This window comes from Panicum virgatum, chromosome 8N, assembly GCF_016808335.1.
Source record: "Panicum virgatum strain AP13 chromosome 8N, P.virgatum_v5, whole genome shotgun sequence".
Lineage (NCBI taxonomy): Eukaryota > Viridiplantae > Streptophyta > Magnoliopsida > Poales > Poaceae > Panicum > Panicum virgatum.
In genome coordinates, this window is record NC_053152.1 from 34,406,516 (window position 1) to 34,463,372 (window position 56,857).

The following is a 56,857-nucleotide window of genomic DNA, read 5'->3' on the forward strand; positions in this document are numbered from 1 at the left end:
CATGCGCCGGTGCTCTCCATTTTGGATTCTAACATCGGTATCAGAACGGTTGCCTCGATGCTTGAACACTCTCTCTCTTGGTTCAAGCATCGATGGAAGCCACCGCTATGGCTAGTCTAATAGTGGTCCAAGCCTCCAAGGAAGGTAAGTATTCTGGGTACAGGAACCTGATAGGCACTGAAAAAAAATCTGATGTCCTTTTCACTAACGTTAACTGTAACATCATAAAATTTACTTTTAGAACTGTTCACATTAGTTCTATAATTTTCGGGATCCAAAAGAATTAATTTTGCAATACTTACAAGTCATCTTAGACTCTAAATTGATTTGTTGCATTCATGCTGGTGTATAATTTACTATTGTATGGTTGTGTTCGAGCTTATAAAGCTCCCAGAATTTTTACAAAAATTTCTTGGGTTTTTATCTATTTTCTATGATTTTATTTTAATTTTTGGGCGTGAAAAACCCTTTTCCCTCTTTTTCTTTTCTTTTATCCTTTTCTTTTCTTTTTCATTTTCCCTTCCCAATCTAGGCCGCCGGCATGTGCTTCTTCTTTTTCTGGATTTGTCCCCGCCGGCCTATCTCCCTTTCCTCCATCTCGTCTTTACTTCTGGCCCACCTTAGCCCAACCGGCGCGCTTTTCTTTTTTTTCTTTTATCCTGCTGATGGGTGGGGGCCACTGTCATCTTCCTCCTACCGCCATGTCCGACTCAGACTCTGTCTGCCGCACCCGGGCCCGTAGGCGAGCATGCCTAGGCCGAGTAGGCTACCGCCCGCGTCCTTTTTCTCCCCACGAGTCGGCCCCGCGGAACCCTCCTCTCTCACGCCGCTTTTTGCTTTTTCCCTAAGCTCTGCACGCCCCACTTGCTGAGCCGCCGCCGCCCGAACACCACAGCGCCGCCGTCAATCTCCTCCGCCGCGGCCCCTCTGCTCGCGCCGCCGCCTCTGGGAGCTGCGTGGTGAACGCCGCATTCTTTTTTGCTCTCGCTTGGTGTTCTTTTGTACCTGGACATGCTCCGCCGCGCTTGTCGGAGCGCCGCCGCCGCCCCGCTTCGCCGCTGGCCGCCACTGGTGCTCGACCGCCACCTAGAACCCCCGCATCGGCTTTCCCTTGCCGCGCTTATGCCCCTGAGCCCTCCCGCACAATTTTTTTGGCGCAGCGGAATGCCGTTTGGAGCTTACCCATGCGAGCCCCCGCCGTGGGCATGGCGGCGCCGCCGCGTGCCGGCATCCCACCACCATCCGGCCGTCCTATTTGTTCTCGGCCACCCGATCTTCATTGCATGGCCCAGAATAGATCTAACCCGAGCTAACAGAGTTCCCTCCGGTCAACCTTGGCACTTTTGCATAAAAGTCGCTACCTTTTTCCTAAGTCAAACCGCCATCCTTTCTTATTCAAAACTAATTCTGTTTTAGTCCTATTTCTTGCAGAAAACCCCCTGAGCTTTTCTAAAATAGAACCCGCCATCCTAATTCAATGTTTTATACATTAGCCCTTAGGTTTTTATACAAAATTACAATTTAGTCCCTAGTTTCTTTCTATTTAGCCCTTTTTAGTAGTTTTTCTCACATATAAACCCCTGCAAGACCGTTTTTAGCGTATCTTTAGTGTTTTAAGTCTGTTTTAAGCGTCTTGGTACCGTCTTGATCGTTGTAACGTGTAGAACCTGTTTTTAAGTCTTTTACCTCTATTTTTCAGTTATTGGTGTACTATTTTAATTTATTTCTATTGTTTGCTTGTATGTGTTCGTGTTGCTTGGCGTGTTCGTGATGATTAGACGAAGAGCCATTCGAGAATCTTCAAGATCAGGATTTTGAAGACTCCGAGCAGAAGCAAGTGAACGAGGAAAGCAAGTATATTCCTTGATCATATTTCATCCTATTCACATTTACTTTATGCTGCATACATTAAACTGAGTGAGGACCTATTTTTCCCTATTGATATCCATGTCCTTGATTAGCCGGATTTTCCTTTATAAAAGCTTTTGGGTAGTTTGCTTAGCCGTTGAACAATAGTTATGGGTGGTTAATGAACACTTTAGACTTGATACATGGTTTACACTCTTTGATGAAACTTTATGATACTTTGATAATGAGAATTAAAAGCAACCATGGAGAACCACATGGGAAAACAGCGCAACCACAAGACCTACATGACTCAGGTCTTGGCTGATTAATTAGATTTCTCTAGCTTGTTAGTAGTTTACCAAAAGGTGCAAGGGGAGGGCCTGGGTTCAAGAGCGTTACTCGGCCTGCCAAAGGGGTTTGGTATGCTTACGAGGTACGCTCGCTTTGGGGGAGGGTGCACTCGCCCAGCTGCTGAATTCTCATCGGGCTACTACTGGTTGGAGAGTCTTTGTAAAGGCATCGTAGCGTCCTTATGCAATCACACCTAGGTAAGTATGGTATCGTGGCTGGGTAGCACAGCATGGTTGGGTTTTGAGCTTTTTTGAACTTTTACGCGACTTGTGGGTAAAATGTGCAACCTTTGCAGAGTGAAAACTGGTATACCAGTCGTGCTCACGGTCAAGAGCGGCTTGGACCCTCACATGTCTACTTAATTGAAATAATTGCTTAGTTCAGTTGTTCAATTGTTCCAAGGTTTATTTACTACTTTAGTTATCAAATTCTTTTCATAAATGTGGGATTGGAGTCACCTTTGTAGTAATCTTATTTATTCAACTGTTATTAAAATGCTTACTGCTTATTCAGCTAGCTTTATTTCTTATTAAGCCTTTCATGTCATTTATTTTCCAATATACTTGCTGAGTACGTCATGTGCTCACACTTGCTATATCAACACTGCTCAGAACAAGATCAGTTTGAGGACTTCCCAGAGGACATCCAGAACTTCTTGGCGTACATTCCCCTAGTCAGCTATCTGTGGAGTTGGATGATCCACTGCTAGAATAAATGAGAAAAACGCTTATTTATTTATGTTATGACTTTTGGCTTGGTTTGTAATAAATGACTTGGTACTTTATGGTATTAGTACTGTTATTCACTATTGTCGTCGTATGTGTGTAATTTTGATCATGTTGCACATATAATTTATTGCTCGGTTTATTCCTTCAAAATCGGGCGTGAAATTAACGACGACTCGTGAGGTTGATGTTCACCGACACGTCGTTCTTATGAAGCATGTACCAGAGAAACCTTTTAATGTGGACACATCCATCTGTAAGTGTAGTGTTCAGAGAATCCCCGGTGGTCTTTCTCCCCCAATAAACTACCAATATTGGAAAAAGATATGCTTCACCAGTTCCCCTCAATTTCTCCAATAATTATTAGTTTGTTCCAATATTTTACCCTAACTCCCTAAAATAAAGGGAGAGTTTCTCATCTCTTAATATATTAGTTGTAATGAGATGAGATTTTTTAGAAACTGTAAAAGCATCTCTCCCACTAATATAAAAATGGTATTGGGACATCCTGATAATACTTTACCCTTTGAGGTCGATGCTATTCAGTTGAATAGCTATTATTTTTGCAAAAAATATTAAGTATATGTAGTGTGTGTGTGTATATATAGTATGTTATCCATATTCAAAAAAAAATAGGAATTTGTGTATTGCAACGTGCAACCCACCTTCTATTCTTGGAATGGGCCAAACAGCCCAATGACCAACCCAATATTCTTTCTTCGAATGGGCCAAACATCTTCCTTGGAATGGCCCACCTTCCTTTCTGGGAATGGAGTGGTGTGCACCATGGAATGCCCCACCTCCCCTTCTGTGAATGGAGCGGTGTGCACCCAACAGCCACCGACGACCGGAAATATTAGGAATACACGTGTTACTGATAGTCAAACCATCATATAAGGTGGAATATTTTTTATATTGCAGGAATAATTATTCCAGCTTCAAAAAAAATTCACACAAAAAGTCATCAAAGTGTGATCTTGTTTTGGAGATTTCAACGCAAGGGACATAGTGGTGCGTTCGGATTTTAATTTGGGTATACGGTTTTAGAAAATATAACTGTGTGACACCTTGATTGCTAGTTACACGTGTGACTCCTAATAACCCCCTCCCCCTTCCACCCCGCGGTGGTGTGATGTAGCAGCCCGCCCCGGCAGCTGCTGGTGAGAGGCAAGATGTGGGCAAGGCTCTGTGGGCGGCCTGTGCGGACTGTGGAGCAAGCAGAACTGCAAAAGGCTAGTCTTCATCCCATTACCAGCGGGTACAATTAGCGTGAATATATCCTTCAAATATTCATACATGCAAGTTAAAACTTACGCCCACGCAGCACCAGCACCCGCCACCTGCCACCCGCCACCCACCACTGGCAGAAAACCTGCCACCCACCACTGGCAGAAAAACCATGCTTGTATCCACTACCTACGGATATCACATGCCCACGGGCACATCTGTATATCTGCAAACTTTAGAAACCAACTAAACAAGAATATCTTAAAAGCAAAAGCAAGTAAATAATTGCCCATGGACATGGTTTCATGGTGTCGGCGAATAGATCCGGACAGGCAGCTGGTACAGGGGCAGCGAGCAGAACCCGTGTAGCGGAGGTGGCCGCTCCATACCTCCAGGAGAACTCCCACAACGGCGTTCAGCCCAGGGACCCCATGGCGGCGGCCAATCCAAAGGCGGTGAGGACCCCGCGGTGGCTCTATTATGGAGGAGGTGATGGATCCAAGGGCAGCTGGCCTGAGGGTGGCGAGCTAGAGCCGAAACGAGAGGGAGGGGGCGCTTGGTCTACCAGGTGGGCGGCCAAAGAGGGAGATGGGAGGAGGGAGGAGTTGAACAGTATCCTCGCAGCGTGGAGGGAGGAGAGGGGTGAACGACCCCCTAAGTGGCGCGAACAGAGGAAAGGGGGAGGGGGGGACTGGATGGGTGACCGAGAGGTGGAAGGGAGGAGGCTGGCTTCCCCCTGATGGCGAGTGGGAATTTAGTAGGAGAGAAGAAATAAAATTCTAACAAGAGCTTATATATTTGAGGTTTCGGGTCCACTTATCAGTTATTGAAATGGGTCTTGCGGGTTCATGGGTGCTGATATCATTTTCTTATACTCGTGAATAGATATCTGTTGGTTTTAGAATTGTACATGTACCCGTGCCCATGTGCATAAGTTTAGACTTGTTGCCATCTCTATGGAGAAGCAAGCAATTGGTAGGACAATTTAGCTAAATTGGAGTTCCGTTCAATTTTATGGTGGCGGTACTCAATTACGTGTTATAAATGTGCACTTTAGATTGTAAAAAAATAAACCACCTTTTGAATTTTGAATACCCATATACCTCAAATCGTGAACCCACCCATGCACGCATCTTAATGAGGACATCCCAAATGATGAACAAGATAGCACACATGATGGACAAGATAACGATGTCTATAAGGGACCGTTGACTCGAGCAAGAGCATAACTACTACAAGATGAGGTGAATCTAGTACTTAATGAATGTGAACATGCCTGTACTAAGAATTGTTTACTGCCTAATGGAAGTACATTTCTTGTCTTTAGATTCCAAGAGGAGGCCATGGGAAGTCTGTCCAAGTGATAGAGATCAAGTTGCAGTCCCTATGATGGCACAAGATTTTGCAACAGAAGTTCAAGGCAAGAACTGTACCAATCCTGAAGGTTTCACCATGAGTATCCTATTCTGTTGGAAGCATCTTGAAGTCTACTTTCCAATGACACTTAATTCGAGTACTTTGGATAACTCAGCAATGAGATCCGAGTACTTTTGTAAAGTCTGCTCCAGAACTACTTCAGATTTTATGAAAGAAGTTCAAGACAAGAACTGTACCAATTTTGAAGGTTTCACCATGAGTATCATATACCGTTGGAAGCGTCTTGAAGTCTACTTTCCAGTGACATCTAATTTGAGTAGTTTGATAACCCAGCAATGAGATCCGAGTATTTTTGTTAAGACTGCTCTAGGACCGAGTAGTTCGGACTGATCCGATCTAAACACCCCATAAAGTGTTCCAACTCCTGTATTTTCGAAATGGGCTTGCTTGTAAGGCCTCCAACCCAACTAGGAGGGATGTTTCTAGTATAAATATCCTTTGTACACCAAGTGGAAACCCTAACCACGAACTGAACTCAGAAAATAGAGAAACCAAGTACTCTTGTCCTTAGGGTTGTTCCATAGCTGCCCCCTTAAGGATTGGGAGTTTTCTCTACCATGTGTTCTTGTGTTTCCTTATGATTTGCAAGAGCATTGCCTCTACCTTGCATGGTTCAAGTTAGGCATCGACCAAATCGTGTGGTTTGGCGAAATCATTTGTCACAGGTGGCTGTTCGAGCAGTTGTTGGTGCCATCTGTTCGTCAGGTTGCACAGATCAAGTTATCCCTAGATCATACAGCGAGAAGATCGGGAAGCCCCCGCATCACATCTAGTAGGCAAATACATCTGCCAACTTTTTTGCGTGGCATCCCACCAAATACATCTGCCAACTTTTAACAACTTGATACGGAGAGCAAAAAAAATCATAATATTTAATTAGTGAATAGCGTCTCGTGTACCCACAATATTGCAAGATACCAAGATAACTTTTCAATGCTAGAAATCTTATATTTTAAAACTATAGAGTAATATGGAGTATCGATGACTATGATCAAATGACACAAAACGACATCAAGAAATTCTAAGAGGCACTCTAATAAAGCAAATAACACCCACGCAATGAGCACAATAAATCAATAAAATATGTTAGAAGCGATAGAACTAAATCTCTTATTAATAATGGGAACGTATCTAGTGCAAACCATACTCTTCGTAAAAACCCGTGCAAACCACGGCAAAAAAATCGTCTAAATTCACCAAAAAAATCTGATATGTTGATGATATGATGATACACAACCTTTTAAAATATCTTGTCCAAACTCGACTTCGTTTGTGAGATATAAAAATAATAAATTTTTAACAAATCATCTAGATAGCTTTCTGGTTTAAAATTTGTTATTTTGATATCTCACAAATGAAGTCAAGTTTCGACAAGATATTTTACAAGACTTATCATCATATCATCTACATGTGTGATTTTTTGGTGAATTTAGATGATTTTTTGCCGTAGTTTGCATGGATTTTCACGGAGTTGTGGTTTGCACCAAATATGTTCTATTATATTTACCTCATCATCTTAAATAACTTTATTTTGTAAATCTGCGAACCTAAGTCAAAATAGCTGTTTGAATTTCAACTTAGAGAGACGAGACAGTGCAAGCCCAATGTCAATCCATTTGGAAGTTTCGAAACGGTCTCTGGAGCAGAACCGGATGTTTTTTTTCTTTTTTTTATCAAAGCGGAACCGGATGGTTGCTTTGCTTTCAGCTGTATGGGGGGTATGGCCCGTATCATGGTTTCAGTATAGTTCACAAAAATACCCCTGTGGGACAATGGTTTCAGTATAGCAAGGGGCAGAAATGTAAATTTAGCAGCTGAGGAAGCTCGGGGTTTCCTCTGTTCTGCCGCCGCCACACTTCCTTCTCCGTCCCCCCCCCCCCTCCCCCTCCACCCCCCCCCCCCCCCCCCCGCGCCGGCGACGGGCAACCAGCCAACCAGGCCGCCTCCACCACGCCAAGCCTTGGCGCGTCGAGCGGGGGCCGGCCGCCTCCTATCCTCCGCCTTCTACCGGCGCTGGGTCGGCGTGGCGTGGAGATCCACCTATCCGGACTCGGATCGATTCCTTCCTGCCGGTAAGTCACCCAAATCTTGGCGCGATTCGATTTGTGTAGCTAACGGTGGTTATTGCGCCCTTGTGGCACCGATCACTTGAAATGAAATTAGCTATGTGAGATTCATTCTCTACCTTCTTGATGACCTTCATGTGTGCTGCAAGTTTGGTCATAGACATATGGGTCTGGGGGATTCTTCCATTCTGTGCCTGTGTTCTTTGTCAGTAGAGGACGGGGTCTATAGAGTGCTCCGATGGCGCGTGCACTGTTTTTTCTTCTTTCTGATGTAAAAAATGTGGATTAGCTGAAAATTTCCGGTGATCCATGGGAATTAGATACTTAGTATGATGGTTCATCAACCATCTGTCCATTTTGGTGGCTGATTGGTTGTATTTTGTAATGCTAAGGTACGAAATTTTCAGGGCAGGGTAGCCAATCAAATTCGTCCGGTTCATCATATTGCAGTTACTTTTATCTCAATATGTTGTCAGATAACTGAGGCCTGGCTAGCTCTATGTTGTTATCTTCTTGGGCCTTATTTTGTGACTGGAGATTTGTTAGTGGTTACCAAATGTTAGAAACAAAATCCATAAATTTGTAATTCATAATGCTACTAGGACTATCCTGTGATGTGCTTGCACCTATCTGTTTGGCTGTCGATTTGCCCTGCCAAACAAATATGAATATTGGTCTCAGAAACGTAAAAATGGACTATGCTTTGCTGGTCTGCTTGTAGAAGCAGGATCATCTTGTAGGTTGTTATTGTTATCTTGTAGCTTGATTGAGTTTAAGAAGTGATAGAGCAATGGCTGCACTGATTATTACTTTTATAAATTTGATTAGTTGTTGTGCCAATGAAGTCTTAATGTTTGATTTGTTGGTATGGAAAATGTTAAAATAGATGTTGGTTCACTATTTCTAAGGAGGGTTATCTGTTTTTATAGGAAAAAGGAGAATCAGGGTTACCTGGTAATTTGATATACCGGCATTTTAATACAATATGTTGCCTTCTGAATTGTCTAGTTTCCTAAGTATCTTTTTTTTTTTGGGGAATAGAATACTTTGCCTTGCATAACCACCATCCCAAACTGCAATAACATGTAAAGATAAATGGTCTGTTTGTGGTTGTGGCTTTCTCACATAAGAAAAATGTCCTCACTTTATTAATGCAAGTTAAATATTTCAGCATTTTACTTAGAGCTATTATCCATTGGTACCAGCCCACCAAGGGACTAAGAAACTATTTACACTTTATGTTAAAGAAAAGGTATTTACAATTTGACCATTTGTGTAGACCAAATAAACTTTCACCTCACCATGTAGCAGACCATCAGATTTACGGTATTTGGGATGATACTTACGAGAGAATAAGTTGTGTTGCGCCATTGAGTTGTATGGAGGAATTTTGAATATATTAATGGTGGTCTCTATTGCATACATCCAAATCTGGTCTATGCTTGGAGTTGTTTTCCTTAGTGACTGAATAATCAGTTATGACTGTTTTGATGATTACATTCATTTGTTTCGATTTCGACTCAAATGGCAATGACACAGCTGATGCAATGTATAAAGAGAGTTGGATATTCCAAATCTGTTTATACTCCTTTACCTATTGTGCATCAGAATTATTGCATTGGTCATTGTAACCACCAGTTCCTACCTCAGGTCACCACTATTGTCATGCACTGTCCGCTGTTATGGGCAACGGACTGGTCCTATTGGGCTTGTTAGGTAATATGATCGGCTTGGGTTAGGGATCTTGCTTATGCTTTAAGTAAGGCTCTCTACATAAGATGGGAGATGTATGATGTATCAATCAAACTATCAAAGGCAAGAAGAATATATCAATCTAGTTATCCTAGCCCCCTTCTCCTATCCCTGGCCTTGTGATGCGGTTGCTGCCATCAAGCAAGGTCGCGTTGTTTGGGTTCGGGGTTATCTAGATCCAAATTTGTAACACATCTGTCCCTTTTCTTCTACACCCACCTGAGGTCACGGCATGATAGTAGATATTTAGTATTTACATCTCTTTTATCTGCAGTGATCAAAGATAATAACTGGTAGAATTGTTTAGTATAAAGAAATGTTATGTTTTTATTACCTAACTGATGACATTGCTCACCTTTGTATCTTGTGATTAGGCTGGAAGAATGAGGAAGGGATTACATCCTCAAATGCAATGGATTTCATATGTTACGCAGAGTGGTAGGCTGATCAATATCATGATGACCAAGGTGAACCATACTGGCAAAGTGTACCACATGAGGGCCAAGCGTCAAATGGCTCAAAGCCTTGGCCAGATTGCAAAGTTCAAACGCCGATACGAGCAGGAAGCTGAGGAAAACAAGGACAAGTAGGGTGGTGTTTGCATGTAGCTATAGTCTCAGTAACATTATGCAGTTTTGTTAACCAAAAGTTTTAGTTAATGAACTCTGCTCAAGGAATTGTATTTTCGATGGCATTTTCTTCTGTGCTTCCATTACTGTGTTGGGTTCTATTCTACCCCCATGTTGTTGTTTCTTTTTCCATTATACAGCCTGTCTTGAGCAAATTATGGTACTTGTTCCAGCTTAAAGCCTTAAGAAAGCTGTTGACGGAATAATTTCTTCTCGAAACAACACTCATGACTCATCTCTGTTTCTGTATCATTTTAATGCTCGTGTTGATCGCTATTCTAGTCATATTAGGTAATGAGCACAACATTATGAATAGTTAGTAGTTGGTGTCATCTGGCATTTGGATTTCATTCTTACTCTACATTTCCTGTCAAACCATCTCCAAAGTCTAGGAAAGAGCAAGATATGATGCACACCTATTGATATGAGCAAGAGATTGGCTATGCAAATAATTAAAACTGGATATAGGCATTTTGTCAATGGAGACCATTTTGTCACTGATAACTGATTAGGGTAATTTGCATTGACCAATTATCTTAATGTGAAAGGTTGCCATTTCCTGAAGTCTCACAAATCAATATGAGTTGCTCTTGAATATGCGAGGTGTGTAATATATGTCCTTCTGTTAAAGTTCTACTCCCTCCATTCCAAAAAACAAGACATCCTAGAAATACTAGGACAAATTAAAAAGAAGGTAAAATGGTCAAGTTTGTCCTAATTTATTTCCCATATTTGGCACTAATTGATTCTTGCATGCACATACACTTTCTAAATAGGGTAAGATGACTTGTTTTTTGGGACAAAATTTGAATCCTAGAATAACTTGTTTTTTTTTGGGATGGAGGGAGTACTATTTATGCTCCCCTGGAAAGATCTACTGCATATTTTTTTTTCTCGAACACGCAGGAGAGCTGCGTATCATTGTATTGATAGAAGAAGAAAGGAGTCATACATAGACCCAAACACACCCAACACACCCCCTTAGCCCTTCGTTACTAATCACCTGTTAAAGATAGACACTACGACCGACCCAAACTTCTAGACCTCACCCTGGATATCAAGCAAGGTAAAGGCCCCTAGCTCCTACCAAGCTCCACAAGTGCGTTTCCTCAGAGACCAAAGAAATGGCAACAGCGACACTTGGGCTGGCCCCATTAAAAACACAATTGTTTCGGTGTCTCCAAAGGCACCAGGCACCAAGGATGACTAGAGAGTTCAGACCCTTCCTTAGATCCCCCACGACCGAAGCTTCCGCTTTTTCCCACCAATCATCAAAGGTAATGTCCTGAGGCTGAGGGGCAAGCGAGATGAGGCCAAACCTCTGGAAGAGGGAGAACCAGAATTGTCTCGAGAACACACACCCGACAAGCAAATGTTGGATATTTTCTTCCTCTTGATCGCAGAGCAAACATCTGGCTGGATGAGGGAGGCCTCGTCGAGCTAGTCTGTCGGCTGTCCAACAGCGATTATGGGCAACCAGCCACATGAAAAATCGACATTTAGGAGGAGCATGAGACTTCTAGATTCTCTCTGCAGGTTTGAAGTAAACAGCGCCCTGAAATAGGACCTCATATGCTGATTTTGCTGAATATTCTCCTGAATTAGATAACCTCCAAATATGTTTATTAGGAGTCCCCACTTGCAGTTCAACCATACTAAGGAGGTCCCAAACCTCAAGGAATTCCAATAATCCTTCCACCGAAATTACACCCTAGATATCTTCTAACCATTTTTCATTGGTCAGAGCCTCACGTACCGTTCGCTTGTTAGCCCTTCTATTGGAAACTAAATCAAACACCCGGGGTGCAAGCTCTCGTATGCTATGGCCATCTAGCCACTTGTCCTTCCAGAACCAAGTATTTGTCCCATCTCCCGCTTCAGTAATGACGGCCATGGCTATAAGACAGTCCACCTCTTTGCCAACCTGGATAGGCAGATTTGCCCAAGGTTTGTTTGGTTCTGTTTTCCTAAGCCATGGCCAACGTGCTCTCAAAGCACAATTAAGTCTTTTCAGATCCGAGATACCCAGCCCACCGAGCTCCAGATGCCTGCAGACTTTTGGCCAGGCAATTAAACAGTGGCCACCTTGTGCTTCTTTCCTTCCACGCCAAAGAAACCCTCTTCTGATCTTATCGATGGCTTTTATTGCTTAGGTCGGAAGTTCCATTGCCATAGCCACATAAATTAGCATTGCTGTCAGGACAAACTGAACCTGTACCACTCTCCCTGCTCGGGTCATGAGATCTGCCTTCCACCCCGGCAGTTGGTCTGCTATTCGGTCAATTATTGGCTGAATCTGCTCCTTAGTCAACTTCTTGATAGCAAGTGGGAGTCCTAAATATTTGCACGGGAAATTTTGCACTTCACATGGCAGCAGGTTCTGTATGGTGGCCAAGTCCTCTTCAGCACACTGTATTGCAGCACATTACTCTTCTGCACATTAGTTTTCAATCCAGATGCATCTCCAAACAGCTGAAGCAATTGTAGAGTTAGATTAATATCAGCTGCTGCCGGCCGGAGAAAAATAGCCACATCATCTGCATACAAAGAGATTCGATGCTGAATCGGTCGTGAAGAAAGTGGCTGCAATAACCCAGCTTCTGATGCTCTAATGACCATCCAATTCAGCACATCCATCAGTAGAATGAATAGCATCGGAGAAAAAGGATCCCCTTGACGAAGACCCCTCTTGTGCTGAATAAAGTCTCCTGGTGTGCCATTCAGAAGGACCTGAGTAGAGGAAGAAGCTAAAAGCCCACACACCAAGTCTCGCCATCTAGACCTGAAGCCAAGTTTCCTTAGCACCTCCAAAAGAAAAGCCCAAGAAACTGCAGTTTAAGGAGGATCCTGGGTTGTTTTTGATTGTGTAGAAACTTCACTGTTTGTTGCACCATCATAAAATTGTCTTGGATGAACCGCTTCTTAATGAAAGCGCTTTGGTTGGGCAAGACCATTTTATCAAGGCGGCCGGCAAGTCTGTTAGCCATGATTTTAGTCACCAACTTAGCAAAGCTGTGCACCAGACTTATGGGTCTAAATTCTTTCACCAGATCTGCATCTGATTTTTTAGGGAGTAGAGTGATATATGCTGAATTTAACAGCCACAAGTTCCTATCTACTGCATAATTTATCCACAATTGCCATCAATAAAAGATCATGATAGCTAGGTGATTAAATATTATGAAACTACTTCTCGTGGTGAATCTGTCAAAATCAATCTTGGTTTATTAATCCAAAAAATTCTTCATTGTAGCTAGAGATAAATATAAATAGCTTAGACTGATATAAGTTATAAAACGACATTCATTTGTTATCTGAGGGTACTGTTAGCTTCAGTAAATATCTATTGGAAGTTATATTTCCTAGAAATCAAAATGGAAGTCCTACTAATCTTACATAACGGGGCATGTCGCATTATAGCATGTGACTATTTTCCTTATGTATAAAATTTCTTTGGAAGTGCTACTTTTTTTAGGCAATGGCCCCAAGATACTTTAGGGCTTTACTAAAATAAAACAATGTACCATGTGTTTTGGCAGGTGGTCACCTTGATGTTAAGTTGATCAACAACTGAATTTTTCAATCAGAATGTGGAACCATGATGCTTACAATTCAGTTGCAGTTTTAAAATGAGATAAATTATTGGCTCCCATATCTCAACCTCCCACCGTCTTTTTTGCTTTTTAGCCCTTTTTGTAAAGATTTACACATTCAGGCCCTTTTTGAAACGATTTGCGTTTCTGGACCGTGGCGCCGAGGTTACACGTCTCGGTGCCATAGGTCATGGTGCCATAGATCTTGGCGCCGACCTCGCTGCCATTTACCCCGCCCCTCTTCCCTTTTCCGAGCGTGCCTCCATTGTTCATCATCCCTTCTCGGTTTTTCTCTCCCCCTCAACTCGCCCAACCATCTGATTCATCGTATTTGACCGTGAAAACTTTGATTTTATCCATAGATTGTCAAGAGCAAGGTATTCTCTCTCACCTCCTGAATTTGTGCGTTTTGATTTCGTATATTGTAGATGTATTTTCGAAATGTAGGATCTTAGGGTTTAGGGTTTAATTGTTGTAACATGTATTATGCAACTAGGATGCCTAGAAGGGGTAAATCGAAGAAACCTCCGGTGCGGACTGGTGATGCTTATGTCCGTTTGCCACTGCCTAGTGGAGTTCCTGTACTGATGTGCTTCTACGGTGATCCTTGCAAGGTAGATGTGTCTGTTGAAGAGGACACATATAGACAGAGATATTGGATGTGTGCCAACTATGCCTTCGATCCAACACCTCGTCAGATCCGCATTGGGTTGCTGGTTAGAATTTTTGTTTGGTCTTCATTTACTTTGACATTATTTGAAATCGTGTGTGAATATTGTGTAACAATGGATTGTTTTGTAGACCCCTCCCCCGCTCTGTGACTTTGAGCAGTGGATTGACACTGAGATCAAGGAGGAGGACAAGAGGTATATGGAGATGTGCAAGAAGTGGGAAGCAAAGCGGCTGGAGAGGGTGGAGAAGAGACGCCAGGAGGAGGCAGCAGAAAAGGAGCGGTAGGAAGAACAACAAAGGAGGCTGACAGTTGAGCGTAAGGAGGAGAGGGAGCGGAAGCTTGAGCATGTTCGCCGTGCCAAAGCAGCAATGGAGGAGAATCCAGATGCTTTGAGGAAGGGGAAGTGGCCTCGCTGCACGCAGTAGAATGCGAGTTTACCTTGGGCAACTCTAGCGAGTAATGAACTATTCTGGTCGACTGTTGTTGTGTTATCATGTAATGAACTATTAGATGTGCTGTCTTTTAATTTAGTTTGAATTATGTGGTCGTCTGTTCTTGTGTTGTGATGTACTGAACTATTCGGTGAGCTATCATGTACTTTAGTTTTAATATGTTGTCATCATTGCATGTTTGAGTATACTTTTGTGTTTTTATGGCACTTAATATGATCATTAGTATGCGAGTTAAATAGTCGACATAATCTGATGGAATTAAAAACATTCAATAGGGGACATTACATAATTAAACATAGACAACACAGAAAGTGGCATATCTGGTGACAAACTTCCATGCTGTCCCCGACATCAGGAGCCTCCAAAAGCTCATCATCTCTACCTTCAGCATAAGCACCCTCACAATCCCTGAGATCACTAAATTCAGGAACAAGTGGATCACGATTCGGATAGAAGCATCTCATTAGCTCAATATCTTCTTGACTCAATGGTGGTACAGGCCTATCATCATCTGAATCAATGGCTCTTGCTATCTCGTACGGCTCCTCATCATTCTCAATATGAACATCGACACTATTCGATGCCCGCCCGGTATTGGAGGAGGGAGGCACATGACAAACACCACCATTGTCAGTATTGTCTCCTGCAGTTGAACCACAATTAACAATGGCATTGGAAAAGTGCATTGGAATCAACAATGGCGAAAATAATGAAACATGCTACTACAACACTTACTTGGATGGTTCTGGCTCAAAGGAATCTCCATAGGTGCTGTAACAACATCTTGAGGACCCTTGTCAACCCCATGGGGGGCGGATTCTGCATCCGGGACCACATCAGTATCTGGCATATGCGTTGCATGGTCTCCGATTGGTGGAGGGTCATGAGGTGCGGGAATGTCTTGTGCTGGGGAAACCTCACGACACGGTGAACTCCAATTACGAGGGGGAGAGCATACATGAGGCTGTGGATCGGTTCTCAACTTGTGGACAACCACATCCAATCCTGGAATTTCATTGTTCTTAACCGTCTTGACAAACTTCTCCCATTGAACCTCCGACGCAATTGTGAGCAGCCGCCTATAGTAAACTTGACCCATTTTACCATACTGAAGAACCCCTTCCATTGAGACTGCTTCCTCATGTGAATTCCATTCAAGCTCACCTCGAACCCTTGCAGGCAGCTCACTAAACGTCGGCCGCGAATCGAATATCAAAGGGACCATTTTCATTCCAATAAAACCGATATTGCTAAACCGATCTAGCTTCACACTTCCTCCATGGTACATGGTGACTACATTCTCCATCTAGTTAGTATATGCACAATGCAAAAGTTATTACCAGTACGTTATCCAAAACAAGAATGACCCGACAACTACTTGTACTCAAAAATTGGTGTTCAGATAGGCAATATAAATTGCTATAATAATAATAAAGTGGTAACTACATTTCCTAAATTCATAGCTAAATTGCTTACTAGATAACTACATTGCACTAACTACATTTCCTACATTGCTAACTATATTGCACTATCTAAATTACCTCAATTGCTAACTATGTTGCACTAACTAAATTTCCTAAATTGCTACCTACCTACCTTATTTTCCTAACTAACATTGTCTAACAAATCCTACCTAATCAAAATTGAGTAAAAAAAAATTGTACCTTCAGATTGGGGGGGGGGGAGGAAGCGACGGGGGCGCTGGGGGCGGGGCCGGGTGCCGCGGCCGCCCCAAACGACGGCGATGGGGCCGAGCACCGCGGTCGGCCCCAAGACCCGGCAGCCGGGCCGAGCGCCGCGGCCGGCCCAAGCCCCGACGGCGGGCACGAGCGCTGGGGGCGGCTGGGGGAGCCCCGCGTGCTTTATGATGGTGGCCGGGGCGGGCGGACGGCGAGGGCCCTGCGGCGGCGCGGACCAACGGGGACGGGCGGTGCGGCCGGACGGCGAGAGCATGGCGGCCGAACGGCAATGACGCCGATGAAGCGAGCGGACGGGCGAGCGGATGGCAAGCTGGGCGGGCGCGACAGGTCAAAATGAAGGTGGGCCTTTATGAATCGGCCTCGGCATCAAGATCTGTGGCGCTGAGCTCGGCGCCAAGATCTGTGGCGCCGAGCTCCCTTCCACACTTGAAGCCACGCTGGACGTCTGCCAAGACCTCGGTGCCACGGTCTGTGGCGCCGAGACGTGTTACCTTAGCGCCACGGTCTGTGCCGACGACCTCCAGAGTCCAAAAACGCAAATTGTTTCAAAAAGAGCCTGAACGTGAAAATCTTTACAAAAAAGGGCTAAATTGCAAAAAAGACGGCCTCAACCTCTAACCTCTAAAACTGGACCAAGCACTAGCATGTTAGGGCGTGATTGGTTTCCTTCTGCCTGCACTATGTAAGAAAAGCCCAATAGTAATGGGTAACATCTGCCTAAGGTGATGTGCATCGGGCCCGTCACTCCTACAGCCTCACTGTTAAGGAATCAAACGTGACGGGCATTTGCCCGTCACCTATCTGACGCTATAGGCGATGGACTTCACAATAGTACATCACCTTTCATGTTGACCAGGGCCCCTCGTATGAAGTCTCCGCCCATCACCTTTGTCAAATACTGGTGATGGTTGTAGCACAATACCCGTCACCTATTCTTTGAAAATAAGTGACGAACTTAGGACAAAACACGCCACTTATAATTTTGCAAAAGTGATGGGTTGTGCTTCTAGAAGACGTCATTTGGCAAATTTTAAAGGTGACATACTCTGGTTGTCATCTGGCGAATTTTAAAGGTGATGTGCTCTGGTTGTTGACCGTCACCTTAACTATTAAAATAATATTATTAAAAAAATTCCAAAATCTGAGCGCCAAACTGACCGAGCGTGCGGCGGGAAAGAAAAAACAAGCGCACAAGATTGCGTCCGTCGTGTCTGGAATATTTTAGCCTAATTTCTTTGAGGGCGTGCTATTATTTTCTTGTGTGTTTCCAAAAACTCACACGTTAATTCATGATTTTCCTGTCAGTTTCATTTATTTGCTTGCGTGTTTTGCATACCAACAGATTAAATTATTATTTTTCTGTGTGAGACAGTTTTCCTGTGTGTTTTTTAAAAAACCGTCAAAAAGATCTTAATCATCGTTTCCAGTAGTGTCAGAATCCTTAACAGCACTCTGAGCTTCGCCCCTGAATTTGGAAGTGGTTTTCTCAAGCTGCTCATTCTGCCGGCGACGAAGGTCGCACATAAGGCCGATAGAAATGAAGCAAAAATAATATTAGAAAAATGTAATAATAGCGGCAAAAATATTAGAGGGAAAAATAGAAAAAGCAAACCTTCTGTTCAAAAGCAATGCAAGAATAAAAAAGGCTTCGATTTTCAAGATTCGAAAACCCAAGCTCGACCGAAGGAAAACAGCTATTAGCCGTGGCCTTCTCCTGGTCAGACAGTTCATCTCGGCTAATAACAAAAGAATCTACATTCAAATGTTGAGCTTCGAGATCACCAGACACTTCTGGTAATGAGAAATTTGGCATCCGCCGGTTAGGCACAATAAAGCGAAGGGGCGATAACACGCTAACACCCAGTGGGGCCGTTATTTCTCTAATATCATCTAAAGAGAAGCCAAGTGAGCCATCAGAATCGCCATCGCCAACCGTCAAAGAAGGTAACATAGACTGTGGCATAGAACAATTACCACCACCAACAGTTGGATTAACCAACGGCGGCACAATCATCTAGCCAGACGAAGCTAAAGCTGGCTAAACCGAAAAGGGAACACCTGATGACAAGAAAGAACCACGGACATCAATACTAAGGAGTAAGGACACCCGTCCTTTCTGCACAAAGCAAAGGGCAAACTATAAAGAAACAAAAGTAAGAATAATGAAATAAAAAATAAAAACATAAGCATCTAGTGCAGCGGAATGCCCCAAAGAGGCAGACGAAGCAATAGCAGCGCTAAGCGTCGTAGAGCCACGAAGAGCAATGGTAGAAAGAGATATCGCAGGAAGAGAAGGGGCTTGAGTGGGAGGAGCTTGAAGCTTCATCTTGGCCTTCTTCTTCTTGCCCAGAACACCCAAAGAACCAACGCTCGCAATGGTCGGGCATAGCCACATAAGCATGTCCGCCAGAAGGGGCAGTTCCAATAGTGGACCTCGCAACCACAGGGGCAGAAGGCAAAGCCGAAACCCTTTGTCGCTTTGAAGAGTGACAAGAATCGAAGTCACCCAAAGGCTTCGCAACACGATCCGACGAACCACTAGCGCGCCACGCTTATACCCTCGGCCAGCCATACTCTTAACCTCGTAAGGACTTCCACGAAGGTTAATAAACTGTTCAAACACCCTATTAAGGAGTTCGAAGCAAACGGCGACGCTCGCGGTGCTTACGGCTACACACAGGCCCTAAAGCAGCGGGGCAGATCTCGAGCGCACGATCAGCACAAAAATGTGCACAAAGGAAGAAAACGGATAAACACCTTAAATCAGGAAAGTATATACATTAACAAAGGAGGAAAGCATGTATATGAGCATGGAGGGTGATAAAAAACGGGTGACGAAGCTTGCCAATGCAATAACCATCAAACCTACGTACTGAAGTGCCAGTTATCAAACTTCAAGCGCAAAAGCTCGGAGCAAACATACTCTTCGCAAAGATCATGAAGGTTCACAACGCGACTAACATGACCAATAAGGTCCATTGCAAGTGAAATTGCTACAGATGAAGGAGCTTCGTAATTATTTACAATGCGAATTTCATGACCAAGGGTACCACCATAAAAGTTGGCCAACAGAAGCATAAAATGAAACCAACTCCTAGTCCAATCCCGAGATGGTGGACGGAATGAGGAATAAGAACAGAACCTTCCGAACGACCAACGAAGTCAACAACACCATACAAGGGGCTGAAAACACCTTCATCGCCCTGAATGAAGTAAACAGGATTATGAATAGCCTTGTAAAAGGCGAAGAAAAGCATGAACTTCTGGTCAATTATCCTCCGCGCGGCAAGCATAGATAAAGGATGCAACGGTACCTGTGTCCGCGGGAGTAAGCTGATAAAACTCGAGATGATATAAACAAAGCAAATCACAAAGAAAGCGACAGCTTGGAAGACAATCCCATATCAAGAAAGATAAAAAAACAAACAACCTCGCTAGAGCAAGGTTGTAGAGTCTTATCCTCAGGCAAACGGTATCGAACAACACCATCCCCTAGACAACCCTGCCTAGAATACCTTCAGAAATCATTCGGAGTGAAAGTAGAAACTGGCATCTCACAAGTAAAACGGGCCCCTGCCTTAATAAGAGAGTGAAATGCTGAAGGCCTAGCAGAGCCCTTAGTAATAGCCATCATCAACAGATGAAGCTACAGCAAATGCAAAAGAAGGGCTCTTACCAAAAGATCTATGAATCTAAACAAAGAGCTAGCGCGAGGGACACAGCAAGCGAGAACTCAATAAAAGTAAAAAGGGCAACTCGTCCTTATATAAGATGGTAAAAGGTAAACCCCAAACGGTCACACGCGACATTAAAGAGCACAAAAACAGAAAAGCCCAAAACAAAAGGCCCCAAAAGAAACAAGCCGGGCTACGCTATTGCAAAATTTGCAATTTGTTTTGCTAATATTCTGATGACCGGGGCCGCCAAGCCTCAAGGACTTTTCCATTTCCCCGAGGGGGAATCCTAAATGAAATGAGAAATTCCAAAATAAATAAATGTGAAGTAGTTACAAATGTGAAAAAAGTCAATATCTCTCTGTCTGTGTAGGTTCGGTTTGTTCTTATCGATCCATTTCTTCGAGTGTGGGTGTCCTACGCTACTTCCGTTCATGTTTACATTCTCAAAAGAAAAGAAGGCTTTCCTTGGAAAAACCAAGGACAACCCCTATCTCAGTCTCCTTTCTCTTTTCGGGAGAAGAGCTGAAAAAGATGTAGTTACCCTATGATGAGATTGAGTTCAACGGATATGAAGGATAGAAATATGCTATTTGCTGCTATTCCATCTATTTGTGCATCAAGTCCGAAGAAGATCGCTGACACTCACTACAAAACTAAATTTTCAGCTTCGAGCTATCGCAGGCGAAGCCCTCAGCTGAAAGGGGCTACTGGTGGGGAGTCAGAAGAAGCCCACCACGGACGGGCCGGATGAAACCTTGAGGAGAAGGCAAACACACTAATACACAGATGAAGTCCGGAGGCAACCAGCGGAGTCCCAAAATACCAGACCACCACAAAGGGGTTGACAAGGCAAAGTTGCCAAGCAGAGCCCTCCAAAGCCTATCACGTACCTCCAAAGGCATTCCAGAAATCGGCGAAGCACATACAAGAGAGATCAACCTAGTCCCCAAAATATCCCTTATAAAGCAGTATAAATAGCTGTAATAGAAGGATGTAACCGGCATGGACAAATGAATGCCCTAGTTTTCTATAAATATGAGGGCATTCCCCATGTAAAAACCACCCCTTCCTGGGAGAGGAGGGGAGAAATGTAATCATTCATGTATATGTATTTCACGCACTCTACAATTCAATACTTTGCTTCGACATAGAGTCGTAAAAGTATTTGTTGCGAGGCCTTTGTGTCCCAACATCGTGAGGAGTTGAATTGAATTTAAATTTGTGGGGCCTGAATCGAAGTTCCAGGATGAGATCGCTCATACGAGCCTTCTCATTGCCATGACTTCGGGTAGGCGCAACTGAATGTCGGTTTAATTCGAGTTCACAAGTGAGGGCCTTACACATGGATCTTCGAAGTGAGACACTAACCCTTCCAGTGAGCTCCAAATATGGAGACAACCTATATATATCCATCCTGATGTTCCTGATCATCCATCTCTCAAAATGTTGTGGTCAACGGCTCAAAGGTTACTGTTGTGACAATATGTCTTCGTCACTATATTTGTTCTCAGTTGCTTCAATACATACAATGTTTACTATAGTATGTGCCAATGTGCACACACCAGTAATCCAGTATGACTAGTTGCTCACAAAGTGACAATTGAAATCGATGCATTTAAGTCGTCCCCTTGTAACTCGCATAAGATTACACATCAAGTTTGCATTTGTTGCATTCAACATGTAAATGACAAGATGAATTCAACCAAATTAACAAAAGATGTGTGAGATGATCCGCCTTCACTCACACCTTTGTCTGCCATGTTCGTCAAATATTTCATTCTCTCTCTAACCTCTTCGCCTTCATTATCACCCATGAGTTTCTCAATGGCCAGATGGAGTTTCCCCCATTCTAGCTGAGTTTCCACCTCAACCTCCATTCCCACTCTCCACACGTTGCACACATACCTGGCAGTTCCCTGCTGGTCACCGATAAGAGGCCTGCATATCATTGGGACACCTCTCGACATGGCCTCGACCGTGGAGTTCCACCCGTTGTGCGTCACGAAGGCGCAAATCGCAGGATGAACTAGCACCTCCTCCTGCGGCGCCCAGTAGACGATCCGGCCTCGATCACGAATCTTCTCTTCAAGCTCGTCAGGCAGCTCGCCTGACTCAAAGCCACGAACGAGCCCCCGTCTGACGACCCAGATGAATGGGCGCTTGCTGTTAGCGAGGCCCCAGGCCAGCTCCATGAATTCATCGGTGTCGATAGGGACAAAGCTTCCAAAACTCACGTACAGCACGGAGCCCGGCTCCTGCGTGTCAAGCCAGTTGAGGCAGCCGCGGTCTTGCGGAAGGCTTGATTTGACCGGCGGTGAGAGCGTGTTGAGCGGGCCTATGGCGAACACAGGGATGGACAAGTCCTGCCGGATGACATCGAAGGTGTTGAGTATGAGGCCGGAGGACCGCCGTGCTTCGGCGACGTTGCGCTCGAGCAGGCTGTCGAATTCAGCGAGGATGCTCTTGTCGATGCGTTGCAGATCTCTCACACGGAACGGTGGCAGCTCGTCGACTGGATCGTCCTTGTGCCCCTCTGCAGTAGAAAATAAATAGCAAATAAATGAAGATACTCTTGTATCTAGTTGCTTGACACTCTTGTACCTTCAGATCTACACGTACGGTGGTTCTTTAGTTAGTTACCTTGGACAGGCAGGTAGCCCTTATCAATCAGCGTGGGGTAGGCCATGAACGTCCGGAAGCTTGCCGCGCTGCTGGTCATGAGCCCCAGCGTCGGCACGCCGAGCTTCCTCGCCGCCGCCAGCGCCGAGTACCATTGAACGTCGGCGATCACACAACAGACACCTCCAGCATCCGGCTCGGCAAGCAGCGCCGCCAGCCGGTCTTTGAAAGGCACCGCCAAGATGGCGTCCACTTCCATCAAGAGTCTGGCCACGTCCTCGGAGGACAGGAGCCCCGCCGCCACGTCGGCCGGCAAGGGCACAAAGCGGTAGTCAGCAGGGTGGTCGGCTGGGTCCGGTGCGTGATGCTCGGCGTGCATCACCGTGATCGCCAGGCCACGAGCGTGCAGAGCCGCCGCGAGGCGCAGCATGGGGCTGAGGTGACCGTGGTACGGGAACGGGAAGAGCACCACGCGGTGGCCGGCGGCTCCGCTGTTTGAGGCCATCGCTGCCTTGTCGAGGCAAACTACTCTAGACGTACTATTTGGCTTTGGTTTATTAGGACTTTGTGGTTCAAAGAGGGACACGAACTGAATGAGACGAGTTAAATAGACCGCGATGGCCTACTAATTAAGTTAGCCGGACTTGATAATAACATGTTAATTTACATTATCAGCGAGTGCACATGAAACATATACAGAGGTGCCGAGCATTTTTTAGATTAAGGAAAATCCGGCCTTTGACCAATCACAGGCGACGGTCTACAGCCAACAGACACAATAATGCAGCACGCAGGCTGCTATTAGCAAACGCTAACCCAACAAACCAAAACAAGGTTCCACAACACCAAGATCTCACCGCACTACGACCCTGGATCACACCCCAACCCACTAACAGGTCACTCTGCTTCAAACAAGAATAATATTTCCTCCATGTTCCAATATACAAAACCACTATTAACTTTTCCTGGTATTTCTTAGCTTTGACCACTATTTTTCTGTTATAATATAGTTGGAATATCTAACAGAAACATGGTATTAATTACTTAGTACTTGTAAGAAAAAATCTACCCATATGGCTTTTATATTTTGAAACTAAATATGTTTTCAAAACTGATGAGGGGCAGCAGCCCAGGATGATCCATCCTCCTCACATCAGGCTTCATGGTGGAATGCTCTATGGCAACTGCAAGTTCCTCCGAAGGTGCGTATTTTTCTGTGGCGTGCTATCAACAACTATCTGCCAACTAAAGCTGAACTGAAAGGGTGGCACATTTAAGGAGAGTTTCTACCCTGCTTGTGGTCATCCGGTGGAAGATCTATATCACATTGATGTGCAGTGCCCTCCCGCTAAGCAATTAATTCTTGAAGGTGGCGCATACAATCACAGATTCACAGGATGTAAGCTACCCGACCCGCACCCAGCATCATGGACTTGTGATCTTCTCTCAGCAAAGGTGTGCTCCCAGGCTGATGCAGCTCTCATCATTAGTGGAACTTGGTCACTGTGGAATGGAAGAAACTACAGGAAGCATGCACTACGGGATCCGACACTTTTGCTGTGTGATAGGCATCGGGCACACGGCAAAATAAATGTTTGCCGAGTGCTCAGCTTTGGCACACGGCAAATGTTACGGCAGGGTGTCGGTCGTCACAGGTCCATCTAATTTGCCGTGTGCCCGGCGTGAGGCATTCGGCAAACAATTATCTTTTTCCGTGTGTAATCGTTTACCGTGTGTAGCTCACGGCATAAAAACAATTTTGCTGTGTGTATCCTTTTTACCGTGTGTCCTTTTGCCTGGCACACAGCAAAATTGTTGTTTGCTGTGTGTTTATTTTTTACGTGTGCCGTATGGCCCAGCACATGGCAAAGATGGTCTTTGCCGTGTGCCCGACTTAATGCACACGGCAAAAAGTTAGGCACACGGCAAACCGCATGTTTCCGGTAGTGATGGACGCCAAAGCTGGAACCCCACGGCGGCCGCCCATCATATTGCTCAGATGGTTGAGGACCTAATGGCTCGTTTCATGTTGATAATAACTCTTGTGGTTCTGGTGTTGTGATCAGGGCAAGTGATGGTAGAGTGCTTACTGCTTACTGCCTCCTCTCGGTGGTACACTAACCTGTCGGACGTCCTTACTGTTGAAGCTTTGGCGGCAAGGGATGGAATGGCACTTGCAGAATAGTTGCACTGCGATAAGGTGCAGCTGGAGGTGGTAATCAAGTCGCCATCGGGGTGGGGGGGGGGGGGGGGGGGGGGGGCGTGTTAGGATCGACACAGTGCATAGATCGAGAGAATTTCTTTCTTCTTTCTTTTGTTTTGAGTACAAGAGTCCTAGATCTACAACAAATACACAGAGAGAAAGAGAATTAGAGGACCTTCGCCACCACCAGAGAAGCTCGAGCTTCCAGCCATCTCGGGCGTGCACTACTAGAAAAACACCTTATGGCACTGGGTGTCATGACCCTTAGGCACCGGTTCTATAACCGGTACCCAGAAACCGAGACCAGAAGTCTTGGTCATCAGCACCGGGTAAAAGAACCGGTGCCTAAGGCTCTCTTTTTGTTAAAAATAGTTGGCCGAGATTCGAACTCAGAATCTCTTGTCTCCCGTGCACCTTTTTTATCATCTCAGCTACACATCACTTTTGATGGGAAGATAGATATTTTCCTTTTGAAGTAACCCATGAATGAGCCTTAGGTACCGGTTGGTGTTATCAACTGGTAGCTAAGGCTCCTAAGGTACCGGTTGTTAGCACCAACCGGTACCTAAGGCTCTCCATATGTACTTGTTGACACCGTTTTTTGACACATGTCAAAGAAGGTAATTTTTGTGAAGAGAAGGTGGCCGATTTGGAAGAAACCAAAAGATGCACAGTATTGGAATCGGCCGATGGAGTCCGTCTGATGGACCAGAGGAATATGCCGTGAAGATGCTGATTTGTCCGTTCTGGTGTTCGGCCGATGGATAGTTGCCGATGAAGTCAAGGAAGGAGGAGACGATCCGGACTCTACGAGAATCTTGATAATTCAATTGTAATATTTAAAGTAGTTTATCTTTAGATTGTCTTTTCTTTTAAGTCAAGTAATATTCGCTGTAATCGGCTAGGACTTGATAGCGCTAGGCTATAAATATGGGTTGTAAGGGACCGGAAAAACTTGATACACATCCAATACAACAGACTTTACAATTCCTTTACACTTTTTCGGCGACTTCGCCTTTTTTTTCTTTTTTCGACGAGTTCTTTCAAGTTGATCAAGGACACCTCACATTCGAGCGACTTGATTTGCTGGTGAGTTTTCGTTTTACTGAGTATATTTGAACTTTAGCTACCGGGCGCATTGCTGTAGCTTCGTTCAAATCTATTCAAAAGTTATCGAGTTTATCTAGGCTTTGACTTCCGGGTGCATCGCTGTCATCTCGTCTAGATTTATTCACCAATTATCGATATCGGCGAGATTTGTAGGTTTTCCTATGCTTTTTGGCCATTATCACATCTAAAAACATACTAGATCGGCTTTAGGTTTTGGAGTAACACTTTTGTTATCTCAAGAGCTGGTTTAGATCTATTTTTAGCTCACATCATCTGAGTTACACATTTATAGCTTAGATCTTATCATACATACGCAATCGGTTGTTCAAAGCCGGTTTTGTCGTTTAGTGTATCGGCTGATCCTGCCGATGCGCTCTTTTTCTAAGTGCTTGCATTTAATATCTTTTTATCATCTATAGTATCGGCAAAGCTTGCCGATATGCCCATCAGAGAGATATTTGGAATCCCGGCCGATACGCTCCCGAATTTGACTTTGTTTTCTCCCTTGTCAATTTCAGGTCAAATTGACTGGCACGCTTAGTTGACTTTCTGTGACTCGGCGAACACTTGCCCTCGGATTCCAGTGTGTTGATTTTTGCGTCAATAGTACCGGTACTAATAGAGAGCCTTAGGTACCGGTACCAATAGAGAATCTTGATAATTCAGTACCTAAGGCTCATCCATAAGTTCCATCCACCCCAAAAGTACTGATATGAAGATCCACCGGTATCTATGCTAGCATATGTACTGGTTCATCTTTATACTAGTACTTTTAGGGTGGACCTTTGGCATGTTTTCTAGTAGTGGTGTCGTTGGAGTTGAGGGCGATAGCAGCGACGCAGGCGAACTAGGCTTGACAACGGCGGCGGCGAAGCTTCCTGTGACTCCAGCGCCCCCCTATTAGATCGGACTAGGGTTTGTGGGTGGGGTGCTTGGCGGCACGGTGAACCTCGTACCGAGCACCCCGGCCCCCACCCCTACTTATTGTAGCGCTATGCCATGGGGGCCCACCAACCAGTGAAGGGTTGGGCGCCCCCAATCAGGGTGCGAGGAGGAGTCTGAGCTGGGCTTTGCCGATGGGCAAAAGCCCAGTCCGAGATCAACACTAACATTCTCCCCCTTGATCTCACTTTACCTTTCAACTTTATACTTTATCTTTAACACTTTTAACTTTACTTGTTCCATCACAGATTAGCCCATAGAGCATGCTTCGTCATCACGATTAATTGCCAATAGATTCAACAGCTACCATACACTTTATTGTTCTGAAACAATTCTTTAACCTTTGGGCCCTATATTGTCCATGAATCACAAGCTTTCTCTTAAACCCATGCCGGCTACATGTTCACTGAACACGCTGGGTGGTAAGCCTTTTGTGAGCGTATCCACGAGCATTTTCTTTGTGCTTATATGCTCAAGACTGATGGCATGATCCTAGATTTTCTCTTTCACAACATAAAACTTTATGTCAATGTGTTTGGCAACACCACTTGACTTATTGTTGTGAGCATAGAACACTGCGGGTTCATTGTCGCAGTACATTCTGAGTGGTCTTTGAATGATGTCTACCACTCTTAAACGGGGTATGAATTTATTTAACCATTCTACCTGCCCCGAGGCCTCATAACATCCAACAAATTCTGCAAACATCGTTGATGATGCAGTGACACTTTGGTTGGAGCTTTTCCACGATATTGCTCCTCCTGCGAGAGTAAAAACATAACCGGGCGTGGACTTCCGATTATCTATGTCTTCCGCAAAATCTGCATCTGAGTACTCTTCTATCTCTAGGGTGTCAGATCTTCTATACGTTAACATGAGGCCTTTTGTGCCTTGCACATAGCGCAAAGCTTTTTTTACCATTATCCAGTGTGCCTGTCCTGGATTACTTTGATATCTGCCAACTATCTCGGTAACAAATACCAAGTCAGGCATGTACACACTTGAGCATACTATAGGCTTTCGATAGTTGAGGCATATGGAACCGCTTTCATTTGATCGTTCTCATATTGGTTCCTGGGACATTAAAATTTCCCAAATCTATCACCCTTGACTATAGGAGTAGGTGAAGGCTTATAGGCATGCTTACTGTATTTCTTTAGATCTTTTTCCAAGTAAGCCTTCTGTGACAATCATAATACCCCCTTTCTTCTATCTCGGTGAGTTTCAATTCCCAAAACAAATGAAACTTCACCAAGATCATTCATGTCAAAATTTGAGGACAAAAATTTCTTCGTTTCCAATTGCTGACCGACATCACTACTAGCAAGTAATATGTCATCCACGTACAGGATAATATAAATAAATTTTTCACTTTTAAACTTTGCATAAATACAATTGTCCTCATCATTTTCATTAAACTCAAATTTCCTTATGGTTACTTCAAACTTTAAATACCACTACATAGAGGCTTGCTTTAATCCATAAATGGATTTCCTTAGGCGGCATCCCATACGTTCTTTTCCTTCCACGACAAAACCTTTCAGTTGTGCCATGTAAACATTTTCATTCAGATCCCCATTAAGGAACACTGTTTTTACATCCATCTGATGTAACTCTAAATCATAATATGCCACAAATGCCATTATAATTCTGAAGGAATCTTTACATGAGACTGGAGAGAATGTCTCATTGTAATCAATCCCTTCTCTTTGCGTAAAGCCCTTTGACACGAGTCGTGCTTTAAACCTTTCTACATTCCTTCTGGAGTCACATTTGATCTTGTAGACCCATTTGCAGCCTACTATTTTGGCTCCTTTAGGAATTTCCTCTAAGTCCCAAACATTGTTGGAACTCATCGATTTCATCTCATCTTTCATAGCCTCAAACCATTCTGATGAGTGAACACTTCTCATGGCTTCTACATATGAAGTGGGATCACCCTCCATATGAGACTCTTCTATATTATAAACTTTATAGTCACTAGAAATAGCTGACCTTCTGACTCTTTGAGACCTTCTAGGGGCCTCGGCTTCTGGTACATTTTGTACCTCAACTTGTGGCACATTATCCTCTTGGGGCTGTTGTAGCTTCCCCTCATCTGTGGCAATTGGTTCTGTTGGATCCTGAAGGACATGTTCCCTATTATCATTTGTTGCCGTAGCTGGAGAACTCACAACAGGTGTTGGCACCACAATATTAGGTATTGTTGGTGCAGCAGCAATAGGTAGTGAGAAAAATGGTTCCTGAATCATTGGAGTGGGCACATACACTCGCTTCTCCTCAAGATCAATTTCTCGAGCTACCATGCTCCCCCTTACCATTTCATCCTCTAGGAAAATAGCATGTCTTGTTTCTACAAACTTTGTGTGTCTGTCTGGACAGTAGAAACAAAAACCTTTTGACTTTTCTGGATAGCCAATGAAATGGTAGCATACTGTCTTGGGATCCAGTTTCCCAATATTTGGGTTTAATACTTTAGCCTCAGCCGAGCTCCCCCACACACATGCAGATGGTTTAGTAAAGGTACTCTTCCTGTCCACAGCTCGTACGGTGTTTTGGGCACCGACTTACTTGGCACTCTATTGAGAATATGGATGGCGGTTTTTAATGCCTCCATCCACAAACTCAATGGCAAGGTTGAGTAACTCATCATACTGCGCACCATATCCATCAGTGTACGGTTACACCTTTCAGCCACTCCATTCTGCTAAGGCTCGCTCGGTGTGGAATACTGGGCGACTATTCCATTTTCCTGTAGAAACCTTACAAAAGGTCCAGGAACTTGTCCATATGGGGTATGCCGACCGTAGTACTCCCCCCCCCCCACTATGATCTTACCATTTTAATTCTTTTATCATGCTGATTTTCAACTTCAGCTTTGAATATCTTAAATTTATCCAATGCCTCTGATCTTTCTTTAATTGGATAAATGTAGTCAAAACGGGAGTAATCATCTGTGAATGTTATGAACGAGTCACAACCATCCATACTTCGCACAGGAAAAGGACCACAAATGTCTGTGTGGATTATCTCTAAAATTCCTACGCTTCGTTTGGCACCCTTTTTAATTTGCTTTACAAACTTTCCTTTAATGCATTCTATGCATTGTTCAAGATCAGAAAACTCTAGTGAGGAAGAATTTCATTATTTACTAATATTTCAATTCTCCCCCTCAAAATATGGCCTAAACGACAGTGCAAAATTTCGACGATTCAACTTTAGTTCTCTTTCTTTTCCTGTTCGCATTCACTGACAAGGACACTATCACATTCACATTCGCATCACATATAGAAGGTACTTTATCACGTAGTGACAATAAATAAAGGGAAAATTCGATTCATGCCACCACAACTCCATGAAATTGGGTTTCACGTTCAAAATCATGCCACTCAATGGCATGGATTTCAACATGAAATCCAATTTCAAGAAGTTGTAGTGGCATGGATCCAACTAACCCATAAATAAAGCTCATTGTGTAGGATGGCATCACCAACACAAACATTATTAAACAATATCTCACATTTGCCATTTTTAAAATGGCAACCATAACCATCTGTGTCCATACGTGATACACTAATTAAGTTTCTCTGAAGCGAAGAAACAAATAAAACATCTCTTAGTACAAGCATGAAACCATTAACTAGCTCGAGGGAGACATCGCCAACATCTTCAACATCTGCTTGTACTCCATTTGCAACTTTAATTTGCCTTTCGCTTCTTTGCGTAGTCCTTGTCGAACGGAATCCCTGTAAAGAATTAGCAACATGAACAGTTGCACCCAATGTTATCCCAAACGCTAAACGGTAAACAGTCGGTCACCCTTTGTTTCGTGTTTAGTCCGTTTAAACGGTGTTTAAACGGAGTTAAACAGCCAAAACTGTTAAGCATAGTAACACTAAAATATACATATTTATGTATGTCAATGTCAAATATGCTAGAAAGTCTACATATTTGCACAGGTAAAAAGTAAGTATTCTACCAAATAATCTTTTTAGAAGAAATCTAAATCCCACAGCACTCATGTACTTATAATGCTAATTAGTTCAGTATCGATTGTGGTAGTTGTTATCCTCCTATTGACTAAATTATGAATTAAATGGTCACTTAGCTCATCTAATCATGTTTAACTTGACTCTATTGAGACGGTTTAGACGGTTTTTAACGGTTTAAACGGGTTTAAACGGTTCAACTGTTTAATTCACCGTTTAGGGCCTAAACAACACGGGTGACCTATGTTTACTGTTTAAACGCTGTTTAAACGGACAAAATGGCTATTTAGGCAAACAGAGGTTGCACCTGAGTCAATCCACCAAGTGGATTTGGAATACTGTACATACAAGGATTCATTTAAAAATGAAATAATGTTCTCACCTTTCTTTGCCATGAGTGAAAGCATACATCACTTTCCACTAGAGGATTCTTCTTTTGCTGATGCTGATACTGCATGGGTCCTTTGTCTTTTGACTTTGAGGAAGAGGCAGCATGAAAAGGCTTTTTCTTTTTGTTCTGATGAACATAGTTCACTGAAACCTCCATGCTGATTTTTGATTCTGTCTTTCTCTTGCACACACATAGCAATTGTCTTTTCCAGATCCCAGTTTTCAGGCTGCATGTCGTAATTAATGACAAAAGTCTCAAACTGGTCTGGACGATCCAGCTCCATAGGTTTGAGCTTGGCATTCATGTTGCTCATCCTTAGTATGTGCTCTCTTATGCCTATGTTTCCACCATGGTACCTTTCTGTGACAAGCTGTTTTATTAGCATGGTTGCATGCGTCTTTGAAGAACCAGTGAACTGGCTCTGTATTCTCTCAAGGTACCCTCTGGCGGAGTCACACTCAGCGATTGAGCCCACTATTGCAGGCTCAATCGTGTTCTTTAGGAATGCCATACATTTGTTGTTGGCATTTCCCCACTTTTTGGTTTCTAAGTCATAAGACATAGTCCCTCTCCTTTTTCTGTCATTTAGCATCAGTGTCCTCTGTAGCCCTGACTGGCTTAGGCGGCTGTTTGGGCTGTGGTTCAGAAAGAACCCATTCCACCTCTGCACAAATGAAGGCTATGTCAACCTTCTTGCGTCATTCTCCATAGTTGTCACCCTTGAGAGTTGGGACATCCTTGATGCAGGTCATCAAGTACATCCGTCCTGAAATGACAAAGAAAGTGAGAATACAAAAATAACAATTGCATGAATTAGTTCCAACATTGGTCAAAAATAAGACATACAACTTTTTATACGATTAAATCTATATCCATGTTGGGCAGAAATGGAAATAAAAGCAAAACCATACAAAAATTATAATATTGCTATTAACAACGTTGGTCAGCAAATAACAATATCATAATTCACTTTTCAAGTAAACTCTTTAAACATGCTCTTTAAATTTAATTTTCCCGTTGGATCGAATTAAATTAGAGAGCAATAACTTTAAACTTTGCAGTGGAAACATGTAAAACAAATTTATTTAGAAGCAATATGACTGTAAAACTTTACTTTTCTCTAAACAAATTATTTCATTGGTTCAAATTTGAATAGGGAGTCAAACTGTACAAAGAACTATCAAAAATTGCCTCTAAAAAACATAAAAGTGATTTCTTTCTTTACTGTGTTCGGTTGAACTCTCGGTCCGGCTCGTAGAATCGGCCCGAGGCTGGCCAACACACTGCACGTGCCGTTTGGGCCGAATAGCCCGTCACGGTGGCCCAGCAGGCACGCGGCCTGCCCGCGCGTGCAGCGCCCCCGTGCCCAGGCCGCAACTTAGGCCTGGGCCGCGAATCTGGCCCGCGCGCGACGCCCACCTAGGCCTCATTTGGCCCGACAGCCGATCGGCCGCTACAGGCCGTCGGATCGGATCCGACGACTGTCCGGAGATCTTGGCCGAACAAAATGGCGCCGGCCTTCTCTCCCGTGAAACCCTAGGTTTATTTCACTCCCTCCCTTCTCTCTCAGCGCCGAGCACCGGTGGCCACTAGCCGAAGGAAGCGGTGGCGCAGCCGCTGGTCCCCTCGCCGGTGCGCGCATTCGCCCTAGGCTGAGCGGTCGGGCGATGGCGCCCTTTGCGCCCGCGCATGGAAATGGCGTCCCGAGCCCGCACATCGAGGAGGCTCTGTCGCGCATAACGGCGGTCCTACGCCGTCGAGCCGACGCCTGTAAGTACTTTGCCGCACGACAATGGCCAGCGGTGGTGCGCGCAGGTAGGCCCCGCCGCCTTTATCCCCTAGGGTTAGGGTTTGGGTTTCCTTTTCGATTCGATTCGAGATCTTTCTTTCGGTTCTTTGTGTCTTTCGATTCAATTCATGAACGAAACCATCTTTACCCATCTCGATCTAAACTCTAGTGTAGGTGACTGATACCATTGTTAGACTGTTAGGATCGACACAGTGCATAGATCGAGAGGATTTCTTTTTTCTTTACTTTGTTCCGAGTACAAGAGTCCTAGATCTACAACAAATACACAGAGAGAAAGAGAGTTAGAGGACCTTCACCACCACTAGAGGAGCTCGAGCTTCCGGCCATCTCGGGTTCGGCGATGCAGATCCGCTCTAGGGCGGCGACGAGCGGTGCAGTGGTGATGTCGCGGGCGTGTCGTTGAAGTTGAGGGCAATGGCAGCGACTCAGGCAAACTAGGCTTGACAGCAGCGGCGGTGGTGAAGCTTCCCGTGACTCCAACGCCCCTCTATTAGATAAGACTAGGGTTTGTGGGTGGGGTGCTTGGCGGCACGGTGAACCTCGTACCGAGCACCTCGGCCCCCACCCCTATTTATTGTAGCGCTGTGCCACAGGGGCCCACCAACCAGTGAAGGGTTGGGCGCCCCCGATCAGGGCGCGAGGAGGAGTCTGAGCTGGGTTTTGCCGTTGGGCAAGAGCCTACAGTCTGAGATCAACACTAACAAGGCGATCAGAGATTGTTGGGATATGGCACTTGATCTCCAAGCTCTCAGCAGGTCTTTTGGTTCTTTTCAGGTTTCTCATGCTAGGCGGGAGGCAACTTCACTTGCGCATGTATGTGCTACCAAATCCTCCCATCTAATCCGATTTGTAATGGGGATAGCAACTCTTTTCATGCATAGAGGGACTAGCTGCTAGGGAGATACAATGTATGAACAATGATTGTAATTTTCTGCCTGTTTTGGGCACTAATCAACATGCAGCCGTTGCCTGAGACAAAGGAGGATGTTCACATCAAAAAAGAAAAGAAAAAACTTGATAATTTTTTTGTGAAAGCATTAAACATTTAAATATGGAAGTAGTACACTACTGAAAAAACACACATTCGTCCGCGGCCGTTAGTACCGGTCACGGCTTTGGCCGGTACTAACGTGCAATTTTAGTACCGGGCCAAAGGAATAGTGGCCATGGGAGCCTATTAGTACCGGCTGGTGGTTCCAGCCGGCACTAAAGTGCACCACCAACAAGCTTTGACCTTCGCCTGTAACGGCTAGTGACAATTTAGTACCGGCTGGAGCCACCAGCCGGTACTAAATTGCCGCCAGGAAACTTAGTACTGGCTGGTGGCTCCAGCCGGTACTAAATGTGGCGTGTTAGTACCGGATCGAGCCACCAGCTGGTACTAATGCACCCACTATAAATTGGTGCCTTCTTCCTCCCCGAGCCCGAGCCAGTGCCATTTCATCAGAGAAGCTCGAGCTTGGGGTTGTTCTTCCCCTTAGAGAGTTGCTGCCATTTTTCTAGTTTTAGTGAGTGTTCTAGTCATCCAAATGCGCCAAAGGTTTGCAACTTCATCCTCTCTTCATTGATAGTCTTTATTCTTCGTTTTATGCTCCATAGTTAGAGAAATTTGTGACTTTTGGAAATAGTGAGGATGAGCATGATTTCTTTGATTTATGCAATGATTTGAGATATATAGAACCGATGACTTGAATGTGGGAGTAGGTTTATTGGCTAGGTTGAATATGGATAATTTATAGACATATTTTTCAATGATTTTCAATATATTAGAAATGACCGTAGCATATTTTTTATTTTTAGATTCAGATCAGCATGTGGATAGTAGAAAATTTTAGAATGAGTGTAGACACTTCATGTGATTGTATTCATGTGATTGTAGTAGATATGACCATAATGTGGATAGTTAATTTTTTTATAATGAATTAATGAAAGAATTATAATAGATTTTTTATTATGAATTGATTATTTTGAAACTCTAGTGATATATTTATTCAGGCTCACATTGAAACCATCTAGAAGCTAAAAAAATCTTTATTTCGAAACAAGTATACTTCGTTAATCTCCATCCAACAGTGATGGCACTACCTTTCGAGGATACACGATGCGCTATATGGACATCGTGAATCGGTTGGTTGCATCACCAGCACTTCCGATTAATACGAAGACAGCATTTCACGCAGTTAGCGTGGCCGTTGTTGCAATGAGAGCATAACAACAAGCACGCTGCCTGTGCCAAGTGCTGTGTTCCTATTAATCGGAAATGTTGGTGCTGCGACTGGCCGATTGGTGACATCCTTGTATAGCACCGTGTCCCCCCAAAAGGCATTGTCATCACCATAGGGTCGAGGTTACCGACATATACATTTTCCGAAATAAAGTTTTTTTCCTACTAGATGATTTCTGGATATTGAAAAGAGTGTTCGCCTGAAACTGAAAGGTGTCAAAATAATTAGGAGATATAGAGATTTATTTCAATTAATTAGATATTTATTACAATTAATTTATTCAGGTTTTTTGGATTGAGAATTAATGTGATTTTGTATTGTAGTTCACAGACACTTACCAGCAAGTGTGAAATATTAACGAAGTAGTATTGCTATTGGGGCATTAGTCACATTGTCCATGCTCTGTCACAGCTCTTTCTAGACCCTTCATTATGTAGATAGGGGTGAGGTCATGACCGAAGAAGAATAAGGACTTAGACAGAGCTGTGACATAGCACGGCACACAATGATGACTAATGCCTCAATAGCAACTCTAATTTGATTACATTTCAGATTTGGTGGTAACAGGGTACACTTTAATTGTAATTGTGAGAGAAAATTATTGTTTTATTGTAATTGTAATTATTATTTTATTGATGTATTGTAATTGTGAGATTATAGACACTTACCAGCAAGTGTGACATTGTAATTATAATAGTAATTAATATTTGCATTGTAATTGTAAGATTTTTTCAATCAATTTGCAAATTAATGTGATTTATTTCAATTAATTTATTCAGATTTTATTATAATTGTAAGAATTTATAATGTTGTGAAAAATAATAGTATTTCCCAGTAAAATATGGCTTCAGCAGCTGGAGGGAGTGGCGCCGGTGGGGGTGATCGTTGTCCTTCTGGAGAGAAGGGCACAACTCTAGTAGGTCATCGGTGCAAGAAACCTAGAGCTTTTCATAGGGCAGTGCTCCATTATTTCGAAAAAGAATATAGAGAATGTGTGGCAAGGGGCGAGGAACCTCCGTCTGATCTTGAAGATTTGTTGCGGTGTTACGGTTCATCACCACCAAATCCGGAGGTTCCAGCTCCGCCATCTTTTTCTAGGCCAGCTAGAAATCCGTCAGAGCATTCTGCATTCCCACGCAAGGACGGTTAAAAACCTATGTGTTGTTGTGCGAATTTTTAAGTTGCATGTTTGTTTTTGGGATGTTTGTGTTAGTTTTCGAATGCAATCTATGTATGTGTTGTTGAATAAATTGTGTTGGATGTAATAAAAATGTTTGTTATTAAAAAATTGTCAAGTTCTTTTTTGCACTGAATGAAATTGCTTATCGAACAAGAATATATTTTTTGTAGATGGATCGACAATGGATGTACGGCTAGTGGTGCACAATGGCATGGATTAACGGTCTTAAAACTTTCCTCGATGCTGCTGAGACCCACAAGTCATCGAAAGGTTTCATGTTGTGTCCATGCCGCATTTGCAGAAATCAAAAGGAGTTCTAAATAGTACATACTCTACATGTCCACCTTTTTGAGAAGGGTTTCATGGATAACTATACTCTTTGGACCATGCACGGTGAACCTGGAGTTCCGATGGAAGACAATGAAGAAGATAATAATAATGATAACATCCCAGACTGGGCTCACTTGTATGAAACGGGTGTATTTGAAGATAAACCAATACATGAGGCAGAAGCAAATGCTGCAGAAGAACAACAACCACCTGACGAACTAGGTCAGGTATTAGTCGATGCACACAGAGACGCTGAAACTTTGAAGGAGTCAAAGAAGTTTGAGAAGATGTTGGAGGATCACAGGAAAAAGTTGTATCCAGATTGCAAGCAGGGGCTAAAAAAATTGGAAACCACATTAGAAATGCTGCAGTGGAAGGCAACCAATGGTGTTTCAGATAAGGGATTTGAGGAGCTACTAGGACTTGTAAAGAAGATGCTTCCAGAGGGGAACGAACTGCCCCTGACAACTTACGAAGCCAAAAAGGTTGTTTTCCCTCTTGGGTTGGACGTACAGAAGATTCATGCATGTCCTAATGATTGTATCCTCTATCGCGGTGAATACGAGGAACTGGATGCATGTCCTGTCTGTGACGCAAAGCGGTATAAGATCAGGCTAAATGATCCTGGTGAAGTCGATGGTGAGCCCGCAAGGAAAAAAGTACCGGCTAAGGTGATATGGTATTTCCCGATAATACCACGCTTGAAGTGTTTGTTCAGAAACAAAACAAACGCTAAGTTGATGCGGTGGCACAAACAAGAGCGTAAGCAAGATTAACTGATGAGACACCCTGCAGATGGGTCTCAGTGGAGAAACGTGGATAGAAAATTCCCAGATTTTGACAGCGACCCAAGGAACACAAGGTTTGGTTTAAGTACAGATGGAATGAATCCATTCGGTGAGTGGGGAGCAGTCACAGTACATGGCCTATGACCCTTTGTATGTTTAACCTTCCTTCTTGGTTATGCATGAAGAGGAAGTATATATTAATGCCGACGCTTATCCAAGGCCCCAAACAACCTGGCAACGATATTGATGTGTACCTAAGAATTTTGGTTGATGAGCTTTTATTGTTGTGGAAGCCAGAAGGTGTACGTGTGTGTGTGGGACGAGTACAAACAAGAGAATTTCGACCTCCGAGCATTGCTTTTCGTAACCATCAATGATTGGTCTGCACTTAGCAACCTGTCCGGGCAGTCGAACAAGGGATATCAGGCCTGCACCCATTGCTTAGATGAAACCGACAGCTTGTACCTGAAAATTTTTCGGAAGGTCGTCTATATGGGCCATCGTCGATTTCTGCCCCTCAAACACCCCTTGAGAAGAAAAGGGAAACATTTCAAAGGGGAACCGGAAACTCATGCTAAGCCTATGTTCCATGACGGAAAGCATATTTTCTCGATGATAAAGGATGTTCATGTAGTGTTCGGAAAGGGTCGCGGTAGCCAACTAGTTTCGAATGATGAAAACGGCCATGCACCGATGCAATTGACATCATGCACCTGACAAAGAATCTTTGCGTGAATGTACTAGGTTTCCTTGGTACTTATGGTCAGAGAAAAGATACACTCGAAGCAAGACGCGATCTGAAAGAAATGAAACAATGAGAAGATCTTCAACCTGAGAAGAGAGAGAAGGGACAACACTACTTACGTCCTGCTAGCTACACTCTCAGTAAAGAGGAGAAGCAAAGCATGTTTGATTGCTGGAACAGTAAAAGGTACCATCCGGGTACTCGTCAAATATACAAGGAAGATTAAACATGAAGGAAAAAAGTTCACAAATTTAAAGTCTCATGACTGTCACGTCCTGATGACGCAATTGCTTCCAGTTGTGTTGAGGGGTATTATACCAGAGAATGTTAGATTGGCAATCGCGAAGTTATGTGCTTTCCTCAACGAAATTTCACAGAAGGCAATCGGTTCGGAGAAGCTCATACAACTACAGAATGACGTTGTGCAATGCCTTGTCAGCTTTGAGATGGTGTTTCCACCTATGTTCTTTAATGTTATGACACATCTCTTGGTTCATATTGTCAAAGAGATAAATATTCTGGGACCTGTATTCCTACACAACATGTTCCCTTTCGAGAGATACATGTCAGTTCTTAAGAAGTATGTTCGCAATCATTCTCGACCAGAAGGATGTATCGCCAAGGGCTATGGAACAGAGGAGGTCATTGAGTTTTGTGTTGACTTTATTGATGATCTTAATCGAATAGGGGTCCCCATGTCACGCCACGAGGGGAGACTGAAGGGAAATGGCATACTAGGGAAGAAATTTAATATGCATATCCCAGAGAGTGAAATCCGCAAAGCAAACTTCACAGTTCTACAAAATTCATCCCTCGTGGCTCCATATATGGATGAGCACATGAATATCGTAAGGTCTGAAAACACAGGGAAGCCTGAGGCCTGGATTACTAGGCATCACATTGATAACTTTGCTGTTTGGCGTAGGGCAAAGTTGATGGGTGACAGCACGATTGCAGAGCAACTTCAATGGCTGGCAAGGGGCCATCAATGACAATCATGCAGTACCAAGGGTACGAGATTAATGGGTATACATTTTACACAAGAGCTCAAGACGAAAAGAGCACCAACCAAAATAGTGGTGTGCGTATAGACATAATAGGCAATGATGGAAATAAGGACAGCTACTTCGGAGTCATAAAGGAGATATGGGAACTAGAATATGGGCCTTTGATGATTCCTTTGTTTCGGTGCCAATGTGTGAACCGAGCTGGAGGCGGCATAACGATAGACCGGTATGGGATGACAATTGTGGACTTCAAAAAGATTGGATATAAAGTCGAACTATTCGTCCTAGAGCAAGGATGTCGCACAGGTGTTCTACGTGAAGGACATGTCAAGCAAGCCAAGGAAAAATTTAGTCAAGTCCGACAACGAGCCAAAACGCCACATAGTTCTTTCAGGAAAACGAAAAATCGTTGGAGTTGAGGATATTTCGGACAAATCAGAAGACTTTGATCAGTTTGATGACCGTCCTCCGTTCTCGGTTGATGTTGACCCAAGCATCTTGTTAGCCAAAGAGGACGCTTCTTATTTACGCCGCGATCACAACCAGGGGACGTTCGTCAAAAAGAAAATTGAAAATGTTCCATTAAATAATATTGAGTCATAGTATTGTGCATCCATTATGTTTTACTTTATTGTTCATTTGATGAAGTGATTTTTGTAATATATAATTTTATTTTGTGATCATAAATTTTCTATAATTTTTCACACCAAAAACAATTAAAAAGAAAATAAAACAATTAAAAATATTATATCCTTCTATTTTTGCATGTAAATGCTCCTTATTTTTACACACCAAAAACAATTAAAAAGAAAATAAAACAATTAAAAATTTTATTTTGTAAATGCTCCTTATTTTTATTTTTTACACACCAAAAACAATTAAAAAGAAAATAAAACAATTTTCTATAATTTTTCATGATGCAAAGTGCCCTACAAAATTTTTCATGATGCAAAGTGCCCTACAAAATTTTTGCATGTTCAAAATCTTATATCCTTCTATTTTTTAATGCCTTAGTCAATTCATTACACAATACAAATGCTTAATTCATAAACAAAATAATAGATGCGAATTAATAATTGTAGCTCTTTAGTACCAGAGGCTTGGCCTGGTACTAAACTGCCACCACCAAAATTTCCCGCCAGTGGTAGCTGTTTTGTACCGGGCCTTGGTTGCGTCCGGCACTAAATGCCCCAGGAGGCAGTTTAGTACCGGCCGCAGCCACAGCCCGGTACTAAACTGCCGTCCTATATAAGCCAGGACATAGATCGATTTCCCATTCCCCCTCTCGATCCTCTCCCTCGCTCACGTCGTCATCGCCAGCCGCCTGTCACCGCTGTCCCGTGACGCCGCCACCCTCCCCAACCGCCGCCCCGCTCGCCGGCCGGCCCCCTCGACGCCGCCCGGCCGCCCTCGACCGCCGCAGCGCCTGCCTCGACGCTGACCCGCTGTGCCGGCCGCCCCCGTCGACGCCGACCCGCGTTGCGCGGCGTCGGCCCGACCTCAACCGCGCCGTCGACCCGCGCCACCCCCGCCATCGAGCACTGCCGCGCCGCCGCGACCTCTACCGCCGGCGCGCCGCCCGCCGCGACCTCGACCGCCAGCCCCGGACCGCCGCTGGCCGCGCACCCATGCCCTGCCACGCCCCGCCGCCCCAGCCGGTTCGACACAGGGATGAAGTAAGCCCTTGCTGACGTCAGCACTACCTAGTGCTGACGTCAGCTTTTTATTTAATTTTGTGGTTAATTGTAATAATTGTAGAAAATTATAGAAAATAGTTAGAAAATATAGAAAATTGTTAGGAAATATCGAAAATAGTTGGGGAATTATAGAAAATAGTTAGGATTTTTTTTAATTATGTTGAAAAAGTCAAAAAAAACATAGGAAATAAATAGGAGAAAAAAGATAGGAAATTATTGAAATAGGTACAAAACTATAGAGATGGGTAGAAAATTTAGAAAATTATTGGAGGATCATGGAAAATTGTTGAAAATTGATGAAAATTGTTGGAGGATCATGGAAAATTGTTGAAAATTATTGGAGGATCATGAAAAATTGTTGAAAATTATTTGAAAAGTGTATAATCCTGTATTTATTGTACAAAATTGTTATTATATATATGAGTTTAATATTTTTTATATTGTTGCAATATGATGTATTTCTGATGTATTCATATTATAAATTCCATACGTATTTCTGATGTATTCATATTATCACGACATGTAATTCCATACAAGAACTCCGTATCTTATATAATTTCGCGTTTCACATGTAACTCCGTGGATTATTATATGTTTGCATAGGGATCGAGATGGATCCCTTTCAACGTGATTTCGAAGAAGAGTACGCCCTCCAAGAAATGATCCAAGAAGGCACCCAGGCCGCAGGGTGTTTTCAAGAGGATCAAAATGAGGATGATGGCAGCCAGTATCTCAATGATACCGGTGATGGCGATGCCGACACTATAGAAGAAATGCATATGGAAGATGACATCCCCGAGGTATATGGAATTCGATCATAGGATATGAGAGACTTATGAATGTCAAACGTGTAGTAACATATATATATATAATTTCATGCTTCTGTATCAAAGAGCTCGAAATGTAAACGAGGCTCGAAGAAAAAGATGGAGGGCCGTACCACGATCACCTCGTTGCACCCGGATGGGGAACCCAAGTCTCCCAAGGGGGTTAAGATGACTGTGGTGAATCAGTGCAGATGTTATGTGAGGGAGAACATCCCCATTAGCTTCAAGCTTTGGAAGAAAACCAAAAGCACAGATAATGATGCTGACATCGTCCCTGAAACAGAGAAGCAAATGCTATGGGCAGATGTCAAACAACACTTCAGTTTCCCAGAGGACAAAGAAGAAATCTTTAAGGATTGGGTCATGAAGAAGATGGCTATTTCATTCCAGATGTTCAAGAAGAACTTGAACAAAGACTACATAAAGAAGGGCCGCGTGCCAGACTTCGAGAAGCACTTCAAGAAGCAACGTCCTTTTTGGGATGCATTTGTGCAGTACAAACTGTCCGAGACCAGCGAGAAAAGGATAGCACAAGCCAAAGAGAATGCGAGAAAGAAGATACACTTTCATCATCTTGGGCAAGGAGGTTATTCGACGATGATCCCCAAATGGCAGAAAATGGAAGACGACCTCACTACAAGGGGAATCGTACCGGTGACTTTCGACTGGCCGCAGCGAGCAAAGCATTTCTTCTACGCTCATGGAGGCCCCCTAAACCCGGAAGATGGCTCGCTTATTACTAGTGACGCCATAAGAGAAGCGGCCAACAGGCTGGATGAGGCACTAAAGGCCGTGTCCGAAGGCATTTTCAAGCCGGATAGAGAGAAAGATGAGAGGTATGGGTGTAGTTCCATGGAAGCATGGCTTTAGTGCTGACATTGAGACCTATCGAAGCCGATCCAGGAAGAAGGCTGAACAGGAAGATAAGATGCATGCCTTGGAACAGAGGATAGCTTCGATTGAAGGGGTAATAGCAGGTAGCAGCCAGGCACACCAACAAGAAGCCAGATTAGCCGCCAATTTGGAGAGCAGCCCCGGCTCGCAACGCCGTAGCAGCGTCGCTTCCATGGGGCACCCAGCCGGAGGTCAACCCATAGTGGTTGCGGACGAGTCTAAACATTACCCGGTGGATGACATTAGCGTGAGGACACCCTGCGAGCTTCTGTATCAGCAGAGGAAAAAGATCAAACTGGTCGCGTACGGCATTGCTGAAGTGCCTGTCCAAGGTGGGACAATTCATGGAAGGCTGATTCCGGAAGGATATGCTAGGGTCATGGTCGATCGAGTCGAGCCAGGATGGGAAGACCTCGACCTCGAGATCCCTGGAGGCGACGGAGAAGAGGAACTCAGACACGTCGTGCACACATGGATCTGTTGGAATAAGCGGTACATACGATTGGCCTCTGGGATACAATTTGCCGATACACCAGCAGCCCAAAGAGGTCCCAGTCAGAGTCCAGCTCCGAGATCACCACCGGCAGCACATCAGAGTCCCAGTCCAGCTCCGAGATCACCATCGGCACCACAAAGGAGTCCCAGTCTGGATCCCAGAACAGCACCGGCTGCAGAAAAGAGTCCCAGTCCGGCTCCCGAGCCCGCAAGGGACTCAAGTGCCAGCTCAGGGCCTTGGGTCCCACCGTCTCCGCCTCTGAAGGCGAAGAAGGATAGCCCGAAGCCTTCGGTCCCACTGCCCCCGCCTCCGCAGGCATGGAAGAGCACAAGGGTCGCACCGCCTACTAAGAAGAGTAACACCCCCATGAAGAAGAAAGAAAAGCCTCCACCACAGAAGTTAGCATACCATATGACTCAGGAGGAATTGGATGAATTTGTGCGCGATCACGTCAAAGCTCATTTCGCGCCAAAAAAGCCTCCACCAGCGCATCAATGGTCAGAGGTAGATAAGAAATACTTCAGATCTTTACTCCAACCGAAGTACAGGGCACCCCTATTGGACTACGACCGCCAGGTCACAAAGTCCTAGGAGAAGCCAAGTAACCGTCGGCGCAACCAAGTTCCCCAGCTTGGACAACAGTCCAAGCAATCGATACCCCCGCTCAAAGTCCTCTCCGAACAGGATGCAACTACTCACAGTTTGTGCTGGAAAGCGGCCTCACAAAAGCTCAGCTACTCGAAGAGGCTCCAATCGAGGTTCACCTAGGGGCAAACAAAAAACCTTTCATGTTGGGGGAACCTCTTATGTGGGAAGAGTTGATTCCGAAGCTACCAACTAGGATGCGTGAGTTGCATGCATGGTACATGAAAGCAAGTGCATCGAAGGATGTATGTTTTTGTGCCTAAATACAATATAGGCATTTCCATCGGGAGTTGGATGACATATGGATTTATTTTGAAAATCTTTATGATCTGTACCATCAAGACGCCCTAGACAAGTCTCTCCTCTCTATATTTTTGTATGTAAGTGTACTTCGTCCTACCATTTGTATATAGTACCATAGCTCTACTAATTATGTGTTTTCTCATCCTCTTCCTTCATTTTTAATCTTGTAGGATGAAGGTTCAAAAATGCCAAAGAAAAGGGATATATCACATCGGCTTCATAGACCCATGTAATGTACATGAGGAGAGTGTCAGGAAATGGCCTAATCGGACCGAGAACAACATACTCAGGGCCTCGCATAAGCAGAATACTTGTCAATACATTCTATTTCCGTACAACTTCGAGTAAGTTCTTTATCTTTTTTCTTGACTTCACTATATATATGTGTATATATATCCAACATTATATATATATATATATATATATATATATATATATATATATGTGCATGAAACAGGTTTCACTGGATCCTTCTTATTATCGAGATCGATAGATGCCAAGTTCGGGTGTACGACTCCTTGAGGAAGCCAACATATTATTACCAAGACCTCATAAACATCATCCAAAAAGCATGGGCTCGCTTCCTCCAAAAACATATAGGAATATCTTCACCTCCAGTCCCGCTAGAATTCACCACTAACTAGCCGGTACGAATACATATCACACATCTACTGTCGTTTCTTTAATCAACATAAATATTTCATAACCCATATATATATGTATATATAGATTATGAGACAGGCGCCAAGAAACAACTTATGTGGCTACTACGTATGTGAGTACATCATGGATTTTGCCTGCCGCAGCTCGATGTGACAACATGAACATATGGTACGTACAACAACATTTCTAACAATTACTTGCATTTAGTTCTGTCTAGGAACTAATTCAAAGTATTGGTGTTTGCACTTGACAGATTACTTGCATGGCGGATGCCCTCATCCATCCGGAAAGAATCAAAGCAATTGAAGAATCAATCTGTGGATTCATCCTAGATGAGGTCATAAATCCAACTGGAGAATTTTATGTGAATCCTAGGATAAGTGTGGGTCGAGCGGATCCAAATAAGGACATCAGCGATGATGAGGCGCCTAAGGACCCTTAGTATCTTGTAGAAATTTGTCAGACATAACTTATGTGCATGACGACTTGTAAATATATTATGAATCCCGAGTTTATTATTAACATATTTATATTAGAAGTACATATAATATTTAAAGTTTATATAATTATAATAAATGTATTCGATTGTATGCTAGATACGAATATATATGAATACGTAGACGTGCTAGAATGTGAATATGCAGACGTACACGAATATGAATACACAAATGTATACGAATACGAATTAGTTGAAACCCAAAAAATGGAAAAGGAGAAAATAAAAAAAGACATTTAGTACCGGTCGGTAACACCGGTCGGTGTTACTGACCGGTACTAAAGTGCACCTTTAGTACCGGGCCGCCTGACCGGTACTAAGTGGCGGCCCACTTAGTACCGGCCAGGCGGTACCGGGCCGCGCTCGGTACAAACCGGGGGTTCCGGGCCGGTACTAATGACGGTTTTTCTAGCAGTGGTACATCCAAACACCATTATATGTTAGGCCGCACCCATATGGATGCCAGGGTGTATCTATGTGTGAGTACTGTACTTCAAAGCCCATGTAGAGATGTTACTTCAAAGCCCATGTAGAGATGTTACTTATACATCAATGAAAAAATAGCATTGCTGAATCAGTAAACCTGGCAGTAAGATGGGCAAATGAAATCGTTCAAAAAAAAGATGGGCAAACGAGAGCAAAATAAATTTATAGAACTCATCTTTCTAGGAGGTGAATTAAAAATTTTGTTCGAAAAATAATGTTATAAAATAAATTAACTAGTTTCTTGTTGAAAATTACCAATTTTGTTTCATTAATTGGAAGAGAGTTTGCAGCCTCAAGCAACTCAGAGGCCTTGGGATCCTAGACCTTGAGAAATTTGTTAATTAGAGCACTATGTTTGAGTTGGCTATGACAAAATAGGCAAATGAAGACTGCCATCGATACTATATTAAACCAAAAACAAATGAACTCCGGGGGCACAAATGAGAGTGAGATATTGTATTGTGTCTGTTGCGATTGGACAAAAGCGCTACTACAGAAACTCTCTTTAGAGGCAGCTGGGAAGCCTTTTTAGGCCCCGTTTGGCATTTTAGGAAACGTTTCTTGTCAGGAATAATACATCTTAGGAATATAGGTGCCCCTAGGATCCTCTCAGGATTAGGATCCCGTGCTAAATTTGTGTGGCAGACAATAGCGATGGATTGTGATGAGCCATGAAATTAAATCAAACTCAGTTGAAATAAGATTGCAATAATCAGATTATATATATACCATGATAGCTGCTCAAAATTGCCAATTCCGAGATCACAACGTATGAAATCTGGCAATTGTATCAAGGAAAGAACTGGAGGCTTGAAGCCATCCACGCATTTGGTACCGGTTCTCATTGCGGGGGACGCTCGTCTCTGCAACTCCGCAATGGTCGTCTCGCCGGCACTCAGCACTCCCGTGGCTGCTTGCTGCACGGTCATGTCTTTTCAAGTAGGGTATCTACGATATGACATACAAAAAATTGAGTGATCTTACAACTAAAGGATAAACGTGGAACATTAAAGTAAAAGTTATCAGAGTTTGGGATTCAATCAACAATGCAACTGATGAACTTATAAGCATGGATATGATTTTAATGGATGAACGGGTAATTTTCTTATCAATTTCTTTTTTGTTTGTATATATTATCCTAATTTTTCTTAAGTATTGTATCTTTGAACAGAATGATACAATCCATGCTACTATATGGAAGGGTTTATTAAATACTTACATGCCACAAATAAATGAGGGTTCTACATATCTTTTTAGTAACTTCAAAGTAGAAGGATCCATTAGGTATCGTCCATTGAGAAATGAGAAAAAAGTAGTTTTTACATATAATACAATGGTGAAGGAAGTGAATGACCCATCAGAAAAATTCAAGCAGCATTACTTTGAATTTATTACAAAAGATACACTGCTAGAATGAGAAAATATAGATCATCAATGCACAGGTAACTATTTAGTTGTCATGTTATCTATTTCATAATCATGTATACCATTTATTAACTTATTCTCAAATTTTCATATGTCATTGGACTACTTACCAATATATGGCCAATCCAACAAAGAATAATAAAGAAGAACACCCCCAGTGAGCAAATGAAAGATATTCGTGTCGTCGAACTTCTCTTATTCGAGTAAGAGAACCCTATCCACTAAATTTAAGATCAGCTAAAATCATTTCTCGCATAAAGATTCAATATTAAAATATTGTATATCAAATTTCAGTGGTGAAAAAGTTAGAGTAACATTATGGGAAGAGCTAGCATATTATATAAGTGAAGATTTAACTGAAAATCAGACAGTTATTATTGCTACATCGATAGCGGTTGAAAGTTTTAAGTTCCAAGGTAATTCAAATGTTTATAATTTTAATTGTGTGATTACAGTTCTCCCTATCAATCAAAGGTAACATATGTGTGTATATATATATTAATTATATAGGTGTAACTTCTCTCAAAACAACTACATATCCAGCTTAAGGTCATTTCTCTATCTCATGTAAACTGTCCATGCTATTTTATTAACATTTGAGAGTTTACACATACCCTCAATAAACAACTTTGTATACTATTTTTATCTACAAAATATCAAAACAAATTAAAATTTAAAATTACATGTAAAAAATACAATTTGTACTCAAAGCTTAAAAAATACAAAGTTACAATAGAAAGGATGTAACCTTATAATATATCTAGCCGCGCAAATGCGCGGGTGACCCATCTAGTTATATATATATACCATAATAGCTGCTCAAAATTGCCAATTCCGAGATCACAACGAATAAAATCTGGCAATTGTATCAACGGAAGAACTGGAGGCTTGAAGCCATCGGCGCATTTGGTACCTGTTCTCATTGCGGGGGGACGCTCATCTCTGCAACCCCGCAACGTCCGTCTCGCCGGCACTCAGCACTAACGTGGCTGCTTGCTGCGCGGTCTATGAGGCGGTCAGCGAGGCAAGCCCCGACACCCAAGATCGCCTCGACACTTTCATCGGCGAAATCCAAATGCGCATCCCCACGCCCAGTGGCGAGGGGGGGCCTTGAGTCGACGGCACCCCAAGAGTAAGTAAATGCTTCCCACCAAAAAAAGACACGGTAACGGTATCTCTGTGCTATATTCTTGATGAGCATTCCTTCGGATCTGCCAATTATATATTACCGAGAAAGGAAATTAAATGATGGAAGCAATGATGCAAACTCATGCATTCTCGAAAAAATGATGCAAACTGATGACATGATGAGCTGACGACATGAATTGGATTTCTACTAAAGGCCAAATTAGTATATGTATGTTGCTTTCCATGTGTAAAATACAAGAGATAGAACAGACTTAATTTTTTATTTAGCTTATTACTGTTAGATACTCAGATTATCATGGTAATGTAAAAATAATAAAGAAAATGGACTACAAGCCGTAACGAAATGCATTTTTTAAAAACAAAAGGAGATCAAAGTGTGATACATTACCTGAATCCTTGTATGCTTTAGTGGTCCACCAAATAAAGCATTCTGCAAACGAAATTCTTGATTACTTGTTATTTCAATTGCTAAATGAAAAACCATTCACCAGGTTGCTCTGCTGTTACATGTGCTTGCCATAGAAGTAGGCTCATGGTTTCAGTGAGTTTGGACATGAGTACGAATGTCTTGCATGTGTTAGCAATGATCTTATGTTGAGAACTTGTTATCCTTATATGAGCTCTTGTGAACTAGTTAATCTTTATCGGAGTGATCATTTAGCTAGTTGTTTGCTCATGTGGTGATATCAATCTGTTAAATATGCTAAACACTCACTTATATGCTTCTGCCTCCTGATTATATCATAATATCTTCATGATGCCTTTGAATGCTTGCTTATGACTGCTTCTCAAGTTTTAGTTCACGTGTAGCATATTTCAATCCTTTCGGTATATCTGAGAAGCTTTGTAGGTTGAACCCTTACATGGCCTGCTTTGTTTTCCTTTGCATTGCTCAACCTTGATGGATGCATTGTTAACAAGGGGGAGAGATTTGCACAAATCATACTTTGGGAGAGATGCATCATTCAAGGGGGAGCTTTGCCTGCATTGCTTTTGAAAAGGGGAGCTTTGCTAAGGGGGAGTTTGAGCTTTTAAACTTTGTGTTAGATTTGTGCTTGATCGATTCTATCTTGTCACATGATTGGTATTGAGCCCTTCCTGCCTTTTCTTTAGGGATCATGCGATTTTTGTCTCAGTCGCGTTGAGCCATTGCCCTTGTCTTAGGGGACTGAGATTTTGCTTCTTCCTAATCGTTTCTGCCTTCTCACTTGGCTTCTGGATCTTTTGGGAGAAGTTCTGTTCATTTTCTATTTTAATCTTCAGACTATCAGATTTATGTGGAGTGTTGTTAATGCACTCATCAAGGGGAGATTGAAGATCAGTGGTGGTCATCCCTGTGTGATGAGTGATTGACAACCTTTGTTTACTGATGTTTTTCTTTGTTTTGAAGTGCAAGTGCAGGGTGTGACATGGTGGTCAATGACGCGTGCTGAAAGCCAAGTGAAAGATTCGGGGATGAACATGAGTAGACCTAGGCCGAGGGACCCGAAGATGCCGGGCGGGTCACGGGCGGGCCACATGGTGCACGGATTGACAAGGAAATATTAAGAAAGGATGCGCGCGAATGACTCAAAGGCATCGAAGATGTCGCGTGGCGGCCAGGTGGAGACGGATGGTTTTGATGGTTTGGGCCTCAAAACCATCAGTAGTGGCTGGTTTCCTGGTTTCGGCCGCAAAATCGGAGGCAGACTTAGCGTGGTCAAGGTCCGGGCGGAGGGCACATGGCACCATCGCGAAGTTTGCGTCGAGACAAAGCAAAATCGTAAAGGCGACATGTCCGTCCAATGCTTCTATAAAAATTCCCCCTGCCTGGGCGGGGAGTGTAATTAATAATGTAGGGGTAGTTTGGTCTTTTAGTAGAGAGATTGAAGGATAAGAAATAGAGGGTCACGGCAGCCCCTCCCTCTCCCTGGCTCTCATGGTTCTCTCCCTCTCTCGGTTCTTTTTGTTTTTCCCTTCCCCTTCCTCCCTCTCCTCTCCTAGGGTTAGAATTTTGCCATTGAGATTTGAAGAACTTTGTTGGCAGCCAACATTGGCAAGGTGCGAGGCCGACCGGTCTGGTCCTGTATAGTCCGAGTCTGGTTAGATTTTCTTTGTAGAGTCTATTTGTAACCCGATTTGGAATGGGTATGTCCTCCCCGGCCTATAAATATAAAGGCCACGGCTGATTGAGGTCCTTCTACCCAATCGAAACAAATCAATCTACTATTTTCACTTTTTTCCTCAAACCCTAACTTTTCCAATCTCGTGCTGTTCTTTGCTCATCTCTACGGCGTTCAAGGGCGTCTTGGGTGGCCTGCCGACACCAAGACAACCCTAGATCTGTGAGCTCCGACGGGGTCCCTCCCGAGCTCGTGGCTTTAGGTCTTCGCGAAGCCTCTCTGCGTCCGACCAGTTTGACCGGTTGGCGCGACCGGTCTGACCAGTCACCGAGGAACTTCGTCAGGTTCTGATCATTGCGATCTGCGCATTCTAGCGCTTGTGTGTTGGCCAATTCTGTGTCAAAATACTTTTTGGCGACTCTACTGGGGATAGATCTGCATTCATCGGACGCAATGATTGGTGACAAGATTAATCCCTCCAAGGTAGATTCCACTCCAGTTGATGTCAAGTATGAGGACATACCTGAGGAGAGCCACAAGCAATTCGAGGCTGCGCTCCAGAAGGAGCAGGAGGAGGCCAAGAAGAGATTGCTTGCATGCTATGGGAAGACTCAGCAAGGCGTGTTTGAGAAGGATAAGTTCGTCATGCCTACATTCGCGCCGCCACCGCCGAACCCATCTGCTACGGCCATAGCTGCTGCGTCATCTCCTTCCACTCCAAGCGATGTAAGTTTTACATTCGATTCTATTAAGCAATTTGCTGAAGGCTTTTTGGGTAGATTCTAATAGTCGCAAAAGCTTACATAAGATTTACTTATCGACTTGAATCTACAGAATAGGGGTAAGAAACCTATTAATGATTATTCTAACTTTACCCCTAACCCTAGTCTTTCGGTTGCACCAACAGAGAATTATCAGTATGGTATGCCGCCGAATTTCTTCATGGGACAGATGCCACCGCCAGGCACAATTCGGCCGTGCAGGGCCGAACCGGTCAGATCGGTCACTCCGACCGGTCAGACCGGTGCCTCGACGGGCGAACTGGTCAGACCGGTCGCTCAGACCAGTCAGATCGGTGCCATGAAGCTCAGTTCTACGTCACAGCCATAGCTCACACCTCTTCCTACTTCGGCTGCCCTTAGCCTAGAAGAAGAATTGGCCGAGTTTGTACCGCCATATACCACGAAATCATACGGCGAACCTTCGTTTCCTCCACCGTTGCCCAAGGAAGTTTGGTACGATTGGCTTAAGGCCAATCCACAATATGCCGCACAAACGATGTCCACTACTGATCCTGCGACACATCGTTTTGGTCAAACATCTACAGGCAACTATGAGGCCAATCTTCTTAGGATGAGAGAAGATCTGGCCAGCATGTTCAAGTCTATACTTGGTTTAGACGTGGGTAGGAGTCAGCTTTATCAAAGGTCGTATGTTGATACTTTCGATTTGATTCCTTACCCCGCTGGTTGCCATGTTTCCGATTTTGTCAAGTTTAGCGGTGATGATAACTGGTCCACTTGGGAGCATATCAGCCAATATATTGCTAAACTTGGGGAAGCTGGTTCTAGCAAGTCTTTGCGCGTTCGTATGTTTTGTTTGTCTTTGACTGGAACGGCTTTCTCTTGGTTTTCATCGTTAGCCCCGAATTCGATTCGTTCTTGGGACGAATTAGAACAGAAGTTTCATGATCACTTTTATAGTGGGGATAACGAAACTAAGTTGACAGATTTAACATCAGTTAGATAGGGTAGAGATGAGTCTATCCATGAGTACTTCAAAAGATTTAAAGATATAAAAAACCGATGCTTTAATTTGTCAGTTTCTGAAAAAGATTTGGTCGATTTGGCTCTTGCGGGTTTATGTTCTAGTTATAGAGAGAGGCTTGATGGTTTGAGTTTTTATTCTTTAAATCAGCTTCAGGTAAGAGCTTTAGGCCAAGAGGCAAAATTTAAAAAGGAAAAAGATACTTACAAGTCCCATCATTCAAATAAACATTTTGTTGAATATGATTCCGATTCATCGGATGATGAGGATAAAGAGGTTTACGCTACTGAGTTTGTTTGGCCCGCTTCGGCCAAACCATGTACTTGTACATCTCTCAAGCCGACTCAAAGGAATCGGCAAGAGGAGATAAAATTTACTTTTGATGTGTCCAAGTGTGATCGTATCTTTGATGAATTGTTGAGACTTGGGCATTTAAAGATTACTCATGTTATACTGCTGCTTGAGGAGCTAAAGCGGCGTGCTTATTGCAAATTTCATAATTCTTCATCTCATGCAACTAATGATTGTAATGTTTTTCGTCGATAGGTACAATCGGCCATAAATGAAGGACGGTTGACCATTCCGGAGATGAAGATAGACAAAGCTCCGTTCCTAGTTCACACCATTGATTTGAAAAATGCAAAGGTGCTGATTTGGCCAGATCAAGCCGAAGGAGCAAAGGGCAAGAATGGGATCATTGGTGATGAAAGGTCGTTGACTGTTGAGAACAAGATTCTGGCCTAGGAGGTGATTCAGGAGAAGGCTCCTGATGGGAAGAAGAATCTAAGGATCATACTTAAGCCTCGTACACTCGGGGGGCAAGAGGATTCTTCTTCAGGCGACCAGTCTGCTGCTCAGCCGAGACCGGTCAGTCCGGTTTATCCAACCGGTTAGACCGGTCTGGGCGGCCGGTCAGCCCCGGACGTTCAAGCCTAGACATCCAGAAGTGGATACATGGAAGACAAATCAGGCAAAGGTGCAGAGCAAGCTTGCAAATCAGAAGCCTACCTTTGGCCAACAGCTGAACAAGTACTCAAAGGCCGTTCGAAACGATCGGCCCCTAAAAAAAAGACCGAGGTCACCTCCGCGTCAAGGTGCACCTTCATCTCCTAGGGGAGAATCAAGCAAGCACAGGGGTGATGTAGTTACCTTGTTCCCTCCTCAACAGATGCAGCCGATGTATGCCACCATGCCTTGGCCGCCACCGGCGTCGGATTCTCAGTTTCCCGCATGGGAGAACGGAGGATTTTGGATGCAATGCTATCTGATGCCGTATCCACCACACTTTCAGAGGGTGGGGGGTTCCAGAGGACCTGTATTTGACAGGTTGAATCAACCGGTTCACGACCGATTGGGGCAGCACCAATCTGGTCAGGGGAAGAACCCTGGACCGGTCAGATCGGTCTACCCCGACCGGTCAGACCGGTCTCAGCAGAGACCGGCTCAAACTCGTCCTATGCGCCAAGAGTACCGCGTCAAGGAAAAGAAGGACGAACCTGAGCCAATGCAAGTTGATTCTGAGAAGGCTCCAGTTAGGGTTGTGCAAGTTGAAGATGGGAAAGGTAAAGCTCAAGACACACCAAAGGGACCGGTGATTGTGGAGAAATCGGTCAATGTTTCTCAGAAGCTTGTGTTGGCCAATGATCATGAGGCCTGCAGCAGCAACCTCAAGAACCAAGACAAGGAGAAGTACTTTCAGCCTAGGTGGTGTCCACCGGGATTGACACATACTCAGAAGAGGAGGTTTCAGCGTCTTCGCTGCCAAGAACAGAAGGAAAAAGAGGCAGAGAAGTTGAGGGATGAGCAGTTCGAGAGGTACAGACCAAGGATCCCTCAAGGCAAGGTGTGGCAGGTCAAGACAGCTGACCAACCCATAGGACCGGTCTGATCGGTGTCCCTGACCGATCTGACCGCTCAGAGCAACCGGTCAGACCGGTCGACTCTGAACCCGGGCAAAAAGCCGAAAAGATTGTTCCCGCTTTGGTTCCTGGCTTAACAAAGGTTCCAGCAGCTCCTTCTACAGCAGAAGACGAGGATTTGGTAGATTATGAGGCTTCTCCGGAACGCACAAATATGGAGATCAATGTTGTGCGCTTTTCTAATGATTACTGGGCGATTCCGGAGGAAGAGACTGCTCATCTGGACTTTGGGCCGTGCGAAGCTATTTTTCAGAAGCCCAAGGATTCAAATAATCATTTAAAGGCTCTCTACTTAAGGGGGCATATCAATGGAAAGCCAGTTTCTCATATGCTCGTGGATAGTGGGGCAATTGTGAATTTGATGCCCTATTCACTTTACAAGAAGCTCGGTGGGATGGACAAAGAGCTAATCAAGATAAACATGACGGTCAGCGGCGTTGGAGGAGGTGATCCCATTCGTGCCAAGGGGTTGCTTCGATGGAGTTTACCATTGGAAGCAAAACAGTACCAACATCGTTCTTCATCTCCGAGGTGCAAGGTAACTTCAACCTCATACTTGGACGTGATTGGATTCATGCCAATCAATGTGTACCATCCTCCTTGCACCCGTTTCTCATTCAATGGATTGGTGATGAAGTTGAGGTGGTGCATGGTGATACCTTTTCTTTCATTGGGACCGCCAATTCCGTGCTCATTGGTATGCATGATCACATCAAGTGCTTATCGGGCTTGTACTTGACCGATTATGACTTGATCAGTTGCACCAAAGAGGGTTTTGTGTCTGTTGTCTTAAAGCCGATGGAGAATCGGCCATATTTACTTCTATGATGCAGCAGGGCAACAACACAGAGCCAACCGGTCAGACCGCTACCTCTGACCGGTCAAACCGACCGACCGGTTAGACTGGTGCGTCAGACCGGTCCAGCGCAGACTGGTTACAGCAGCGCATCGAGCACTATCGGGATAAGGCGAACGATATGTGCAAGGCCATTGAGGACTTCGGTGATTTTGATAAATTGGGCCAAGGTTTTACGTCGGCTGATCCATTAGAAAAAAGTAGATATTGGAGATGGTACTATTCCTATGCCGACTTTTATAAATGCAAACTTATCGAATGATTGTAAAGCCGATTTATTAAAGTTATTGAAAGAATATGTTGATTGCTTTGCATGGGAATACTCTGGAATGCCTGGTTTGAGTCGTGATTTGGTTGAGCATCGGCTACCGATTAAGGCCGGTTTTAGACCTTATAAACAACCTGCTAGGCGTTTTAATCCTGTTATGTATGACCGAATAAAAGAAGAAATTAATCGCTTATTAGATGCTAGATTTATTCGGTCTTGTCGTTATGTGAAGTGGATCTCTAATATTGTGTCCGTTGAAAAGAAAGATTCGGGCAAGATTAGAGTTTGCATTGATTTTAGAGATCTTAATAAAGCTACTCCAAAAGATGAATATCCTATGCCTATAGCCGATATGTTGATCAATGAAGCTTCTGGACATCGGGTTATTAGTTTTCTTGATGGTAATGCAGGTTACAATCAAATATTCATGGCTGAAGAAGATACGTCTAAAACGGCCTTTAGATGTCCTGGTTTTGTTGGATTGTTCGAGTGGGTTGTTATGACTTTTGGATTAAAGAATGATGGTGCTACTTATCAAAGAGCTATGAATTTGATCTTCTATGATTTATTTGGTATTATATTGGAGGTCTATATTGATGATATTGTAATTAAATCGGCCGGCTTGAGTCATTATTTGGCTGATTTAAGACTTGCTCTTGAGAGGATGCATCAGTATGGATTGAAGATGAACCCGCTCAAGTGTGCTTTTGGTGTATTGGCTGGGAAATTCTTGGCCTTCATTATTCATGAGATGGGCATAGAGATTGATCCAAAGAGAATTGAAGCCATGAAGAAAGTGGAGGCTCCTGCTTGCAAGAAAGATTTGCAAAAGTTTCTGGGCAAAGTGAATTTCTTGAGAAGATTTATATCTAATTTGTCCAGAAAGATAGATGTTTTTACTCCTTTTCTTCAGTTAAAAGATGAAGCTGAATTTACTTGGGGGGCAGAACAGCAAGAAGCTTTTGAGAAGATCAAGAAATATTTGTTTTCACCGCCGGTTCTCAAGGCGTCTAAGAGAGGTATTCCTTTTAAGCTTTGTGTGGCTGCTGAAGACAAAGTTATTGATGCTGTTTTAACTCAAGAGACCGAAGAGGAGTATATTATTATGTATGTTGGCCGACGGCTTATTGATGCAGAAACAAGGTATACATTTATTGAGAAATTGTGCTTATCATTATATTATACTTGTACCAAGTTGAGGCATTATCTTTTATCAAGTACTTGCATAGTTACTTGTCAAACCGATGTTATTAAGCATATGCTGCAAAAGCCGATTTTGAGTGGAAAAATCGAAAAGTGGGCTTATGCACTTGTTGAATATGATTTGGCCTATGAATCTTTGAGAGCTGTTAAAGACCAAATTGTAGCGGATTTTATTGTTGAACATCAGATTAG

The 56,857-nt window shown here is 43.6% G+C and overlaps 1 protein-coding gene across 1 annotated transcript; it reads right to left on the reverse strand.

Moving 5' to 3' along the window:
• Positions 1-21,597: 21,597 nt before the first annotated feature.
• LOC120684540 (DIMBOA UDP-glucosyltransferase BX9-like) lies at positions 21,598-23,306 on the reverse strand. The gene is made up of 2 exons (XM_039966398.1): positions 22,771-23,306; positions 21,598-22,663 (listed from the first exon to the last, which is right to left on the reverse strand). The coding sequence occupies exons 1-2, from the start codon at positions 23,252-23,254 to the stop codon at positions 21,804-21,806; spliced, it is 1,344 nt and encodes a 447-aa protein (XP_039822332.1). The 5' UTR covers positions 23,255-23,306; the 3' UTR covers positions 21,598-21,803.
• Positions 23,307-56,857: the final 33,551 nt, after the last annotated feature.

Excerpts from the sequence above, each read along its gene's own strand:
- LOC120684540 (XM_039966398.1), bottom strand. The coding sequence starts at position 23,254 with ATGGCCTCAAACAGCGGAGCCGCCGGCCACCGCGTGGTGCTCTTCCCG. Across the intron at positions 22,664-22,770 it reads GGGCTACCTGCCTGTCCAAG|AGGGGCACAAGGACGATCCA; the intron begins GTAACTAACTAA and ends TTTCTACTGCAG.